At 32.9% G+C, this 72,089-nt stretch overlaps 1 protein-coding gene across 1 annotated transcript; it reads left to right on the top strand.

Moving 5' to 3' along the window:
• The first annotated feature begins 23,219 nt into the window (after nt 1-23,219).
• Nucleotides 23,220-64,821, top strand: LOC118191930 (uncharacterized). The gene is made up of 9 exons (XM_035362797.2): nt 23,220-23,387; nt 26,493-26,582; nt 39,287-39,357; nt 41,224-41,282; nt 41,597-41,790; nt 44,438-44,613; nt 52,469-52,705; nt 57,719-57,808; nt 64,352-64,821. Exons 1-9 carry the CDS (start codon nt 23,324-23,326, stop codon nt 64,778-64,780), a joined length of 1,410 nt encoding a protein of 469 aa, XP_035218688.1. The 5' UTR covers nt 23,220-23,323; the 3' UTR covers nt 64,781-64,821.
• The last annotated feature ends 7,268 nt before the right edge of the window (nt 64,822-72,089 follow it).

The following is a 72,089-nucleotide window of genomic DNA, read 5'->3' as shown; positions in this document are numbered from 1 at the left end:
GATAATTCCTAATATAGTCTTATAGCTCGTTAGTTTATGCTCCCAAAGAGAACGAGTCTTTATATGAGAGTTTAAATTTAATATTTATTTTATTTATGCCCTAATTATCTTTTCTACGCTTTTAGGTAAGTCAAATTAATTTTCAGTAGCTAAATGCTGTTTCACTGCAATGAAGATATCATACAAAAAATCTGTTCCTTTCAAGAACGATGTTGTAAAAATAATATATTCAACTCACCAACTAATCCCATTTGCTACTGTCAAAACAGTTTAAACAATTACCAGAAAGTACAAACTTTTAAAAGCAATTACCAGAAGGTCTATGAATGAAGCAATGAATGCTTCTTCTTGGAATCTCAGAGTGCATTTGTCACGTCTTCTTATATTGTTGCAATACTTTCATTTCAACGGCATTTTCACTTGAAGACGTAAACCAAATATCACCTTGTAATATACCGCGCCAATGTAGAGGAAGTGGAAGAGGGATGTATGCCCAAAACTCTGCTGATAGAGTCATCATTATTCAGAGCCAATAAATGAAATCAGTAGCTCCGAATTGCCAGGCGTGAGTGTTTCAGTATCTGAACACAAAACTCGTGACTCATCAATTGTACATCCGAATTTGAAGTAAAATTTCTCGATGCATATCACTTCATTCGTTCAATAAAAGCAATAGACCATGCTTTCGCTTTCAAAGGCTGTCACTTCGTTTGAAAGTGGCGAACTTAATCTTTCCATTCAACAGCTTTCGTTTTGTATGAATGTCATATATGTAGCTCTAACTTTTGTCTTCAGCAGTAATGCTGAACATAAAAATAGAATCATTTTATGATTTTCTCCAATAGTTCAGCAATATCTGGCTCCCTACATTCTTTTATCAGCGTACGAGGCCTGATTTTTACATTATGTTTCATTTGTAACGTTGCGCGCCTCCAACTTGCACGCAACCAAGAGGTGACTGTGACAACTGGATAAAATACAGAATCTTGTGAAGGGTTTAAGTCCCTTTTTATTCAACGTAATAAATTACAATTGCGTGCTCTTGACGCTCACAGACTGCGCCTACTTGGCGGTCAAATAAAAATAATAACCTGAAAAGAAACTAAAGACAAGATTCTAACTACGAGGCTCTCTAAAATAACTAACTCACCGCGTTTTACAACACCGCTGCTAATTCAGCAGACTTGAAGCTCACTTGAACGATTAACACTACTTCCCGCCAAACACATAGGCCGAAACGCGGGGTTCTTCAATTCTCGCTAACTACCTCCGCGCTCGTGAAGTAAGAATATCACACACCGAACTCGTTTCCTTCCTATTTAAATCCTAATACTTCCGCTGATAATTTGAATCCTTGCGCGTTCTACTAAAATTTACATATTCTGGCATTGGCAGTTCCAGGGGAAAGTAAGGCTTGACAGGAAAGGTAGTTTAAACTTAAAATAAATGTTAGTTAAAATAAATCTAAACCCTACATTTGCCGCTGCCAGAATTTGGAAAACTTGGAAGCAGGTCCTACAAACGACCTGTTGTAAGTTTCTCTAATTCTGAACTAACTGGCGAGAACCTCGTTTACACAAAAAAATCTTATGTAACCATTTGTATACTAAAATTCTGTTGATCGTTACAAAGCTCTCTTCTTACAGCAACTTTTCCTGGACTTCATCAATCAATCTTGGTCTTTCCTTCCAGCATCTGGAAGGAATAAGTATCAGTATCTTTCTACATACATTATAATTTACACTTTCTTGACACAATAAATTTTTGTTTTTACACGATTCATTTTTCTTAGTTATTGCTTACTTCACATTCATTCAATTTTTCAAGCATTAATTTAACTTTACCCTGGCTCTCCACCGTGTGTGGTGTCAAACGGGAATATTCGTGTTTTAGTCTTGCAACACTTCCCCTAACCACCATGATTTGTTAGAATTCAACGACCAAATAGACACACCTTACTCGACATTCTACAACTCAATGAGCTACTTTAATAGTCTTAAAAATTCAAATGTAGGTGGAGAACCCTACAAAACACATTCATTCTAACTTCCCCTTCATTCATCTTTAAACATGCAGGCTTTCGCTCTAAAGCATGACTTTATCTACAATTTAATACTTAAATTTTGACTTCATTGCTTTTAAGCATTCACTTTTAGCATCTACAATTTTATGCTTCTAGACTAAATTCTACTTTTACATAACATTCAAGTATTTACGTACATTTACAAAATTTTAATACATATGATTTTTACAATTTACCATAAAGCTGGCGGCACTGAAACTAAAATTCTTATTAGTACAAGAATACGAAGTTATTTTTATCTTCGGCCAAATTTTGGCTTTAACATAACAGAATTAGTCTTTCGACCAACAGAAAATGCTTGTTTTTAGCTTTTACACTTAAAGAAAATAATACGTTTGCCTTAGCTAAATAAAGTAAAACAAAACTAAGTCTCAACCGAGACATATTGACTTTCGTCAAAACATAGAACTTCGTACTTATGTATAACATTTCGGAACAAAAGAGAAAAAAAATTTATAGAAGGTTTTAACTTATCTTTGAGTTTTCGATGCTTGAAACTCCGTCATTCGTTTTTGGCAGAATTGGTCCCAAGTTAGAGGTTTCATGGATGTTAATCTTCTCCTTACTGCCCTCCGAGTGTCGTCCACCTGACTTTTTCTTTTGCGTCCTCTACATGCTGGCCTCTTGGCGGAGTAATCGTCTGGTTGTTGGCATTTCCGTTTATCCCTGGGACGGCTGGTCTTGACGTCCTCCGGTCTGGAGTCCTTCTTGAATTTCTTCTGTTCGTCGTATTTTTGTGCCTCCTGTTGTCGTTTCAGTTTCCGGAACGGCGGCCTTGCTGGCACCTGACTCTGTGGCCGTGTGCGCGTTCTCCTTGATGTGTAATTTCTCCTGCTATCCTTTGTAGGTGGTGTTTTTCTCTTTACCACGGTTTCTTTACCCGGTGCATCTGTATTTTTGTTTTTCTTAAACGCTGGAGTTTGAAAATTATTTTTTCTTTTTGATACCGACGTCCGGGTTGTAGAAGTGCTAGGTCTCTCTTCAGTTCTCTGTTTCTTGGGTGGTGGAATAGTTGTTGTAGTCTCTGGACCTTCTACTTCGTTTAGACTTGAGTCCTGCAAGAAACTTTTAAGGATTTCAAAATCATTTGGATTATAGTATTTTTTCACCTGGTCGGGACTTGCTTTACAGATTTCCCCTCTCTCGTTCTTAAGATATAAGACTACTCCTTTGATTTCCTGAATTACATAGGGGCCTTCAAACTTTGGAACTAGCTTTGCCATAAAATTGTCTGGGGCACTTGATAAAGAAAATTTCCGCTTCAATACTTTATCCCCAACTTTAAAATCTGCTTCACGGCGTTTTCTATCGTAATATAGTTTCTGCCTATTTCTTGCCGTATCCGAGCTTTTAAGCGCCTGATCAATCAACTTTTGCACATCTTTTTGTTTAAACTCCTGCTCTCTTTGTTGCACAAAGAATAATTTATCTAAAGGCGTAATTAATTTTCGGCCTAATAATAATTCTGCTGGAGTTTTTCCCGTAGTATCATGATGTGCCGTTCTTAAAGCATAAGCTAATTCATTTATGTAGCCATCCCAGGGCTTGTGATGTGTGCTCACGTAACTGCGAATTATTTTTACTATATTTTTATTAACTCTTTCTGCTATGTTAGCTTGTGGTCTATACGGAACCATTTTGATATGGCGTATGCCAAGTCCATTGCATATGTTTTCAAATATTTGACTAATGAATTGTTTTCCGTTATCGCTAATGACATTTATCGGTGCACCGTATTTTAAAATGTATCTGTGTAAGAATGCATCTGCGACTGTTTTGGCTGACGCGCGTTTAAGTGGAACAATTTCTGTCCATTTTGAAAAATGATCTACTATTACTAAAAGAAAACGATTTTTATTTAACTCGCTCTGGGGGAAGGGACCAAGAAGATCTATGCCTAAAATTTCATTCGGAAATGTAGCGCGAATGCTATTTAAGTACCCGGCCGGGCTGTAATTAATATCATTTATTAACTGACATTGATTGCAGGACCTGACATACGCCGTTACTATTTTGTATAATTGCGGGAAATATACCGCCTCGCGTACCCTTTTTAAAGTCTTTCTGACCCCGAGGTGGCCGGCTGTTTTTGCTTCGTGCAACTCCTTCAAAATGCTTAATCGAAGCGAGGCTGGGATGACTGGCTTATACTCAAGATTTTCGTTTGTTGTTTTCGTATAAAATAATAAATTATCTATTATTTCATAGTTTTTTGCTCTATTTCTTATCGCATCGATATCTGTGTGCTCGAAGCTTTCGGGGTCTTTCAAATAAGCATAGATATTTCCAAATTCAGGATCAGCTTTCAGTTCAGTAATAACCGTATCTCTAGAATCTAAAATTTTTGAAGTCAACACAGCGCATTTAAGTTCATTTCCTTCATCGTCCAGTTTTATACGAGAAAGTGCGTCAGCTACATTGTTTTCCTTACCCGGTTTATATTTTATTGTGATATTATATTCTTGGAGTTTTAAAGCCCATCTTATTAACCTGGGCGTTAGGTTTTTCCCCGAGTAAAGTCTACCAACAGCCGCATGATCCGAAAAGACTGTTACTGGCGATTTGCCGAAATAAACTCGAAATTTGTGTACAGCCGTTAATACGGCTAATGTTTCTCTTTCTGTAGCTGTATAATTCCTTTGTGTCTGATTCAATGTTTTACTAAAAAATGCCAGCGGATGGTTATTTTGCATAAGAACCGCACCCACCGCATAGTCTGACGCATCTGCTGCAATTTCCAGGTTTTCGTCCCCCTCCGGGAATTTTAAAACAGGGGCATTAATGAGCGCTTCTTTTAATCTTTCAAAAGCTGTGTTAGCTTCCGCTGTCCACGCAAATTTACTCTTTTTTCTTTTGATTACTAAGAGTGGTTCAACAATATTAGCGAAATCTTTTATGAAAGATCGATAGTAAGAACATAACCCAAGGAAAGACGAAAGTTTCTTGGCGGTGTTGGGCGGTGGGAAATTCTTAATAGCTTTTATTTTTGAATCTTGCGTTTCTATACCCTTTTGCGAAATTTTATAACCGAGATATTTAAGTTCTTTAGTTGCGAACTTGCATTTTGAGGCGTTAATTGTAAGACCGGCCTCTTTTAATAATTTAAAAACTTGTTCTAGATCATTCATATGTTGTTCCAACGTACTACTCGTTATAATTATATCATCTAGATAAATTAAAGTTGATTTTCCTAGGACAGGCTTTAGAACAATGTCCATAGCTCTCTGGAATGTTGATGGGGCCCCACACAACCCAAAAGGCATGCGTAAAAATGCATAAGTGCCCGATTTTGTTATAAACGCGGTTTTATGTATATCTTCGGGTCTCATAGCTATTTGATAGTAGCCAGACGTTAAGTCCAAAGTAGACATATATCTTGTCGATTTGATCTGTCTAATGATCTCGTCTATAACCGGCAAAGGGTAAACTGGAAATTTGGTAATACTGTTTAGTTTTCTGTAATCAATAGCAAACCTCCAAGCCCTTTTATTCGAAGGAGGAAAATCGTTTTTTTTCCTACATAGTACGACTGGACTCGCGTACTCACTATTTATGGGCGTTATTATTTTATTCTTTAACATCTCCTGAATATGTTCTTCGATGATTAAGTCTTTTTATTTTTCATAACGGTATGGCTTAGTCCTACAAGGTTTTTCGGCATTTAATTGAATCTTGTGCGTCACTATTTGGCAGTTTCCTGGTTTTTCTGAAAACAAATGAGAAAAATTACTCACCACTTGCTGTATTGCTTTACTTTCATGGTCATTCAGATGGCTAAGGTCCACTTGAGGTGTCTCCACAGGTTCCTCCACCCTCTGGTCCATCTCCAACACCACGGAACTATCTTGAAAATTTAATTTGGCCCTCGCGGCCCTTAAAAAGTACATACCTAAAATAAGAGAGTGTTGCAGATCTTTCACCACAAAAATTAATACTTTGAGACTTTACTCTTTTACCTGTAGGTTTAATGATAATTTCCCGATGCAGTGACATGTTTTTCCTTGCGCCGCTATAATTTCCGTATTTTTGGTTTTAAATAGTCGTACCCTATAAAAATTCTTTTTGAAGAAATTTTCACTCATAAAATTTCCTTCTGCTCCTGTATCGATGAGGGCTTCTACTGGTACATCGCCAACCAGGACTTGTATAATTGGTAGCTGTGAGTTTTTTACGATGACCGTATTTAAATGTCTATTTGAGGGTTTTTTTAAAACTTCCGGGGTCTGGACCCTCCCTTTCACAGGCCCCTCTAGTCGTTTAAAGCTTTCCTTTCAATCTGTGTCTTCTGGGTACGCGGATGTTTATTTTCAAATTTTCGTTTTGGGCCTTGACCTTCGAGTTTCGATGCGTTAGCTTGATAGCTTTTCCCCCCATAAGAGCGATTTCCATTTCTGGTTTCCTCCTTTGAAGATTTCCTTCGGGTACTTTAAGAATATGTTTCCCCTCTCGCTTTTTCCGCTATTCTGCGATTTTGAAACTTCACCGCGAATTCGAAGAGTTCCTGCAATGTTCTTGGGTTTCTAATTTTAAAGTAGTCTTGAACAGCGGGTAACAATCTTGGTAATATTATTTCAATAATCTCCGCATCGGGTTTCTTCCCATACAGCATATCCGTTAGCTTGATTTTTCGTAGAATAAAGTCCGTCAATTCTGCTGTATCCCGTTGATAGAAACTATATAGCTCGGCTTCCAGCCGTGCGCGATCTTTCACTATGGGGAAGGCCTTTACTAACGATTTTTTGAAATTTTCAAATGTATATGTCTGGCTTCCAAATTCACCTAGTAAAAATTTGCCTATGTTTTTCCACCATAGCGCGGCCTGTCCTCTTAGTGCTGATGTGGCGATGGCAACTTTTTGTCTTTCAGGCACAGGGTAGAGCTGAAAGTGGTTTTCTAGACCTTCTAGAAATACCGCCACCGAATTTTTCCGTCCAAATGGACATTTGGCTTGATTGATGCTCTCAAAGTCTGGACCAGGTATCCAAATCCTTCTAATTGGCTTGTCATTTCTTGGTGTTGTCCAGCGGCTTCCATCCAGTTTTCGGCCATTTCAGTTCGATAATTGTTCGGGCGCCAATGTAACGTTGCGCGCCTCCAACTTGCACGCAACCAAGAGGTGACTGTGACAACTGGATAAAATACAGAATCTTGTGAAGGGTTTAAGTCCCTTTTTATTCAACGTAATAAATTACAATTGCGTGCTCTTGACGCTCACAGACTGCGCCTACTTGGCGGTCAAATAAAAATAATAACCTGAAAAGAAACTAAAGACAAGATTCTAACTACGAGGCTCTCTAAAATAACTAACTCACCGCGTTTTACAACACCGCTGCTAATTCAGCAGACTTGAAGCTCACTTGAACGATTAACACTACTTCCCGCCAAGCACATAGGCCGAAACGCGGGGTTCTTCAATTCTCGCTAACTACCTCCGCGCTCGTGAAGTAAGAATATCACACACCGAACTCGTTTCCTTCCTATTTAAATCCTAATACTTCCGCTGATAATTTGAATCCTTGCGCGTTCTACTAAAATTTACATATTCTGGCATTGGCAGTTCCAGGGAAAAGTAAGGCTTGACAGGAAAGATAGTTTAAACTTAAAATAAATGTTAGTTAAAATAAATCTAAACCCTACACATTGATTCAAAGCGTAAACTCTGGTGACGGATATTTTTGTTGAATATTAGTATATTTGATGTCGCACAAACAGTAATATGACTGTGCTCTCGAAGCAAGATGCAAGCAATAATACAACAGTCCTTTCAAAGTAAGTTTCTCACACTTTTCACATTTTCTGTGGCATTTGTTCCTGAAGGCTGGCTAGATCGGGGAGCGTTCTTCGACGAAACCCTGCTCTTCCGAAAGCTCTTGGTACGATTAACCGCACAGTTTTCAATTGTTATATACCATGTTGTGCGGATGTTTTCGCAACTTAAAAAGCGAACTTGCATTTTTTTCTCAGATTTCGTACTCATGACCTGAAGTGTATAGCGCCAACTAAGTTCATCGCCTACATGATGAATGTTCTTAGGCTTAGCTCTGTTACTTGGTGGGGCGACTGGTTTACGCAAAACCTCTTCCAGGACCATGCACATATTCACAACCTACAAAAAAAAATTAAATTAAAAAAAATTAATTTAATTTAATTTTTTTTGTAATTTAATTTTTTTTTAATTAATTTTTTTTAAATTAAAAAAAATTAATTAAAAAAGCCAATTTACCACACTTCAGGATCACTGTTTGAAAATTTAAAAAAATCAGTCCTTAAACTTTTTGAGAAATCATAATCTTTCATATGAACTATGCAACAAAATAAACTGAAAATTTCTTGTTTACATACAGAAAACTGCAGGGGATCATAGACAGGTGATGCAAGGAATTGCAGATCAGGGAGATTACTGTAGGTCCGTTTCCCACTGTAAGAAATGTTGCCCGCAGTTTGGATGTACCGAAACCCAAAAGTCAACTTCTGTACTCTGTTTTGCGGATGTTTCCTTATCGGTTTCAGTATGTCCTGATGTTGCAACCTGAAGACGAATAACAGCATGTCGAGAATTTTTTTCTCATCAGATATGATGAAGATAGCAAGTGGCCGCTGAGGATATTATGGGCAGATGAGGAGCCTTTCTCCTGAACTGGGAATGTAAACTATAAGAACGGCGTTCGCTGGGCTGACGAAAATCCTCAAAATGAGGCACAAACACATTTACAGGAAGTCAGTGTATTGTGCGGTTGTGCGGCATCACAAGTACATTCGTTCTCGGTCCTTACTTCTTAAAAAAAACGCGATTTTCTCAGGCATGAAAGCTGGCTTCAACACAAGTGCTCAACTTGCAACAATGTAGCAGATTTGCATAATTCCAGAATTACAGCAGCGAAATGTCGTTAATGACACTGTATGGATGCAATATGGCGCTTCTTCCCCATTGCCACATGTGTTCGGCAAGTACTGCTAGAGCACGTTGGAGATATTAGAGCCATCTCCCAAAACTTTGCAGTTTCGTGGCCACTTTGACCCCCCGACCTCATTTCGACGGATTGCTGGCTTTGGGTTATCTGAAATTTAAGGTGTGCACATCAGATCCACGAGATTCATCAGTATTGAAAGATGCCGTAGAACATGAAGTTATACAGATTCATATTTTGCTATATTGCGTTCGTCATTATTGTCAACAATTTTGCGCATACAAGGCGTTATCATTTTCGAAGATGGGCGCGTTAAAATCTTATAATTCCAACATAAGTTTTTTCCCCTTTCATTCTCTGGTGTTTTCATTGGACCTTTAGAAATGCTCTTCTTTGCAAGTGTATTACGCCGTAATTTTCATGATACGTACATTGTTCCATCGCCATTTGTTTTCCAGTACGGATCAATATGAGCACAAAAAAAAAAAAAAAAAAAAAAAAAAAAAAAAAAGAGTGCTGCCATTCGAAAATTTTGATTCACTGTATCCGTAACCATGAGAGCTCTATTGTTTTAAATCCTCATTACCTCTAGCGCAACGTGTACCTTCAAATAATATCTGAAATTTTGCTTCAGTTGGTTGAGTGTATGTAGAGCTAGGGATTCATAGTTCGATTAAGTTATTGTGACCACGCTGTATAAGTAAAAGTATGGAGAGGTTTATTGTGCAGAGAGAATGATGAAACTTCCAGATAAACGTAGCCACAGGTATAACTTAATTTTATAAATTGTTAAAGGAATTCTTTAGACATATACTCTGATTCACATCATTATAGCCTTAATATGCATCCTACAATTTTGGAAGCCTAGCGCATCTTCAAAGAATGACAGAGATGCAGAGAAGTGAAATGGGCGTAAAGAGGTTATAGTTTCATTTGAAATCTTATTCACAAGTTGGCTAAAACGTATCTGCACTGTAGCGTTATGAAAGTTATTATAATATCAATTAATTCTGAAATGACGCAATGTATGTGTTTATGCTACAAATAGTTAATAATTTTAGGACTGAAAGGGGAATACCCAAATTAAAATGAAGAATAAAAAGAGATTTTGCCATTAAAATCAGAACTTTTGCCTTCGCGTATTTTTTTATCTTAAAGTGTTTGTATCTTTATATGTAATTTGAAAGTACTGAGGTTTTAATACGTCACCAGAGGGTAGGTTAAGGTTTTCCGTGTTCTCGCTTAGTGCGTAGTTTACCAGTCTGCTCTTGGACTCACTTCTGCTAACACAATTTCTTTCGTCGTTTTAACTAATTTATTAAAAACATCATTAAACATCACTTTCTTCCATTTACGCCATTTATAATTCAACAGTAAACTAACAATTTACTATAAAATTTTTAAAAGCAGCATATTGTTAGAATTCTTGAAAGAGTATTAAGTGTTGCCTTACACATTTTTATTTATTTTTTTTTCAATCTTTTCATATATCAATGTTTTCTTAACAAAATGACTACACACTTTTTTGTCTCTTTAAATTCGTTATTAAACAACAAGTTCTTTACATTTACTCCACATAAAATTCAAAAACAAAATTACAGAATCTTTAGAAGGAGCGTCTATTTAAAATTCACGATACAGTATTAATTGTTGCCATTAACTTCTATTCAATCATTTCTGAGTTCATTATATCAGTGTGTTCGTTTTTTTTTTTTTTTTTTTTTTTTTTTGTATGATGATTAACACTACTTTTGTCTTTTTTTAACTTTATTTATTAAACATCACATTCTTCGCACTTAAGCCACATAAAACTCAATAGTAAAATCTCAAAGTATTTAAAAATAACATATCTTTAGAATTCTCAATATACTGTCAAGTGTTGCGAAACATTTTTTTATATTCTCTTTATTAATACTTAAAAAATAATACACGGTAATAACATTTGGAAACAACATTCTTTTATTTGTGTTGCCATATATTTTTATTTATATTTGCCGTAATATTTCTGTAAAAATAATATATGGCGATAGCATTTGAAGGCAACAAACTTTTATTTGAAAAGCGATACGGACAATAAAATGTGTATAGAGACTAATAGCAACTTTCGGAGCTTTAAAAAAATAACCTCTAAAGAATTCTGTCTTTATCAGTTTGACTGGTATGAATCTTGTTTTGTGCTGTAGAACGACTACTTTCATTACTGTGATGATCATTTGCGAAATATTATTTGAAGATGAAAATATCTTCTATTATATCAAGAAGTCAGAAATTATCAAATAGTTGCCTTATGCAGAAATAGATAAATAAAGAACTGATGTAAACCTTTGGGTTGAAGTATTCAGGCTAAAAGAAGATGGGAAACATAAATACCTAGTACAGACAAAACTGATTAAATTTGTTTTAAGCTGCTTCCATGAACTCACTGTTGAAAGTACATTTAATTAAATAGCTAATATTGTTACGAATTTTGTATTTAGATAGCCAATTTTTAGTAGAATTATAATTAAAATTGTTGCATTTCGCCGTGCATTGCAGCACGAGACAAATTTTAAGAGAAAGCTATGCTGGAAAAGTAAAAATACAGGGACGCGCGCATTTAACATCGAGTAAATGTATATCTTGGTAATTTGTACTGAAATTGAATAAGTATAATTGCCCACTATGTTAGCTGTAATCGTAATGCCCTCCACTTACTGCTTTTCAGTAATTTCGAAAAGCAGAAATTGCTAGAAATATCTCGCGCGGCCGGTTGAAAACTATTTAAGGCAAAGAGAGAGAGCATCTGCCCTCAGTCCAAATTACGTACTTGAGTACTTGTTATTGTTTCGCCTCTATGGCGTGGCTATTTTAGCCTTAGAACTCAAACAACCATCGCCTTAGAGCACACCTCCAAGATAGACAGTAAAAGCGGAGCCGGCTAAAGGCTACCAAAACCAACCAAGATCAAAGATCTGCTCTCAGCTGTTTAGCTACTGCTGTTGCGAGTTGTTATTCCCGAGGGAATTGAGAAATCCGAGTTAGCTCTCTTTTAGATATGCTTTGCATTGCTTTGTATTTTAACGTTTTTAGTAGTTTGAAGTATGACTACTGATTATATTGCGGATTTTGTGAACACTTGTAAGAGTATCTCTGAGGAAAATTCCAGCGTTCAGACATATTTCTTTTGATAAGAATAAATTTTATGAATCTATTATCGGACTTGTGCATTCAATCTATAACGAACCCGAACGCACGCGACAATATTATAACCAAATATTAAATATCCTATAAAACTGATAGCTTAAATGCTGTGAAATATTATTTACTTTCATTAAACAAGACTAAACGTAAAATTTTTTGATCAGAGTCCTACTGGTATTCAGCGACCTACTGATACCGATCACAGTCTTACTTTTCAGGGTCTTACTAGTAAAGATTGTAGGAATAATTCATTGAATAACTGAATAGCTCAGCAGAGCTCTTCGCATACCGCGAGCTGTTCTCTTCTAACTAGCAGTTTTTCACTAACTCCTGTTACTACGCATACGTCAGGTTCTAATCTAATATTTGAAAAGTCATTGTCTATACCAAAAGTGAAAAGTCATTGTCTACATCAAACTGGTTTGCTGATTCATACTGAACTTTCAGTCGTTAGAGAAGGAAATAATAAATGCAGTAATTTCGGACCTTAACCGCTTCCCCAACAACAGCAACAATAGCTAAATATATAAATAAATAAGCAATAGCAAGCTAAATTTAGTGATTATTTTAAAAATTATTATTAATAAATTATTGAAAAAAAAATAAAATATAAGTAACTTTGTGAAAGTACGCAGTAAAACATAAAATAAAATTTAATAAATTAAGAAAAATTATATTTTTTGATTGGATAATGAAATTGTTTGAAAATATGTGTGCTAGTAAAAAAGCATGTAAGATAAAAAAAAAGTTCTAGTAAATCAAAATGTTAATTTAAACTTGCATACTCATTCAATTCTTCATGTTGATTTGGATATTTCCCCTTTCCTTTCTCTACTTAACTGTAATGACATACCTAATTCGGATCTAAAAAGAACGTAGCTAATTCGGATGCAGCTAAAAAGTCAACATTTCAAAACCGAAACATTTTTCCTGTGAAACAAAGCCTCCATATTGGAAAACAATGCCCCCTTCGCTCCTGCTTCTCGGCCTAGCTAGATTGTTGCTTGCTGCTTCTCTTCTCCCTGCAAAGATTTAAAATGCGTAAATATTGAGCAACAGGAACTATCAATGTGTCTACTTATTTGTGAACGTAAATGACAATTAAAATTCAAATATATATTTGAAATCTACCATGACTGCAAGCTTCTACTATTCTGCGCTTCAATTATCCACTTCTACTACCCACGACATTTCAAAAAAGTATTACAAAGAGTTGACAGGTCAGTGTTTCTCTCTTAAGTGCGTGGGGACTTCCAGTGGAAAGCTTATTCAACCATCTAATTTATGGTATCGTTTACTTAATGGAAAATTCATCTGTGAAATTACTATTTTGCGATTACTAAATCTATGGATATAAGGATTCTAAAACTTTACAAAAAATTGGCATTCGGAAAACAGTTAACCAGTTCTTATACTAAAAATTTGGCGTTTTGCTCTGATCAGTTGATTCTTAAAAAAAAAAAAAAAAAAAAAAAAAAAAAACTTCCAAAACTGATAAGATTCAATTTTTCCAAATTAGTGTTGGGATCTATTACTTGAGAGCAAAAACCTTTCCCTTCCAAAAAAAAAAAAAAAAAAAAAAAAAAAAACTTCCAAAACTGATAAGATACAATTTTTCCAAATTAGTGTTGGGATCTATTACTTGAGAGCAAAAACCTTTCCCTTCCAAAAAAAAAAAAAAAAAAAAAAAAAAAAAACTTCCAAAACTGATAAGATACAATTTTTCCAAATTAGTGTTGGGATCTATTACTTGAGAGCAAAAACCTTTCCCTTCCAAAAAAAAAAAAAAACTTCCAAAACTGATAAGATACAATTTTTCCAAATTAGTGTTGGGATCTATTACTTGAGAGCAAAAACCTTTCCCTTCCAAAAAAAAAAAAAAAAAAAAAAAAAAGAGAGAGAGAGAGAGAGAAAGGGAAGAATTTGTAGCATTACAATTTCTCTCCAGAATTAACCATTTCTTATCATACTGCAATATCATTAAACCTGAGGTTTAATTTTTTTTTTTTTTTTTTTTTTTTTTGTGTGTGTGTGTGTGTGTATAAAATCCTACTTTTGGGTTGACGGAGGATGATAATAAAACAAATACTACACTAAGTCTTTTCTAAGCAATTTTTGTCTACATTCGGAGTGTATAAACGGACATGTGAATTTATAAACAAATACCAAGGATTATCTTTAGTATAATTTTCTATCCTTGCCTCTACTTGTCTTCATATTATAAGTTAAATTCAATATTAATTCTGACTTCAAGCTAAGCGAGTCATCTGTATTTACTCGTATTTTGGTACTTGCATATTAACGCAATTACCTTAGTAAAAGTCACCAAATTTTCACAATGACAACCATGAGGATGCCCATTCTTCAGGCAACCATATTCATAACATCCCTTCAGCCAAGTAACGTCGGTATTTTCGTGCATGTTCTTTTTTGTTGAATTTCAAATTCCAACGGTTTTTATAAAGAAATCATGATATTTTTGTCCTTAAACTTAGTCTTAAAATATGAGCTTGTAGAATTTGCCAGCGGTAAAATTTCTGTAAGAACACTGAATTCTGTTGAAAGTTTTCTAAAGACAACAACAAAGAAATGCGTTTCCTAGATATCCGCTGCGCCAAGGTCCCAACGAAACCCAATCTCCATAATTCTCTGATGTGTTTTTAAGCGTTTTTAGATCGCTGTGTTATTCAGGAAAAGAATGAAAAAAAAAAAAAAAAAAAAAAAAGGAAAATAAAAATCTGAAAGGTTTTAGATTTTAACTTACTTCAAAAATTACGTTTTCTAACATTTTGTGTGTTACCTCTATTTATTTAATATCATATTCTTCGCACTTAGTTCAACAGCAATATCAGTACAACGTTGCCATTGCTCGTTTTGAAATCCTAGAGTTTGTTAATCAAAAATTCGTTAAGTTTTAGAAAATAGGAAATCGATAATAAAACAAATTTCAAATTTGGGCTTTCTGATGCCCATATTCGCAGGAGGTTTACGTTATTCAAAATTTTATGATTCTAGGTACCATTGCTTTATCACAATGCGAGAAACATGCATACATTTATACAGATCCTTCATTATTTAATTTCTTTAAATATAATACAGGGCAATAATATTTGGTGGCAACAATTTGAAAAGTGAAGCAACGCTTGCAGTGAATGCAAAATGCCAAAACGAAATTAATAGTTATTCTGGGCAAATTGCCCATTTGGACTAATTAAAAAAAAAAGAATGCGAAGAACATAAACTTGCACTCGATAAGTAACTTCAATCTTTTTATCTGTAAGAAAATCTTTTACCTGTAAGAAAAATTTGAACAGAATATGTGAAAATAATTAGATAATTCTTCAGATGATATACTATATATATATACTATATATATATATATATATACTACTGATATATATATATATATTGCATTCTGAGTTATAAAATAAATGAGATGTAGCGCTCTTAAGTGAACCTAGCGCCAGAGTATCTCTACGATAAATAAATATAGTGAATTTTAGAAAGGGCATTTATTCTATTGTGGTTTATGCGCTTTCGACGAAATAGATTTAATTCAATAAGTTTAAATGAAATGCAGGAAAACAAATGCGTATAATTTAATATTCCGCAGAAGAAAGTCATGTGGTGTACACATCAGATATTTTAAATAGTATGTCAAAGACAGAAATGCTAATCTAAGATTTTTACTGTTGTCTTGGTTATCGTTAACTGTTTGAGTACTATTAATTGTTTGAGATGGTTGATTATCATTTCTGGTATCTGACTGAGCTGTACACTGTGATAGTGCGCTGAAACTATTCTGAGTAGAAATTAAATTAGGGGATGCTTTTTGTGGAACTTTGTAACTGAACAAGAAATTATGTCTGTTTATAGAACTAAAGAGAAAGTATTAGCACAAAAAACGAAGCAACTTAAACAACTTGCATTGAAAGAAATGTTTAATAAAGTAAACAAAAAAATTATAAGCGGTTTTTTTTTTTTTTTTTTTTTTTTTTGTAAAATTTGGTATCTTTTAGATCATAATTGCTCTTTATTTCATAAATTACGGTTTCATATTTTTAATTTTATAATTTCTGCATGCCATCTTACCAGATTTAAGTTGATGATCTGTAATCCGGAAAAACCGATAATCCGGAATCGGCGAAGTCTCGACGAGATCGGATTAAAGACTTTGTACTGTACATACCAAATATTAGCATATTAGCATGTATAGCTTTCCAATATACACTTGTGTTTATTTTAAATCACTGGGAAATATATGAGATTGCAGTTTTAAATTAATCCTGTTAATATTTGCAATACATTTCATCTAATAATTAATGTTTTGTGCTTTAATTTCATCATTGTATTAGAAAGAAGAATAATATTTGTTTCTCTATATATTATTCAAATGAATAATTAATGAATTTAAGATTCTGAACATTTTGTAATAAATGTGACAACTTGTATTATTATGTTGCATATCTGAAAGGAATCTGGTTCAAATATAAATTATTTACATAATCCTCGGATGGAAAAACTGTCATGTATATATTTAAACAAAAGTTCTACTGCAAGGTTTTTTTTTTTTTACTAGAACTTTTTACTAGAACTAGAACAGAAAGATTTTTATGAATGTGAAATGCCTCTAGAAAATCCAGTTCTCCGATGGAAGATGTTTTTTGAATAATTTTGGTGGCAGAAAAATTGAAAGTGTGATTTTCGGACCAACAATGTTGAGCAACAGAAGATTTCTGTGTTTCCTTTTTTCTAACATATGCCTCATGTTCCTTGACGCGAAATTTTAAGGCTCCCTTAGTTTGGCCAATGTAAATTAAACCACACTTGCAAGGAATCCTATAAATACTCCAGGAATTCATATCCGGAATGGGGTCCTTGAGTATGGAAATCAGAATTTTATTGATGGAAGAATAAACAACCCGAAAGTTAAATTTCTGCAAAATATGTGCAACTTTATAGCTAACTGATGGAAAGAAGGGAATTACAACAGAAATTTTATAATTTCCTAAAACAAGAGTGTGCCTTTTAGTGTGTTGAGATGAGAATTTTTTAACTGCTTGGTTAATAATGTTGGGTGAAAAGCCCCTGTCAATAGCTATTGCTTTTAAATAATTTAGTTCTTCATCAAGGGCTAGTTTGGAGGAGCAAACTTGAAGATCACGGAAAACATAGTTTGGTGGTCGTGTGTGCTTAATGCATGATATAATTAAAGAAAATAAGAGTAGACAATCTCCTGCTAGCGTCGCGTACACTTGTCCGACGAGAAGTCTGAGTGAGTAATGACGTCGCTTTGCTGCTCCGATTAAGAACTGGATTTTACACGTGGCGCCATCTCATGAATAGAAGTTGAAGTATCTATCGGAACGCCACAGTACTCCCCCCCCCCAAGTACCATCGGTACGTTATAAGTACTTTGGGTTAAATTTATCCTTTCTTCCAGATCTGGTAGTTTTAGGTTGCTCTTTAACGGGATGTAAGCTTTCTTCCGGGAGTGATGTTGATGAGGAAGTTGTTGGATCTTGCATTAGAAATGCTGGTTTGAGAGGATCGATTCCAATCACTGATTGTTTGCCATTGCAGATGATGGTGAAATGTTTCGGTGTTCGTTTGACAACTTTGAATGGACCATCATATGAAGGTGTTAAAGTTGGCTTAATTGCATCGTTGCGCACGAATACGTGCGAAGATGTCTCAAGCGCAGGATGTACAAAATAGCTTGGCTGGTTATGCGAAGATGCTGGGGTTGGCGAGATATTGCTCATGGTCTCACGTAAACGTTGAAGGAATGTTGGAGGGTCGATAACTGGAGTAGATTCTGGGTGAAAGAATTCACCTGGCAGACGGAGGGTTGCACCATATAACATTTCAGCACAAGTGCTACCAATGTCTTCTTTGAATGCTGTGCGAAGACCAAGCAAGACTAGGGGTAAGGCTTCTGTCCAGTGTGTGCTACTGTGGCACTTCAGACCTTGTTTGAGAGATCGGTGAAAGCGTTCCACCATGCCATTTCCAGATGGATGGTATGGTGTTGTGCGAATATGGCGAATGCCAAGAAGAGAGGTGAGGGATGCGAACAAGTGACATTGAAATTGTCGGCCTTGGTCAGTAGTGATGGTGGTAGGCATGCCAAATTTTGAAAGCCACTGGGAGATGAATGCTCGAGCTACAGTTTCAGCGGATATATTTTCAATAGAAATGGCTTCAGGCCATCTTGTGTACCGATCAATACAAGTGAGGAGGTAAGTGTAACCATTTGAAGGAGGCAATGGGCCAACCAAGTTTAAGTGTACATGATCAAAGCGTCTTGCTGGAAGGTTAAATTGTTGAATGGGACTGTGAGTGTGACGGGATACTTTACACCGTTGACATCTAATACATGAACGAGTCCATTCTGTGATGTCTTGATTCATCGCTGGCCAGACAAATCTGTCTGCGATCAGCTTTTTGGTGGCACGGATTCCAGGATGTGCCAAATTGTGCAAGGCATTAAACACTTCACGTCTAAAATTGACAGGAATATAGGGACGTATTCTATTGTTCTCTATGTCACAGTAAATTTTAAGCGTTGGATCAATGTGCAGCGGTTGTAACTGAAGGGAGGTTTGTGGATTTGAGATTAGGTTCTTGAGTTCCTCATCATGCAATTGAGCTTTTGCAATTTCAGAGAAATCTGGGGTAGTGAGGTTGATATTGTTTACCCGAGACAAGGCATCAGCGACACAATTATCAGTACCAGAGACATATCTGATATCTGTACTAAACTGGGCGATGAAATCCAGATGTCGAAGCTGACGAGGAGAACATGAGTCAGAGTTTTTTCTAAAAGCGAAGGTTAATGGTCGATGATCGGTGAAAATGATGAAGTCGTGTCCTTCCAAGTTGTGCCGAAAGTATTTAACAGCACAGTACACAGCAAGTAGCTCTCTGTCATATGTGCTGTATTTCCTTTCTGCAGTAGTGAGTTTTCTGGAAAACAATGCCATTGGGGAAAGTCCTTTAGTGGTATGGGCTTGAAGCACTGCTCCTATGGCCGTGTCAGATGCATCTACCATTATAGAGAGCTGATCACTAGGTGAGTGATAAGAAAGTGTGGCTGCATTTGCCAGATCGTGTTTGCATTGCACGAATGCTGCAGATGCAGATTCAGTCCAAGGGCAGCTCGTTGATCGTTTTTTTTTTTTTTTTTTGCTATTCTTCAGAAACTCATGTAGGCAGGCTTGTGTTTTTGCGGCATTTGGCAGAAAGCGTCGGTAGAAATTTAACATTGCTAGAAAACGCTTCAGTTCAGAGATGGTTTTGGGCTGAGGTAGGTCGTTAATTGCTTTGACTCTTTCCGGTAAAGGTTTAACTCCGTTCTGGGTGATAAGACATCCAAGAAAGGAAACTGAAGGTTGACCAAGTACACATTTGGATGGATTTAGTTTTAATCCATGATCTTTAAGGCGAGTGAAAATCTGACGCAGATGCTTAAAATGTTCTTCCGCATCTGTAGATGCAACCAGGATATCATCAAAATATGGGATGCAGAAATCGAGACCAGACAGTACTTGGTGTATGAAACGCTGAAATGTTTGGCCAGCATTGCGAAGGCCAAATGGCATATATAAGTACTCAAAGAGACCAAATGGTGTAGTCACTGCGGTCTTAGGCACATCTTCAGCATGCACTGGGATCTGATGATATGCTCTGGCAAGATCGAGGGTAGAAAATATGTTTGTTCCATGAAAAAGATGGGTACAGTCTTGGATATGTGGGACTGGATATCTGTCAGGGACTGTGATGGCATTAAGTCGACGATAATCTCCACAAGGCCGCCAGTCACCATTAGACTTTTTAACCATGTGAAGTGGACTGGCCCATGGACTTTTAGATGGGCGAATGGTTCCCTGTGCTAGCATGAATTCAAATTCTTTGCGAGCAGCTTTTAGCATCTCTGGAGAAAGACGACGAGGCTTGGAAAATACAGGTGGGCCATGTGTTTCAATGTGATGATACACTTCTGATTGATGAGTATGCTGCCCTGATTTGGATGGGTTTAAAATGTCAGGGAATTCTGCTAATAACCGATGAAACCGTGTGCTGCCCGATAAAACACTTATGTTGGTAGGTACGTTTGATATGTGAGAAGCTTGGCCCTGTGATGTCAGCTGAGTTGTAGCATCAATTAAGCAATTATTCTTGACATCCACTAGAAGATGGAAATGTGTCAAGAAGTCGACACCAATAATTGCTTGAGTTACATCCGCAATAATAAAAGGCCAGTTGAAAGTCGGGCGCAAGTTTAAATCAAGTGTCAATAGTTTGGTGCCGTAGGTTGCAATTTGGGTACCATTGGCTGCATACAGTACAAGTTTATTAAGTTGGTGAGCATTTGTTTTAGTTCTCAGGAGCACTGATATGTCAGCTCCAGTATCTACTAGAAAACATAACTGAGTTGAACGATCAGCCAGTACTATTCTGTCGATGTGGCGGACATTCTGTTGGCCAGCAGAAGACCGCCCATTTAGTTTCCCGCTTGTACAAAAGTGCATGGAGGGGCACACTTGCGAGCTTGAGAGCCAAAATGCATATGATAAAAACATATGCCACTTGTGGGTTCTTTGTACTGCGTTCGAGTATTATGACGAGATTGACTCCTGCTTCGGGCACGAAATTTATTACGTGGGCCCTGATTTGATCGATTGTATCTCCGTGACGCATGAAGACTTGTAGAGAGTTCAGATACTTTTTTGGCCAATTCAGCCACTTGTTGTTCGAGGGATGAACTGGAAGGTGCAGCATTAGCAGCACTGACATAAGCTAAAGTAACAAGTTCATTAATTTTGTCAGCCATTGCTGCTAAACAGGTTAGATCTTCATTGGAAGCAGCAAGAATTATTTGTATGTTATTAGGGAGACGCGAAAGCCATAGTGACTTCAACAAGTCGTCACTAAAATGGCTTCCTGCCAGATCACGCATTCGTGACAGCAAGTATGAAGGTCGCTGATCTCCAAGTTCAAGTCCTTGTAGTAAAGTACGTATTTTTGAAGATTCACTTTCTGAATAGATTTCAATGAGCCGCTGTTTCAGTTTGGAGTATTTATCACAATCAGGTGGTTTGAGAATTAAGTCATGCACTGAATTCAGAATATCAGACTCAATTGCTGCAACTACGTGGTTGAATTTTGTAGAATCCTCACTAATGCGAGCGATAGAAAATTGTGCTTCGATCTGAGCGAACCACAATGAAGGATTATTTTTCCAGAAAGGCGGTGGCTTCACCGCAACGCGTGTGATTTGTGGCTCTGGTGGAATATCGTCGGGCATACTGATAGATAATTTTCACTTTAATTAATAAACACTTATCAGCACAAATATTGTAGCATGAGGATACACTATTGATATTTTGCCACAACAATAAATATTTTAACCATGCATAAAAAATTTACGTAACGATACACACACAAATAAGACAGGGTCAGCAATTACACACACAAATAATATTTTACCGAAATGCATTTAAAAAGAAACCCTTATTTGAGAAAAAAAATGATGCGTTCATTTTGTATTGCGCACACACAAAATCACCACTTCACACTGCTAAGGCACTTTCGAAGGAAAAAGGAAATCACTCCTGTAGCACGTGGGAAAGAAATTCACTACTTTCGAACACTGAGGGAAGAATTTTGCCGTAGCACGTTGCAGAAAAATTACTGATGTAGCACATTTAGCGAAAATCACTATTGTATTACATTTGTCACAAAAGTTGAATGATCGAAGAATTATTGCACGACTGGCGAAGTCAGCGGAACGGAACAGATCACATTGATGATTTGCTGAAGCTCCTTGCGATGATATGCACGACTTTGAAAAAAAAAAACACAAGCAATATATATCAATACTTCTAGAAATAATTGAAGGGGTACGTTGTAGCATACGTTTAATGTCCATATTCGTTGTTATTTTTAGTCAGTTCTTCAGAATGCCTTAGATGCACGTGCATTAGGGTCGTTGAAAAACCATTGTCAGTAGCGTGCTCAGTCAAAAGGTCACCACTTTTGGTGGTCGTGTGTGCTTAATGCATGATATAATTAAAGAAAATAAGAGTAGACAATCTCCTATAACAAAAGAATATATTAAGTACTAAATTACAATTTAAATTACATTGCAGAGATCAACACAGAGCTCGGAACACAGTTCGTGCTAGCGTCGCGTACACTTGTCCGACGAGAAGTCTGAGTGAGTAATGACGTCGCTTTGCTGCTCCGATTAAGAACTGGATTTTACACGTGGCGCCATCTCATGAATAGAAGTTGAAGTATCTGTCGGAACGCCACAATAGGAATAAAATGAGGCTAACTTTTGTTTAGTCGGATGACATGATTTAAAGTGTGGTGGAAGGCAAATCGATGAAGGTTTACGGTAAACCGTAGTTTTGGCAAACCGATGAAAGTTTACGGTAAACTGTACCGATGAAGGTTTACGGTAAACTGTACCGATGAAGGTTTACGGTAAACCGTAGTACTGGTAGTATCTAAGTTAAACAAACAGGAAATGTTATTTGCTATATGGGAAACGCATAATAAAGTTGAAACTTAATAAACATAGATGAAGTAAATTATATGTCAAGAAAATATATTCTTGCAATGAGGACTTGAAAATTATTTGCCAAGTTTAAATGCGCTAATACTAGAATAATGAAAATGTATTGAGAGTAATAACCACGGTGTCTAGACTAGGGCCCGTAGTCTTAAATCAGCGAGAGGTTAAAATATTCTATTAAACATTCTTAAAATAATAATAATAAAAGCAGAAAATGTGAGGGTTTTAATAAAAATGATTTTGAAGTATGCTGAAAAACTTATTTGAAATTATTTAGGCATTTAAAGAAAGTTTATTATAATAAGCATAATTCATTGTTCTAATAACGTGACTGTAAATTAATTAAATTAAAAATTTCAGTGGAAAATGTTTTATGTATAAAATAACACAAGTGTTAAAAATATATATATATATCATTTCAACTTAACTCATTGTATTTCTCTGTAAGAGAAAGCACTTTTACTTACTCTCAAAAAGCACAAAACAGTGCAATGTGTTTATGTAGAGTGAGATATTTGAAGTATACAATGAATTAAAGATTCTAAAAGTTTAATTATTAATTTTGAAATGGCTTTTGTATGCAGGCTAAATCGGAACCTTTTCTGTAACTTTTATAGAATACAATATACTGGTGTGTAAATTGTTTAGAAATTTTTTTGTTGCTATGTAAACATTTTTCGTAATCTAACTTTTTAGGAAATCTGACAGAAAAAATCGTTAGAATATTTTTCAGCTCCAGAGAGAGGAAATTACGTTTTTAAATGAAGATCCCAATTTTTTTCATGAATTTTCTTAGAATATCCTTTCATTACCAATTTCCTTTACAAATACTGCTGAAAATTTTCGAGATATATGTTGCACACGGAGCTTGATGTAACTTTCATAATAATTTTACGAGCCTTTGTTTATGTTTGTAATTTAATTTTAATTGCATTTAAAATAAATTACAGAAACAAGTAAACTATGTGCATGCTGAGAGGTTCCAGCTACAGTGAGTATAGAAAGTACTCGTATAGTAGGTGTTATAATCTAAAATTGCTTCGTTGATAAACTTTGTTGATAAGCTTAAATTTCACAATAAGAAGTTAAATATTAATGAAATATACTTTAATATTTCCATGTGAAATTTCCATGAAAATAAATGCATGTATAAAAAAGATTATTATAAAACAAACACAATCCATCATCTTGTGGTGTAAAAAGTATTCATACATTATACATAATGTTGAATATTTTCATACATATAAAAATTAATACTGAGCTAGATGTGGACTTCCATTCTTGTTTAAGAGCAGTTATTTAGTCATTTTTGCTACAAACGTGCCTGGATATAACATTTTTATCAAGAGTTTCCCATAAAGTCTCAATGGGATTGAAGTTGGGTGATAGAGGAGAAAATTTCATAAACTTTGAGATGTTACATAATATCCAGAACCATGTATTTAAGGCTGTATTTTTGGGGTCATTATCATGTATAATAACATATTCGCTGTTCAAACCCATTTTTATTGCACTAGACCGTAAATTATTTTGGTACTTTTCCGTTTCACCTGCGCAAATCTCGCCAAGCAGACTTTGTTGGCGACAACATATAATATACACATAAAAAATTTTAACAAATGTTAGTTCTAAGAATTTTTTATTTTGAAGGCTAACTTTTGTTTAATTTTTAATATAGTTTAAAATTTTGTAAAAAGCCAATAAATAAAGACAATAAATTTGTGAAAAGACATTAATTTAAGAATTTACTATACTATCATGGTTCAACATCCTGATTCGCCGATTCGTATCACGTGACCCCAAGTGATCGCATCCCACGTAAACTACTTTACAAAAATATAATTCTCTCAGTAATTATCTACATTAATTTCAAGTTAAATCTTAATTTGGGATACAAGTTTAAATGAAAGAATTATTTCAATTCGTACAAATAGCTTAATCAGATATTATGTAAAACCGCAGTGCTTTACTTCGCTAGTGCATTCTCATTAGAATTGATGAATTTAACCCTTAATTTTGCCTTTTCTATATTTTCGCCTTCGTGTGAGGGGTGTGATTACATCCTAATTGACTAAATTACCGCGCATGGTCTTAGGGCATAAAATTTAATTTTCTTTGTGAATATTCTATGTAATTGTATGCCAGTATTGAAAGAAACAATCAATCTGGTAAGAAATGGCTGCGACTTGTTTTGAAAATGAGGCGTTAAAGGTTACCAGCGAAGATATTCCGTTTGGCATCAGTTGTATCATTATTGGTGACTTTATCATTTGCGCCGGCAAAACGGAAAAGTCCCTTATTTTTAAAAAGATCAATCTATAGCAGATGATTCATAATGCCATTAACGATGACTACATTACCTATCCTGAAAGCACTCATGTTTTACTGTTGGCAGCAAATTCCTTGGATGTATTTCTGTATTGCATTTTCTCCATCCCATTTGCTTTCTCTCCAATCCAAAAATATTGAATTTCCAGAACTCTGGGCTTTCATTCGTATATTTTTTGCTCAAGGATAATCCTAACTTCAAGGATAATTCTTCTGACTCAAAAAAATTTCATCTTGCAACATAGCCATGGAAGCCTTGTTTAGTGTATTCATTTTGAAAAGCTTAGGAACACTTGTTTTCAGATCTTTCTTCAATGAACGTGCCAGAAATCGTCTGTTAATGGACGTAAATAGATATGGATGTCCTGAATAAGCACTATTTTGCAATGTTCTAGAGGTAATAAACATTTGAATAATCGATTGCACAGTTGAACATCAGCTGCTGACTAAAACTGAAATTTCATTGTACAATTTACTGCCCTTATGAAAGCTTTTAAGGTTTATTTTCTTTTGGAAACAGTTGCTTCTTTACCTTTATGACCCATATTAAAATTTTAAGTTTCTTATCACATTTAAAGTTACACTTGTTCATTCTGTATATCCTGCTAAATAAATGATGTCAGTTATCAATGAACTGAACTGATTAAGTTAGAAAATGCTAACAAAATTTTGCATTTGTTTGAATGTACGATTATTTTTTACATGCCAATAAATCCGAAATTTTTAGTTTCCCATATATTTGAAAGCTAATTCAGTATTTCTTCTGTATTTTTTTTCATTCATATTTGGTAAACATTTTTTAGTAAAGGCATATTTATGGGTACCTCTTGGCGAAAATTGGCGGTACATAGATACCAAGTTTGTGCAGTTCTTTGACTAGGCATTGCGCACTCCCTTGATTTTATCCATGAACATGTTGACCTATTTTCACTTGAAGAAAGTCAGAGAATTGCACAAACTTGCCCTTGCAAACTCCCTTTGTCCATGTACACATGAATATATTTTCACTTAAAAAGTCAAAGGAGCACCCAGTTCTAAGGAAAAGTATATTTACAGAACATTCAGTTAGAATGTTCATGTTGTTTCATTTATGGTAAAAACAGCAGTCAGGTTACCATAAATGAAACAACAACTTGGCAATAAATGAAAGTGCGATAATACAAGAAGTACCCTTCAGTCTACTCTAACCCATTTTTTTTTTATTAAATATTGTCTTTTGAAGAAATTTCACTAGAATTAGCATGCCAAGACAGTTTCTTACACAAAACCACTTTTGTACAAATAATTTCTAAACTCACTGTAATGGTATAATGTATAATTTGATAAGTGTTTGTGATCATTTTTTAAACTTATTTATGACTTATCGTAGAATATTTTTTCTAACATCCAAGTATTTTACTTTTTATAGCAAGAAGAACCATATTATCTGAAGCTTATTTGTGTGAAGATGCATGGCAGAAAAGATTGGAAGATCCATTGTTAAAAAACATAAATTTAGGTATATCCAATTTCCTTTATTCTGCTTGTATCTTATTTTCCCAAATATTAGAGCACTTTTAACATGTACATTGCACAAAAAAAAGGGGGGAGGGTATCTGAAATGTTTAAGATTTTAAATTACGTTCAAAGGGGTGTTTTTTTAACATTTTGTGTGTTACAATTATTTATTACATATCACGTTCTTTGCACTTAAACCATAAAATCAGTTCAACAGCATTATCGCAAATTAATTTTTAAATGAGTATATCTTTAGATACAGAGTCTCGCGAGCTGGAGATAAAAATGTTTTTTTTTCGTATGGTGTTGTCATTGCTTGCTTTGAAATCGTTTAGTTTTTTAATCAAAAATTTGTTTAAGTGTTACAAAATATGAAATTGATAATAAATCAAATTTCAGATTCAAATTAGGGCTTCCACATGCCCATATTCTATGGAAGATTAAGTTATTCAAATTTTGATGGCTCTAGGTACCATTGTTTTATCACAATGCAAGAAATAGACATACATTTTTGCAGATTTTTCATTATTTAATTTCTTTAAGTATAACACAGGGTGATAATGCTTTGTGGGAACAGTTTGAAAAGTGATTCACCGTTTGTAGTGAATCGACACAAAATTGCGAAACATAAACAATAGTCCTTCAGGGACAAAGCTCCTATTTAGTAAAAAATAAAAAAAAAAGGGGGGGGGAACAGTTCTATATCTCTTTTACTGGGCTGATTGACGAAAATTCAAACTGTGTTTTCCATGTATAGAAAGCGTGACTTGGGATATGTATTAGATTTATATACAGCATTGTTCTAATTAAAGTATTTTGACACAAAATTGAACTTTTTCTGATATAACATACCAATTTTTTTTCCTTATTTCAATTCTACAACTCAAATTATGCCTATATATTAAATTTTGTAACTTTTGGTGAGAAATTTAGAGAAATTTTAAAAAATATTTTGGCAAATTTTTTTTTTCAGTTTGTTGCAAGAATAATTTATTTGGCGAACTACTTAATTTATAGCAACCTATTTTCCTTGTGCACAAGCAGGAAAAATGTCATCATTCATGCTTTCAAACAATTTTAACAGTGTATACCACATTTTCGTTATTATCTCTTATAATAAATATGCCAAATTTCAAAATGCGCCAAAATGTAAAATCACGCATATCTTAGGAAATTTTGGATAAAAAACTCTAATTTTTTGCAGGTATGCTTAGAAATACATCTTCTTTAAGATGATGGCAAAAATGTATAGGTTATAATTCAAATTTTTTTCAAAAAATTTATAAAAATTGTTTAAAAATACAAATTAAAAAAATAAATTATAAAAAAGAATGGCGAATTTTGTTTGGAAGGAACCTAAGTTTCGAATACTGGAAGAAGGAATGAAGTAAGTTTACTAAAAAGAGAGACAATAATAAATATATATCAAATTCAATTAACATTGAGGAACTAAAATTTTGACAGGTAATTTTTTAAAAACTACTTGTGCAATTTTGACAAAACTTGCAGTTTGGCATAATTTAGTCGTAGAATCGAAATATGGAAAACAATTTTCATGTCATTTTAGGAAAGGTCTGATTTTGGTGTCAAAATACGTATATTAGAACAATGTATATATAAATCTAATACATATCCTAAGTCACGTTTTGGATACATGGAAAACACAAATTAAATTTTATCAATCGGCCCAGTAAAAGGGGAGATATAGAATTGTCTCCCCCCTTTTTTGTGCAGTGTACATATTTAAAAATTTTATGGCAACAATTACAATTGAATTACAATTTCCTATGCCCTTTAAACCTACTATCCATCAAGGAAATGGTGTTATCCATAATAAAATTAAAGACGATAACTTCGAATTTTTTGATTGGGCAATTTAAATTATAGTTGGACGATTCTTCATCATTGATTTGTTTTACTCTTCAGCATCTTATAGCAGGTAGTTAGTTCATTTTCTATAATTATATCACAACCCAGCTTTTCTAGTTTATTACTGCAATCTGTTGCAAATAACTTTGATGTGTTAAATATTAAATCGAAGTTTCTAGAAATGGCTTTTAAAGAGCTTGCAGCCTCCCTAACCATATGATATGCTAGGATCTAATCCTTTAGTCTGCAAATATTTTGTTACTGGCTCAGTGTACTGAAATTCAAATATATGTGAGCAGACAAAGTCATTCTAAAAGTGATATTTTATACAGGATTGATTTTGCCATTTTTCATATCTGTGCATTTTGTATATCGTTGGAAGATATACTTTTGAGTAAACGTATTAATTCTATGTACACTGTTCAAAAAAAAAAAAAAAAAAAAAAAAAAAAAAAAAAAAAATAAATAAATAAAATAAAAAAAAATGGGACAGTGCTATTTCTCACATTCTACTTGGCCGATTGACAAAATTCAAATTGCGTTCTTCATGTCTCAAAAGCGTGACTTAGGATATATATTAGATTTATATATAGCACTACTCTAACATAGGTATTTTGACACAAAATTGAACTTTTTCTGAAATAACACACCAATTTTTTTACATATTTCGATTCTACAACTCAAATTACGCCTAAATATGAAATTTTGTAAAATTTGGAGCGAAATTTACGAAGAAATTCACAAATTTATGTTGGCACTTTTTTTTCAGTTTGCGCCAAGATTGGCAAACTTCTTAATATATGGCAACCTAGTTTTCTTTCCCGTGAGAGGGAAAAAAGTCACCATCGTTCCTTTTTTCCAAATAATATTCTTTATATTATATTTTTAATTGTAACTTATTATTTTAAGTAATTTTTTCTTTTTCGAATTTCATTTTAATTGTTTAAGTTGCATGTTTTTTTCGAATAACTGTTTTAAAAATTTCTATATACCTATTCGAACTGCGTAAATAAAGGTGCAGCGTTTATTTTTTTTTCAAATAGTTTTCTTTATATATATTTTTGTCATAATTATTATTTTAGGTAATTTTCAAATTTTTAGACTTTTATTTTGATTGTTTGTGTTGCATTGTCTCTTCAGATAATTGTTTTAAAATTTTCTATTTATTCCTTCGAACTTAGCATTTTAAATATATTTATTAATATAAATTTTCCAGAATTTGATTTTATTTATTTGAATTGCGTTTCTTTCGGAAGAATACTTTGTAACCCAGACTACGATGCGTTTGAAAACTGCATATATTAAAAGAGAAAATACAGTAAAGCACAATTAACATGCCTTTCAGAAATATATATAAACAAGAGACTGCCCCCTTCCCAAGGATAACACTGCCCCCTTCCCAAGGACTGCACGTCCCGGGCAGTACAATCCCTGGACAGGAAGCTAAACTTACAACTGTGGCATAAACATTACATTACAATATCAAACAACATGAACAATAAATGCAATAACTAACTTAAACAAATCAAATGCTAAATGCACACTTAAAAACAAAAAGGACCATGGTCTTATACTATTTACAATTATTTACATTACGTACTATGGCCATAGTAATGAGCTAACCTGTCGTAATGAACGGCGTTAGGTTTAGAGTTCGAAGACTTACGAATCCGAACCACGATGTCATTCAGCCTTTTTAGGACTGTGTACGGGTTATCCCAAAGTGACTGTAATTTTGGACAAAGTCCTTTCCGTCGAGTCGGATTCCACAACCACACCTTGTCTCCTTCGTGGAATTGATGTTCAGTAGCTCTTGTGTCGTAGCGGGTCTTCATCTTCTCCGTCGCCAAGTTGACTCGCTCTCGTGCAAAGTTGTGCATCACTTCAAACTGGGCCTGGAGATCTTGAATATATTCCTCAGACGATGAAGGAGCATCCGGAGGGTGACCAAACAATAGATCACAAGGCAGACAAAGGTCACGACCGAAGAGCATCTGTGATTTGAACTCACTTCTTCCTCGCTCTCCTCGACACTATCATCGTCACACACACCCTCTCCATCTCGTTGGTACCACTCGTCGAAAGCCTCACAGACGGCCGAGAGCGTTGCGTTCATGCATGCCTGGTTAGCGACCATCTCACTTACGGTCTTCTGCAACGCGTGCCCCGTCGCATGTTCCACGGCTAACTCCTCACGCGATGTTGCCTCAACCCGCGCCTGCCCCTCTCGCACTTCCGCCGTCAATGTGGTACACACACTCTCGAGCTGCTCACCAAGCAACCCTTGCTCAGATAAAATCGCTTGCCCAGTCTTGCTCATGTGTCGCAACTCACGCAAACCCGTGTCCACATTCGTGCCCAATTCCTCAGCCAAACTGATCACACGATGGAACAACCCAAAATCAGAATCAACCATATGGGCAATTTCTGTTGCAATCATCTCTTGCCGCTGCCCAGCTGTTTCGTCAATCGCTCGGATCAACGTACGCACGCTTTCGTCACTCCCACTCTGTATCAATCGTAATGCACTTTCGCACTGCAACTCATCGAGTGTGGATGACATTAAGTTGCGCAACGCATCAGTAATAACATCCATACGTAACATGCGTCCATTCACAACAACACGTCCATGTCGGCTAACTCCACTTTCAACACACGCTGGACGCTGTCGGCCATTATTAATTAACACATCAAGAGTACAGTCGTTCGGAATATCTGACACAACAAAAACCGCGAAACGAAGTGGAATCCCAAGGTGAATTTTTAATTTTTAATTAACGAAGTGGAATCCCAAGGTGAATTTTAAATTGTTTTTATACATATATATTACCATTTCAATATTATACATATATATTACCATTTCATATATTTTATATTTATTTCATAACCGACATTTTAACTTAGGATGACTTGCATACACTGCTTTAAACAGTTTTATCATTGTGCCCATTGCTTTACAAAATTTTATTCTACATTTGGTTTCTCAAAATGTTATTCAAATGTTATTAGTCAAATATTTTATTTTTGAAATCGCAAGAATCAAATATCATAAGACTAAAAGGTTTTAAATTAAAAAAAAAATACTAATACTAAATTTTACGCAAAAATTTATTTTTTCTTCTCTTTTTCTTCAGGCATTCTACTTTATTCTTGCTCTTTTTCTTTAGGCATTCTGCAAGTATATTAAAAAGCATCCAACTTTTCGAAATATCTTGATATTTCTGACAATCATTTTATATAAAGTTATCACCTTCCATTTCATAAAGGCCCACAAATGGCCGAGCGGTAAAGTCACTGAACACTGGTAGTTCACTCCGGGGTTCGAATCCCGGTAAACGGGCTGGTTGCATGGGCGTTTTCGTGGATTTTCTCACATGTACCGTGTATGACAGCTGGTTTCCCTTAGAGAGTTCTTCACGAAGTATTTCGTCAGAGCCTTTACCAGTCTTTAGAGGCTAAACATTTTGAAGGTATGAGATGAAAGGAAAGACTGGTTTCATCAAGAGGTTTTGGTTTATTTAATTATGACAAAGCACACTAGGGCTATCTGCCTAAGGGGAGGGATGCCTTCGTGGAGGACTTTCTAAGGGAACCTGGCTCGCATACACGTTACACATAGGGAAAACCACAAAAATGCCCATGCAGACAGCCTGTTCGCGGGATTCGAACCTCGGACCGAACTACCAGCGTTCTGCGACTTTACCGCTCGGCCGCTGTTTCAACAAGAGGGAACACAAGAAAATTAAGATTTTTCGATTGCTAGACTTCCATAAATTTTGCATTCTTGTCAATTTTTTAAAATATCAATTACATGAATTGCGTTTCAGCTGAAGACAGTTTTTCATTTTCTGGTCATTTTAACTATAAATAAAGTTTAAAGCGAAGTCCAAAGGATAAATATTTTAATTAAAAGATTTTTGATAAATAACAAAGAAATAAAACAGTCCAGCAGGGTTTATTCTGTACCACTGCGTGACTTGATTCTTAATTCAGCTGAAACAATCTAAATCATATTAAAGATCATGTTTTTTATACAATCTATAATGCGAGAGAAAAATTAGCTTCTTAAAACATGCTTTCTAAGAGGATTAATATAAAAGATTATATTTATATATATATTTTTAAAGCTAAGACTTGAACCAAACTGTCAAACTTTTAAAGTTTAATTTACATGGTGGTTTTAATTAAAGTTTCAATTTGAAATAATCATAAAAAGAAAACTAACGGACCAAATGTTATCAAACTTGGAAATCGTGTAAAGGAGGTTATGGGAATTTATTTTCCGCAGAAAAATAAAGAGTTAAAAAACTCACCACCAGGGAAAAAATGGTGCTGTATACAATTTTGTTAAATGAAATAAGACACGAAAACATCTGTATAAAATGTGTTTAATATTTTCCGAAACATGTTACAAAGCAGGTTCAATGTAGCGTCCAGCATTTTCCGAAAGGTAGTTAAATCCTGTTGCTGCATTCTCAATAGCAGCTCTTAGCATATCAGGAGGAATGTTATGGACATGTCAGTGTATCACATTTTTCATTTCTGCCAAATTGTTTAGATTATCACCATAAACAGTGCTTTTGAGATAACCCCATAGCCAAAAGTCACAGAGGTTGAGGTCTGGTGGGAAGAGGGGAAGTGTTGGCCTATAAGACATTCATTCGTGAAATGTTGCCTAAGTAATTGTGCGACACACATCAGGTGGGGCCCAGCCCTGCATAAAAATCGTAGTATCTAAAATGCCACATTACTGCAGTTCATGTATCACAAAACATTTTAACATTGACTCTAAGTGAGCTGCAATCACAGTGGTCCAGCTGTCGACTGCTCTTCAGAGAATGGTTCAGTTATAAAACTAGCTGTCATTCAACACTAAACGGTGTGGAATGACTGCTATGCAATTGAACGCAGTATGAGAATGCAATGGAACTAGATAGACAACATGAGGGATTTCTTTGGCCCAAATAGATTAAAAGCGTTTTGAATCAGTATCTTCATGTTTTAGTGCCGAATTCAGGTTTCAAAAATTACACATTAGCGATCTGTAAGAAAACGATTTCCAGATTGTACGCACTTGTGCGAGTGATTTGCGATCGCACATTTTCTAATCGCTAATTCGTGGTTTCACGTTTTAATTCACGGACAAATTTATCACTTACACGAATGTCGTACTTGACTTTTATCGAATTTAATGCTTTTAAATGGTAATTTGCCTGCTTCAAGGTTTCTTAAGGGTATACAACATATTAAACCCGTGTAGCAAAAGGTTAAGTTAGATTCCGACCCATATTTCGTTTAACAATATTGCATACAGCGCCATTCCCCCCTCGGTGGTGAGGTTTCGAACTTCCTTTATTTCGCAGAAAATAAATTCCCATGACCTCCTTTACACGTTTACTAAGTTTGATAACATTTGATCCAGTAGTTTTCCTTTTATGAACATTTCAATGTGGAACATTAATTATAACCATTCTGTATATTATTAAATTTTAATTTGTAGCTATACGTTATATGTATACCATCCGTAAATTTTTTGCTTTTATGGAAAAATAAAGAATCGAAGAAAATATACTTAGGATAATGGACCAAAACTGAAAAAACTTCCTTTCATTCCGAAAATAAAATATTGAAACTTTGACCTTGAATTAATTTTGTTATAGAAATATTTAATTTGACTTATCTTCTAAGTCCTTGTTCCGACAACAAGTCCGTCAAAAATTCCAAATTACTTAAGCTGAAGTAAAAGATTTAGTATATATTCACTGTATGTTAATAAAGTAAACAGAGTGTAATAAAAATAGATTATAAAATTTACGCTGATGCAACTTTATGTCTGACTGCACAACATGTAATGGAAGAGAAGGCTTGTAGAGATCTGTTTTTGACATGCCTCTAAAAGTAGATGTCATACTCCTTTTGTCTCTTCAATGTCAAAAAACTTTCCTTTGAGAGGCAACTTTAGTGTTTTGGAAAGAAAAAAATCACAAGAAGTCAAATTTGAAGAACATGCAGGACGATTGAGTACACATACTTATTTTCAAAACACAAGCGGTTCTCCGACTGGTTATTGAATAATGAAAAGATGCATTGTCATGCAATACAAAACATTTGGAATACGTTTTCAGTCAGAAAACATAAGATTAAAAGTCATCTGTTTAAATCACAGACATTTACAAGTCAACTACTTGGGCAATTGCAGAATCGTTTTGATCCTGAGCTTGTAAGGCAAACCTAATATCACTGGATTTAAACACTTCTTTAATCTTCTGAGAACGTTCCTTCTTTAGCTCATATTCCAAGAATATTAAGTGAATACAATTTTTGCAAAAGAAATTGAATATTCATTTGCACTTCGGCTTGGTAGTTTACTAACGAGTTAACAAAACTTAAATTCTGCTTTTTGTGTCTAAAAATACAACAATATTTTAAATATTTACAAATAAAATATTAAATTGGAGATTTAATTGGAGCCTCACCAGTTGCCTAGCATTTGAAGATTGTTAAATACTAATTGTTTGTTGCGAAGTCTAACCCAGGCTGCATGGTTGATTTTCGTAGTTTCCTAGGTTCTCTTTACAAAGGTTCTCTATGAAAGCATCTTAATCAAATAGCTCCCATGTTCTTTCTATGTTCAAATAACCAACTAACCTAGTTTAAGCGCGATTTCCAAGTGAAGTTACTAGCAAAACCCGAATACTCATTAAAAATCATGTAGCTTGCCAATCGGGAGTAACATGAAAGATACGGCGCCAATAATTAAATTGCTGTTTCTAAACTTAGATGGTCATTCCTTAATTAAATAGCCCACCAGCAGCCGAGTGCCAGTGTTCAGCCCACCAGTAGATGCTGAACACTGGTAGTTCGGTCCGAGGTTCGAATCCTGCAAACAGGCTGGTCGCATGTGTGTTTTTGTGGTTTTCCCCATGTGTGACGTGTATACGAGCCAGTTTCCCTTAGAAAGTCCTCCACGAAAGCATCCCTCCCTTTAGATAGGCCTCGTGTGCTTTGCCATAATTAAATAATCCAATCCAATCCTTAATTAAATATAATTGATTTGTAACTTCTACTAGAACTGACAGTAAAAATTGAAGTGCAAATAAATAATATTGTGTGCAATCTTGATTAATATAAAATTAAAAATATTTGCATTCAGACAAAGTTTTTTGAAATATTTGCAATTACTTTATAAGAAGGATTTATTAATAACCGTAATAATTACTTATTATATTACTGATGATTAGGATTCAGTTCTTGACAATTACATTCTAAATTAGAATTTTAAGAATATAATGAAAATACGCTATGCACAAAAATACATTTTAGGATAAAAAATGTGTTGATTTTTTATGTTTTAAAACTTCTTAAATTCATTTAATAAACATCGTATCATCGTTGTTAATTGAATTCAGAATGTTGAGTGTCATTTATATAATTATTCTTACTTGTCCACAGAATCTGCTGACTTATCCAGCCATTAAGTAGCTGCAGATCATTTCTACATAACCATTGAACTTCCATTAATTCAGTCTCTAGAGGGTTGTATGTTTATATCATAATTTCACTTTTATAAAAATGATTATTCTCAATCTTATATTTCTATAAAAATATACTGTGCTTTAAAAATATAGATGATAGTATCAGCTGCTCTTTCAGCCACTTCAAAAGCAACAGTTTGTTTAGAAATAAATTATGCAGTTAATGTCATAAAATTCAAATAAACATCAAACGAAAATTCTCAGTTTTAGACAATTTGTTTTAAGTGAAGTAAAGTAGCACACGATAAAACGCCGAAGGTAAAAATTTACTCTTACAAAAATTTACTCTTATTTAAAAAAAAAAAAAAAAAAAAAAAAAAAAGTTAAAAATTTCAATAATATCATCTATAATTAAAAAAAAATAGCTTTTCATATAGTATTAGTAAATATTTATTACGCATCATTGAGGGAAAAAATGTCATATAATTAATTCTCCTTAAAACTTTACTTGAAATTTAAGGTTAAAAATAGCTGTGGCAATTCACTGTAACGAAAGTCCATAGACCACATTTGGCGTTATTATCGCTCAAAAAAAAGGTGCCAAATTTCAAAACGCGAAATTATGTAAATTCATGTATATCTTAGAAAATTTTGAATAAAAAAGTCTAATTTTATGCAGATATGCTTAAAAATACACCTACTTTAAGATGATGGTAAAAATTTTATAGGTTATAATTCAAAATTTTTTCCGAAAAATCTATAGAAATTATTTAAAAATAGAAATTGAAAAAATAAAATGCAAAAAATGGGTAAATTTTATTTGGAATGAACTAAAATTTCGAAATGTGAGAGAAAAAAATGAAAAAAGTTTAATAAAAAAAGAGATATTAATAAATATTTGCCAAATTCAATTAACATTGATGAGCTAAAATTTTGAGAGCTAATATTTTAAAAACTATTCATATGATTTTTACAAAACTTGGTATTCTGGCATAATTTGAGTCGTAGAATCGAAATATGTAAAAAAATTGGTATGTTATTTCAGAAAAAGTCCGATTTTGCGTCAAAATACCTATGTTAGAATAGTGCTATATATAAATCTAATATATATCCTAAGTCGCGCTTCCGAGACATGAAAAACGCAGTTTGAATTTTGTCAATCGGCACAGTAGAACGGGAGATATAGCACTGTCCCATTTTTTTTTTTTTTTAAGCAGTGTACATTCCCTCACACGCAAAGCTTTCTTGCCGAGTCAGCTTTGTTGATTTGATCATTCATGTCTCTTGATCGGCCCGGCTCGCTCCGGCTCACCAGGCACCTACCCAGCTGCCCTATCTACCACTGATTGTGGCTAGAATAATGATGTATTCTTAATGGAGAAGGTATACTGGTAGAAGATAATTATTGAAAACAGTTTAGTTGAAATATTTTACTTATTCTTATATTAATTAATCCACAAGCAAGGGATCAATGAGTATTTATTAATAAAGTAAGATGTTTAATTTTGAAGCTAACATTTTTTAAGTTTGCAAAGCTGTCAATTCAATCTGCAATGCTGTGTTAAAACAGGGGTTAGAGTAGATTGAAGGTTGCCCCTTGTATTATCGCAAAATTGTTGTTACATTTATGGCCAAGTTGTTGTTTCATTTATGGTAACCCAAGTAGTTTAATGTTATGGAAACCCTATTATGACGTAATCAGTTACTTGATTGCGGTAAATTTTGAATTATGGGAAAAGATTTGTAAGGGCTTGTGTATGTTGGTTAGGAAGTACATTGCTTGTTTTGTGGTTTAGATGGTATAATGGCTGAATGTGGTACAATTAATTTGAAGTTTCTGTACAATTTGGAATGAAAGGGGAAAAGAGCATTAATTGAGTGGTGTGTAAATGAAAGGTTTACTTAGAAGCCATTATAAGTGTCCTGTTTGTAGGAAGGAAATGAGCATGGCCAAACGTCGGAGGATATTGGCTCTACGGAGGGTATTTTTGTGAATTTATGTGTCATTGCCAGTATACAGATTCTAGTTCAAATAATTTTAGGAAGATATTAGATGCAGTTAAAGACTTTTGTTTGACTGAAGAAAGGAAAATTTCTAAATAAGGTAAGTGGATATTCCCTTTGTGTAGTGCTAAGATGAAGTTCCCTTTTTATGTTAATTGATTGCTTGATTTAAAATGTAGTTTATTGAGATTATATATGTTTTGTTGGCTGTTCCTTTGACTTTTTAAGTGAATACAGACATGTGTACATGGGCAAAGTCAAGGGAATGTGCAATGCCAAGTTTGTGCAATTCTCCGATTTTTTTTAAGTGAAAATAGGTTGATGTGTATGTGGATAAAATCAAGGGATTGCACAATGCCAAGTTTGTGCAATTCTCTGATGTTTTTTAAGTGAAATAGGTCAATGTGTAAATGGATACTGAGTTTGTGCAATTATTTGACTTGTTATTTTGTCTTTGTGTAGTGGCGATTTTTTGTGCAAAAATTGTCAGTACACAAAGCCAAAATAAAAAGTCAAAGAATTGCACAAACTTGGTATCCATATAATGCCAAAAATTGCCAATTTCCGCCAACGGGCACACGTAAATATATTTTTACCAAAACAGGTTTGGTTTTGGATATTAACTGAAAATGAGTAAAAAGATATGAAATCTCTCTTTAGTATTAACAGCAGTCTTGTTACATTTAATGGCTCAAAATATAAAGTTCAGGTTTAATGAAAGATTTGGCTAATCTTTGGAATATGGTAACAGGTAGTTTGGCGACATTTTGGTAAGGCGATAAAGGTTACTAGCTAGGACTTTAGCAGTGTACATGAATATAGTCAAGAGTGTGCGCAATGCCATTTTTGTGCAATTTTGGGATTTTTTTTAAGTGAAAATAGGTCGACGTGTACATGGATGATACCGTGTATGTGCAATTCTTAAAAACGCGGCAAGCAGTAGGCGATTCTGCATTTTGTCCCAATTTCACACCTAATCTTTGTCATGATTAAGCACTTTTGGTTCCATAAAAGTTCTAGGATAAGCGTAATTCGACTAGCAGATTGTTGGAAAAAAATGTTGGAAATGTTGAGTAAAAAAAAAAAAAAGAAATATCCCTTTACTTCGTGAAAACAAAATGGCATGCAAACAAAAACTAGCAGGTTGCTGTAGCAGTGTTGGTCGCGAAAAAAATCGCCAAGTTACCATAATCCAAAGATTAACCAAAGATTTTAATGATTCTTCCATATTATCAAAGCAAATAATTTGTTGAACTATCCATGTGAATTCTTTCATTGCATTTTATTTCTTCATATAAATATTTCTGTGATCTTAATTTTTAATTGCATTTTGACCAAAATTTGTTTTGTTTAACAGATCAATACTTTGTTGAAACAGACAGAAAATTTGGAAGTAAGCGACTTGCGAGTGGCGTGGATATTGATATAGTATGTACTTTTCATTATATTAAAATAAAATTTGTATGTTAAATTCATAATGATATTCGAGTGTCATGCTTTCAGAAGTTTGAGATAAAAAGCAAATTTGAATTTTGTCTCCAAATTGCTGAGTATTTTTGCCCTTTAAATTTGTTGTTAGTTAATCTGCATACAGTACTATGTCTGGAATCATAGAGACTTTGGTAATTTCAGATTTTGGGAATTTTTGAATTTTATATTTTCTATTTAAATCTACTGAGCTAACATAAAAATTATAAAATTAAATGTATAATATGGTTGTTTAGGAAATACTGAAGCATTTATGATAGTAAGGAAATACAAATTTTCAAAAAAGTTCGGTATTTGTTTGTTTGTTTAATAAAACATTTATTTCAGTTTAAGTTGTTTAAACTATTTATTTTTTTTTGTGCTAATACGTTCTTATTAGTTGATAGATAGCCGTAATTGTTAAGTTACAAAGTTGTTCTGTTCAAGTTCTGTAACTGCCATGTTCAGAATTTTCTCTAAATTATCAATCAAAATTTTTTCATTCTTAAAAACATTTTCTAGAAACTTCTTCACTATAGGTAGTGATATATATGTTCTGGATTTAAAATCATGCTACACATTTTACTGTTCATTAGCCATTGCTGATTGTGGAATTGTCATCGCAATGGAAAATTTATGCTGTGTCATTTTCATTTATAATCAGTTCTCCACATTTGTTCACCAATAAAAGTAATTGGAAAATTTAACCTTCTATAACAAGAAAAATCCTTGCCAAATAAGTGTGTTGTTTTGCCTAATTTTGAAACTCTGTGTTCTTATACCCAATTGTGCTAGCACCATTTTCTCTCACCAAGGTCATTACAGAAGGCAAATACTAAATAGGCTCTCAGTTTGCACATCTTGTTACAGCTCCAGAATTAAATTCTTTTTCACATAATCAAAAATTAAAACTTCAATTTCAATTACAGACAATGTGCTGGATTAAATTAATAGATGTAATTTGTTGTGCTAACTGAAATTCTTTGAAATATATTTCTTTCTTTTTTCCATGTGCTTATACCAAGTAAAAAAAAAGTATCAATAACTTCCCACTTCATGCAAATATGATTTGGGGCTCCACTTATTGTTTAAGTGTGACATAAAAGTGCTAATTTCCTGTCCACTGCCACTCAAGGACTGAAAGTGTGATTGTCTCAAGGCCATTCATATTACACTGACAGCTAATGGCAGTCGGTGTAATATGAATGGTCACTGTGTGATTCTGTAAGCAACATAAAGCAACATAAAAGATTCTTTGCTAGAAAGAAAAATCACTTTTATGGCACATTTGCTTTTTAATATTATATTCTCCATTCCTAGACATTGGAAAAAAAAAAAAAAATATGCTGGTCTAGAGGTCCGGATATTAGACATTCAGGTTTTGCACTCTATTGTATTTTATTACAAAATTTCATATTGCGTGATAAATTCCTTTGATATATGATTTTAAGCTGTAATTTTCAAGCATATTTATTAATTTTTAGGTCTGTATTGTTAACTTGCATTCTTTTGCTTAAATTAGTTTACGAATGAACTATCTGTGAGCTTATTGCAGGATTTTTCATCATATTGCACTGATATCAGTGCGTATTATGCACATATTATGTATGTATTCACCTTATTAAGAAATTCTGTAAAGAAATTTTTATTCAATTATGTTCTGTTAATTTTAAATTTTTGTATTTTATTAATTTTAATTATTTTTATATTTACCTGTTAAGAAATTATATTTATGTAATATGTTACATACTTCACATAAATATGTATAAAATATATAGAATTATTTAATGGGGTAAATTGTTAAAATTCATTTTTTTATCCTTACAGTTTGCAAATTGTGTTCAAAGTGAATCTGAACTTGATGAATTAGAACATTTACTTTACAGGTATATATCTAAATTATTTTCATATTTAATATTTGGATCAGTAGTCTTATTGTATTGTTTTCCAGAGCTTAAAGCCTATGTCTGTTGTTATAGCTGCCAATCTGTAACAACAAATTTGTTTATTTCTTGTGGTAACATGAACAGGCAGGCATTCAAGTCAAAGTCTTTAACTGAATTCCTTATTATATATGCCTTCATATAGTTTCTAATGTTAAACATAGCATTGTACTGTCCATTGTATTTTCTGCATTTTATTTAATTCTATTATCTTTGTTTATTATAATTTTTGTGTACTTTCTACATTCATTTTGTAGGTTTCGTAGGACAAAACGAGCTGTAGAAATAATGGATTCTACAATATATGCTACTATAAGAATTTATTTGAAATTTAAGCAATATGAAACATTGCTTAAAATTTTGGAGGATCGGGAAAATTATGGCATTTTCCCTGATTTTTTTTCATATAATGTATTAATGGATACTTTTTTGAAGGAAAAGCTTTACAAAGGTAAATTTTTTAGTAATTATATTTGTATATTTCTGCAGGGTACTTTACAATGCATTTTTAGGTTTATTTATGAGCATTTTTAATTTTCAGGATGATTATTAGTTTTATTTCATCTTTATATCAAATGCACAAAATGTCATTATTAAAGGGATTCTTTTTTCCCATTTAAAACTTGTAGAATTAAAAATCTGAGAACAATAATTGGCATAATGCAGTCCTGTATTGTCGTTGCAAAAACAATATACAGTCAAAAGTCTTTAATCCGGACTCGTCGGGACTTTGGCGATTCCGGATTATCGAGCTTTCCGGATTATAGATCATCAGTTTAAATCTTGTAAGATGGCATGCAAAAATTATAAAATTAAAAATATGAAACTGTAATTTATGAAATAAAGACCAATTATGATCTAAAGGGTATCAAAATTTACGAAAAAAAGCTTAATATTTATTTGTTTACTTTATTAAAAATTTCTTTTAACACGCGCATGTGTAAAGCATACAATATGCATAGTTGAAATTATAAAATTGCAACCAGAAAACTATTTGATGTGTATTTATGATATTTATAATGACGAGGAATTTGATTTAAATCATATCAAAGACGGAGTACATCGGGATGAAATACTACATTTAGTAAGGAATTATAAGCCGAATAAAATAAAAACATCTGCCCTGAAGATAAGGATAGTGCTGACAGATCAACTTCCAGTTCATTGCGCTGCAACGTCCCCCCCCATCCCACGCAGAGCAGCATGAAATTGATAAACAGGTTTCGGAATGGTTAGAGAAACAAAGGATATGCCTTTATCCGTTTTTTGCAGCAATTCCACTTTTTGTTTGATGGATATCGAAACATGCTTTCACTTTGTTGATCCTTTGGCAGCTCCAGAATCGGAAATTCTTTTTGACAGAATCGAAAGTTCAAGCTTACTTTTTTAAAATAGCTCTAACAGTCTGCAAAAAAATTCTCTCCAGATGCATTCTATCTTAATTTTAATCTAGTGACTGAGATGGTGTTTTCAGAACTTGTGGACAATTATAGATATACCAGAGGTGAACGCTGAGGGTCGTGTGCTTAGGATCGTTACCCTGATAAAAAATAAAGTTATTTCTATTTGGGAGAATAAATTATCTTTTAAAATATATAAGTAAAGAGCAAGGTTCATCATGCCATCAATAAATACGAAATCACCTAATCCTGATGCTGACATGCGCCCCCACACAAGGATACCTCTACTGCTATACTTTACTATTCCAACCAAGGTCTTGGGATAAGGTTCCTCTTTTTTTCTTCTCCATAAAAGTATATGCCCATCTGACGAATACCACAAAATTTTAAAATAAAAAAAGTGGCAGACAATAATTTTATTTATGAAATTTTACGAAAATGTTTCAGTGTATGATCACTTTTGTGCCGTGTTTTATGTATGGCTCCTTACATTTTTCAATTTTAGGAAAAGAAAATAAGTTAGTTAAAAAAAGGGCTAGGTTATATTAAAATTCGTGTGGAGATAATATGAAAATATTCAAAATTCAGTTCTGGGGTACAGCGCTTTTTCTACAAATTCTTAAAGTATGCAAACACTTTAGGGAGCTACTGTATGCTTCTTTACAAAGTTGCCTATGTGATATCATTGATTAAATATTTTTCTCTTCTAAAATATATATCATTTTAAATTTTTAATGTTGGAAAAGAAGTAGTAAATTTTTGTGATATTTATATCTTGCAACATTTGATAACATGCAGAACATTTAGCCTTGTGGTATCATTCCTTCATTACTTTTTCTGCCCTCTAAAATGCTAACCATTTTTTTAATTTCATCAAATTAAAAATAAGAGTAGTTTCCTCACAATATTATTCATTCTGTTGTATTCTTAATTTTCTCTTTTCTAAAATATTAATTGTATTTAACTTATCAATTGAAAAAAAAAAAAAAGTGGTAGTTTTCTCTTCAGTAACACATAATTTTGCATGCTGAGCAAAAGTGCAAAATTTGCCACCAGTTTATAAAAGTATTTGGAGATTAAGTGAAAAACAGCAAGACAAAAAAATCTTCATGCCAGTAACTTGCTTCATGGTTCCAGGTTTCCTTTTCTTACTGTTTTGTGCTGCATATACTGCTGTGCTGAAGAACTATAGTGCAAAGTATGAATGAAAGTTAAAAAAAAAAAAAAAAAAATTGCCAATATTTGATTCTTTAATAGCAGCAGCTACCGAATTATGGCCTCTGCAAAGATAAATGAATGTTATTTTCCCTTGTATATTTCATTTTTTGAAGGTTGTCAGAATGTGATCTAGTTTTTGCAACATAATTTTTGCAAATTAATTTTAAGTAGTGCTAAATTTCTTCAAAGAGCATCTGGTGGTTACTTTAATAAGGAAGTACCCAAATTTTCATAGTATTTATCATCTGTGTTTTTATGTGGCCCATTTGTTATGTCCATTTATGATATTTTAATGCAAAATGTTTTTGGCTAGGGAAACAATTCTTATGGCTGTTCTAATTTAAAAGTCCAATGGTATGTTATATTTTCAAAGTATTTGTCATATGTGATTTTAATATTTTATATATTTTTTGTAACAGTGCTATGTTTATAAGCTGCTGAAATTTTGAAGTTTTCAAAATTTTCCATCTATTGTTTTAGAAGCTGCTCATACTGCTGTTCTCATGATGCTACAAGAAGACTTCAAAAACAAAATAAGTTGTGTACTTGCACTGTATTCTTGTCAGATGTATCTCAATGAATGCTCACTTGATTCATGGTATCCTCCAAAAGAACAACAGGAGGAAGCAGTAGAAAATGAAGATGAAGAGGAAGTGGTAAAAAATTTAGTTTATTTTTACACATTTTAACCTAAGTTAATCAGATTTTAATCTGCATTTGAAAGATTGCAAGAAATGATTTGGATAAATGCCAAATTTGGATACATACCCATAATTTTAATACTTATCCAAATATCTAAACTAAACTTGAAATCAACAGAAAAAATTACTTTCCTTAATAGTTATAAATTTTTAGAGTGGCCGCATTTGGTTTTAACAGTAGATATAAATATTTGGCAGATGATGAGATGCAAATCATCTCCTAAAAGTTTTCCGAAGGAAATTTTTCAGTATATGAAATTTTTGGCAGGATTCTAGGTTAATTTTTCTCGCTAAGATGAACTATGCAGAGTAATCTATCAGATATTAATTTATCTTATTTGAATATAACAAATTATGAAATATATCTGTCTCAGGTATGTGATGTCTTTGTGGAGAACTTTCCAAGGGAAACTGGGTCGTATTTGTAGTACATATGAGGAAAACCACGAAAACCAATTGTGTAGTCAACTTGTTTGACTGGGTTTGAACCCAAGTCAAACTACTAGCATTCAGCATTCTTAACCACTTGCTTACTGTACTTCATGCATCAAGTATGAATCATAGGAATAAGATGTCCATTATTGCATCTATCATAAAAATGTCTGAGAAATGTGTATGTGTGCCATTCTTGAATAATTTAGTAATTTAAGAAGAATAACTTAACTTCTTGAAGAACTCTTGCTGATGGGTTAGAATTTTATTTCTATTTTTTGAGGAGAAGGACAAAATATATTTTGAAATATACATACTTGTGAGATGCTTATTAGTTGAATTGAAGGAATGAAGAAAATAGAAGTGTTTTTCCTGCTAACTCATATCTCTTTCCAGAGCATCATGCTTTGAGAGTGTGGATGCTGGTTCCATACTCAGGAGCATCTGTTGCCTGATTTCTGTCATTATGGATATTGTTAGCTTGTTCAATCATGAAGCATTTTTGTCAGTGCCTGAATTCTGAGTTTTAAATTTTCACATGATAACACAGAAATTATAAAATTAAAAATAAGAAATAGTGTTTTATGAAATAATGATTCATTTATCATCTTAAAGAAATCAAAATTTTCAAATAAAAAAATAATATTTATTTGTTTCATTCATTAAAAAATTTTTTTTTTCAGTGTAAGTTGTGTAAGGTCTATTGTATTTTGTGCTATTACGTTCTCTTTAGAATCACAATAACAACCTTGTATTTAGCATACATATATGTACACATTCTCTTTAGTTTCATAGATTGACATAATTTCCTGATCAGTAAAAAAGTTCTGTCACCCAAGTCATGCAATTATCATATCTAGAATTCTTACTTAACTGTTAATCAAAATCATTCTCAATAATGTCTTTATCACTTTCTTCCCTATTGGTCACCATATTTTCTGGATTTAAAACCATACTACAGATTTTGCCATAAGTTAGTTGATTGATAATTGAGTGATTTGTCATCACAGTGAAACACACCTCTGTTATGTCATTTTCGTTTCTTATCACTTCCCCACCTTTCCTCACAAATTCCATTAATTGGAAAATTTCACCTTTTACTTGTGATACCCAGAAATCTTCAAATTACCCGGAAACCTTCAAATCGTCATCATCACTATGATCATGGAATATGGCAGCTAGCCATGTATTATGCCATGCACTTTTGAAAATATTCCCAACTATGTTCTTCCATTACTTTGCAATGCTCTATACAGTTGAATTTATGTTAAAATGTTAAAACAAATTCTTGAATGTTCTTGCAGCTGTTCAGAAAATTTAGCCTACACTTTTAGAAAGGCTACTATATATTTGCATTTCAGCACATGCAGTGCTTCAATATCATTGGTGTAGCTAGAGGGGTGTAAGAGGGGACATCTGTCCCCATGCACAGCTTCCAGAGGGCACCAAGCTGATGTTATAAAATTTTAGAATTAAATGTTTTCTATTCCTGGTAAACTGGAGGGGACATAAAATCTTCAGTTTTCTCCAGGTGCTGAAACCCTAGCTATGACTCTGTTCATCTTTGCTGTGCCAACAAAATAAAAACCTGTATGAGCAACATCTTACTTTAAACAAATATGTCGTGGTTAGATTAGGTAGTTATTGTTTAGATCAGGTAAAAATCTAACACCCCACAACCATGTGAGGGTTGTGGGGTGTTAGCATGTTAGTCACAACCATGTCATGACTAACATCAATATAGTGGCAACTGTTGTATTGACATTTGCTTTGATGTGATTCCTTTGGCAGCAGTGGTTTAAAAGTGACATACAGAAGTTACAGTTGGGGGAAAAAACCCACTTTTACAGCACACACATCTTTTCTTGAGTATTCTCCATCCCTAGACTTCGTAAAGAAAAACAAATGCTGATGGTCTGCAGATCTGGGTTTCAGACTTTGTACTCTATACAAAATTTTTTTTTTAGTCACCTAGAGCCCATTTGTGTTGTGATGTTTTTGTTTAATAAATTTTAGTTTTTCTTAACCTTTGAACTTCTCTTAATCTGTAAAGCAGAAGTTCCCCTTCCCTTCCTGAAAATTTTTTCAGTTTTTTTTTGTTGATAATTTCCGAGTTTCCATTATGCTCTTCCTTTTTGTTATGATTGAGCTCATAGATTCATTTGGTTATGTATAAGACTTCCAGGTAAATGATTTCACATTCTCTCTTGAACTTTTAAATTCAAAAACTTTTCTATAAACAATGCATACTTCTAGTTTATAGTATGCAGGGTGTCTATAATTAAATATTTTTGTTTCAAAGCTGACTACAAGGGAAACCATTTTTCAGGATGTTGTGAAATTTCGTGGTGGACTTTAATGAAGGGATGAGAGTTTCTTTCAGTGAAAAAAAAAATCAGTTTCAGATAGCGTCACCAGAAGGCATTATATTAATAAATTATATATTTAGGAGCACCTTCACAATAGTTTTACAGCTTTACAAATTTTATTACAAAAAAGTATGTCCCACATGATGGCCATCATATACAGCTACCATTTGAAATCGCAAGATGGCATATTTTACAATTGAACTTTCACTGTGTGCTGGGGAGTATTCAGTACGTGGCTTAAAATGTTAAAAACAAGTAAAAAATGCAAGTAAAGTTCTTGGATTGTCACGGCTTACTAGATATTTCAAATGTTTTCAAATCCCAAATCGTATGGATTGAGGTCTGAGGATTGGGGATGCCAAACATTACGAAAATGCTGACACATTCTTCTGTAAAATGACATTTAACAACCTTCGTAACACACAGTGCAATATATGGATGATCTGCAACTTGCATAAAGATTGTGCATGCAAGGCACTGACATGCTTGCAGAGACAAAACAATTTCGTTCTCTAACAGCAATGCATATCATTGCCTGTGATCAAGCAGGTCACTGGACCTGTGGAATTTAACTCCTTGAAGAATTACAGGCCAAGAATAAATGATGCAGAAAATCTACACCGTACCATCACTTTTGGTGAACGCAATGGAACCTCCAAGACAGGGTGCAGATTTTCTGATTCCCAAATTTGGCAGCTGTGAGTATTTACTGCATCATCCAGATGCTGCAGGGCCATTCTGAATCAACCTCAAAGCAAGAAAGAAAAAGTGGGAACCTTATTCAAGTGTCAAAATCATACAGAAGCAACCACAGCATTGGTATCAGAGGACATTCCGCAAGCTCTTATGGACAGTTGAACAGGGTCTATCCAGTGCCTTTGCTATATGCTGGACACTGGTGCTAGCCTGAAGTTTGAAACTATGTCCTGATAGTTAGTTAAACTAAACCTGAAGCACAATCTATGTACTGTTTTTGCAGAAACAGGTTTTCTTCCTCTTCCAGGACAAATAGAAAATGATCTTTAAATTTTGTTTTCATTTTCCAAAGGTTTTTAACATTCATTGGACCTCTTAGAATCCCCTTCAAAGTCCAAAATGTTTGTAGAGCAACTACTGTGGAATTACTGTTTTGGTAGAACAATTTTATTAACAAAGCATAATCTCATAAACTTATCATCATTGTGAACAACATGGAGATTGAAAACAAAGTCTCTGTGAATGTTTCTAGGTTTTATAACAGCTGCTGCATGATGCCAACAATGATTTGCACTTTTACTGCAGATTTTCAAAGAAAAACACCATCTGGTGATGCTATTTGTAACTATTTTTTTGCTGAAAGAAATTTTCATCGCTTCATTTAGTCCGCCACAAAAATTCCCAATTTTCGGATCACTGGTTTTGCTTGTAGGCAGCCTTGAAATCAGGTTCTTTAATTATACTTGTAGACTATCTATTATAGACTTTAATTATAGACTATTATAGACTGTACTGCATCTAGGGCTCTCATTCTGTAATTTGGAAAGGCTTCAATTCACTGTATATCCCACGTTTCCGGCATTCGTATTGTGTGTGCAGAATTTTAGGTTTGAATGTATAAAAGTCAATATTTGAAGAATATCACTCTTTCACCTTTTATTAACATGCCTTCCAATGCTGCATATCTTTTGCTGTGTTCATAGGCGTTCTGGATGTTTTTATAATCAGTTGTTGGAATATTATATCATTCTTTTTAAATTTTTGTAATGTTAGCAGTCATGTGCTTTAACGTGAGATTAGTATAACAAGTAGTCATGATAACAAAATTGGATTAACCCTTTCACAACGGGCATCCCATATACGCATTCCCTAAGAACATCTCTTGTTGGACATCAGTTCCCTAAGAACATCAGTTGTTGGAATATTATATCATTCTTTATAAAGTTTTGTAATGTTAGCAGTCATGTGCTTTAACGTGAGATTAGTATAACAAGTAGTCATGATAACAAAATTGGATTAACCCTTTCACAACGGGCATCCCATATACGCATTCCCTAAGAACATCTCTTACAGCCGGGCGTCCCATCCACTCATCAGTAAAGATCGCATTCAGAAAACGGGTGATGCGTATTCGCATTTTAAAGTGGAACGTTTTTCTGAAGGCCACTAGATGGCATCCTGTGTTCATTACTTTTGAAATGAACACAGTTTTAGGTTCCTGACCTTGAGTTTAATATATTCTGCTTGACTTTCGTATTTTACTCATCAGCTGTTCGAGGGGGGGGGCGGAGGGAAAGCGTAAAGAGAATTGGGCTCTTTAAATTGCTACATGTTAATGAAAACATTCTCGTATCTGATTTATATTCAATTCCTTTTTTATTCTATTTTTTCTCTACTATGTACGGTCTTTTAGGGTTACTGTGCGGAGTTTTTTTACGTTTTGCATTGCCTTCAGATATATTTCCCTTCTTTCTTTTTTTATTTAGGAAATCCTCACCTCCAGTCTATTATGGTGAGAAGGCACTATTTATCAGGGGAAGAATACCCTCGTATGGTTAGTGAACCATTTACTAATGCAAATGGGAATACTGATTCATTTTCTAAAGAGTTAAAAAGTGATACTTTTTCTAAGAGTTACAAAGTGATACTTCTCTGTGCTTCGAGATTTACCACACTCGTTTTCATTTTAAATTTTGTTACTTCTTACTGTAAATAGTCTTTATTGTGTTCTTTTTATTAATTTTAAACTTTATTGATGGATTTTATCAATTAAAACTTTTGAATAATTTGAATAGCGCTTCCAAAAATTATTTCAGAAGATAAGCAATTTTTTAAGTATATTTTCATGTAAAATAAAGAAAAAAAAATGTTTTAAGGGCTAATTTTAACATATATAAGAGCTCAAGTAATAATCTAAAATGATACCAAAATTTACGATGTTAGAAGCAAAACTTTTGTTTTTCTGATTTTTGTTATAAAATTAGGCTTAGCGATGCAAAACCTCCGTCCTGTACGGTGACTGCCTTCAATTCTCTTCCGTCTCGCACGAGCGTCTTAAACACAAAGGTGCGCCGTCACGAAAAGGTTAAATGTACTCTCATCAATTAGGCACTTTTTACATGCATCATATTAATGGAATGGCTGCTATAATTAACATAGACTGAGTGGCTATGCTGAAAGTTTTCATTCTGTTATTTTTCAATGATACTGTCTACTCTTTTTTTCATATTTATTATCATACATGCAATGTAATCATGATTGAATAGGTTTTGTTCAGGCATACCTATAAAAAGAATCACTCAAAAATGTCAGCCATATTTGGCCATACCTGATCTCAGCCATACAGTATTTCCCAAATATTGAATATCAGTTGAGTGGGAACAAAAATTACAAATTTTGTTGTAAAGATGAAGTTTGGATTTGCTCTTTCCTTTATAACCATATTTTATGGATCAGAAGGATCTCTGATAGAACTGAAAACTTTCTGGACTGGAATGGCATACATATCTAATTCTCATTGGAATGTTTTACACCATCAGGGTAATTTTCATCATTTGCAGCTGTGTGGATACTGATTCAGTGAACATTCTGTAAGCCCATGATACTCTTAGTTAACTTATAGTGAGTACTGTATGGAACACTATGCAGAGTTCATAATGTCTTCCTCAGACATTCAGAAGAGGGGCTGCATCAAAAGCAACTTTTTATGTTCATCTTAATCTTTGTATATTCCTTTGAAAGATCTGAAAGTATTCTAAATTTAGACATTTTAAGATTCTTTCTGATTATTTGCATTTTCCTGAAATGTATTTATGAGGCAATGCACTATGTCACAAAAATTTATTTATATGGCAATCGAGGTATGGTATGCATGTAGCAGACAAAAGCTGATTTTCCCCTTCACTTTTCATGGTCTTTTTTCTGATTAGGATTTGTGGCATTCAAGTAAATTTCTTTTTAATTCTAAGGAATTGTAAGGGACTGTAAAGTTTGCTGCTAATGAAAAAGAAAGCATTGCCATTCTTAAGAAATATGGCGTTTTGCTCAACTATGTAGAATTAAAAATTTCACATTCCATGAAGCTGTGCTTCATAAAATGTCAGCTTTTATGGATTGAAATTTGTGTGCTGGATTTTTGCAATTCTTTGATTTTTTTTTTAAAACAAAAACAGATTGCTGTGTACATAAGAATGATAGTGTACACAGTGAAAGTGACAAGTTTTGCATGATGCCAAGTTTGTGCAATTCTGTGATGTTTTTTAACTTAAAACAAATGGCTGTGCGCATAAGGAAAAACTGTTCTCTGCCCAAAAAAAAAAAAAAAAAAAAAAAAAAAAAGTGTTTTATTATTTACATAGCTTGTAGTTTTAATTTTGCCATTTAAGCCATTTTTTTAAAATGTGCTGTAGTCTTTCATGTCTTAGCTTGGCCAAAAATTATCTGCCAATTGCTGGTGACTTTTCTAGAGGGTCTGCAGATAATCAGAAAGTACTTATATCATTTTGGGAGACTAAGTTTGTTACAGTTGATGTAGAAAATGTATCAAATACTATTTGAGTATTTACGTTTTTTACGTTATTAATAGTTGAATAGTAATTTTTTTTCTATCACAGTGTGATTCAGTCAAGGCGTTTCATATTATAAATTGTACAGTTGAGCAATTTTCATATATATCTTTATTTTAACTGACATATATTACTTAAAGTCAGGACTTCATACTTCATAACTCCTGTTTAAGTAATCCATAACCTCCTACTTCTCACTTCTGACCATTTCTTATAGCTATTAATGCATTAGACTACTTTTTATGTAACATTACATTAGTCTATTAAATATTTATCGTCAGAGAATTGATTCACAACTGTTAATGCATTTATTTTATGTAAATTGTTACTTTGCGTTCATGTATTGCAGTATATAGAGAATTTAATTTTAAATACATTTTCATATCAGTACTATGCTGCTTCATATTAAACTGACCGTATTTTCTCATAACTGTAATTTTTTAATCATTGTTATTTTTTTTCTTTCAGACTTTAGTGCGTGTCCCATTTATTAGGGAGCCTTGGTTTGATGACCATTTTGATATAACTAATCCAAAGCATTTGATTGGAAAAACTTTCTACTTAGTTGGTCGAGAAATGAATGATCCTCTGGCTCGAACGTATCAGTTGTTAGGTCTAGCAATGTATGAAAAATGGGATAAAGCTGCCAGTTTATTGAAGGCATTAGAAAACACTAGAGAATCACCTGCTTTACTAAGTGAAGGAGTGAGTATATTTTTATGTAGGTTTTATGTAGATTGTTAATGCCCTGCATAAATAAAAATATAATTGTTATTCATTTAAAATAATTAAAAAATTGTGAGTATATTTTTAGGTACATTTTATGTAGAATGTTAATGCCCTGCATAAATAAAAATATAATTGTTATTCATTTAAAATAATTAAAAAATTGTATAACTAACTATACCCTGTATAAAGAAAAATGTGATTGTTAATCATTTAAAATAATTTAAAAAATTGTGTAAATAAGTTTTAGACTACTAGAAAATATTGCAAAAATATTTAAATTTTATTTCAGTAAAATGAGAGATTTAAAAATTTTGGAGTATATAAAATTTGAAATAAAATTTTAAGGCATGTATTGGCTATTTTAGCAATGACTTTCATATAGCTGTAATATGTATGATTCAAGCTCGGGATTTGTTTTTCTCTGCAGTGCATGTTTTTGCAGATTGCAGAGAAAATTGGACATTCATGGAGATTGATTTCATGAGTATCTTAGCTGAATTAGTGAGTAGTAATAGTAACTAAAAATATATCTGTATGACACAATTTGATATGCACTTATACTTCCTAGAGGTACTTATAAGTTGTTCATTTCCATTCCCTTCTCATTCCAAATTATACATTTCTATCTTTATTTAAAAATTATTTAGGAAATTTTGCAGTGTATATGTATATATAGTAGAATTTCGATGGGCTGTGACAGCTTAATCTGCAAATGTCTGTAATCTGTCCCTATTTTTGGACATGGAAAAAAAAAAAAATAGCTTTCATAAAATTTAATGAGATAAATTTGACAAGTTTTCTTATGTCAATGTTAAAATAACCTTTTTAATAAAAATAATTATATTTATAAACCTTTTTGATTAGAAAAGTAAATTTATCTTATCAACATTATTTAGCATTTCCTGCACACACATCAGAGCTCTTATGGTAAATCTCCTGATGATCAATAATGATCATGAACCTTTGCAAATTTTTTATTTCAAATAAATCCTTCTTTTTTTGGGTGCATATTTCACTGTCTACAATATTAATTTTCAGTTTATATGGTTAGTATGTGTAAGGAATTTATTAAGTTGTAATGTCTTAAAGATTTAAATATACCTCATGTCTGGTTAATTTACATTCCTTGCAGTGAGCAAGCTTTTTATATGAGATTCAAGTAAGAATGTAACTACTCTGGATGCTATAAACTTTGTGGATTCACTCTAGCAATAAGAGTAGGGTGCCAGGCGGTGAGTAGCCAGAGAAAGACTTCAGTAAAGGCCAGGTTATGAACCTCTTAGATTGTATCAGACCCCCTGCTTTGTGAAATTTTAAAATTATATGTTATGTCTGTATGTAACTTGACCCTTGTAATGAATTATTGTTACACATTAAAGGACTCATTTATGACCCCATCCAACATGCCATCCCCCATGTCGACTACAGATATATTTGAAATCTCACAAGTTGAAACTTCATGTTCAGATATTGGATGGGACAGCATGTCAGCGATGACGTTTGCTTTTCCAGAGATGTACTTTCAGGTTAAAAGACTGAATTTCAAGTGCCCGTCTAGCAAATCGTCTGATTGGAGACTTGAGATTCAAAAGCCATTTCAAAAGTTAATGATCAGATGCCGCAGTTACTTCGGATGCCTTGACGTAATCACTGAATTTCTTAAGGACCTGCACAACAGTGAGGGCTACTTTTTCAGTCATCAAATAGTTTTGCTCAGCTGGAGATTATACTTGGCTGGCATATTCAATAGGGTACTCTAAATTCGACAGGGTTTCTTTGATTTAAAATCATCATCAATAAACGTAAACTTCTGTTTTGGATTATCGTGGTAAAACCACCAGTGATTTGGTAGGTCTAAAACCAGCGCTACTAAGAAAATTTGCTCCTAAAAGTGTTCTGTTGCCCTTTGCTGTGGAGAGTGCAAATAAAGTTGTGCAGAATGACCTTCCTGCAATTTGAATGTCTACCTGGATCATGTGGACTTCTTTGTCCCTTTGGATATCATCAGCGAGAGTGACCTTCATAGTAGTTTTCTTACTATTCCATTTTCTTTCAAGAATTCCTTTAATGTTTCTCCCGCTATACTGTGACTAGCGCCAGTGTCAGCACAGACCAGTAAATCTGTTGATTTTTACCCTTAAAAGAATCAGGTGAATTGTCTCCATAGATATTGTGCATAACAGTTTATAACTCTAAAGTTGGCTGATTCTTTGCTTAAAAAAGGAGAGCAGGTTGGATATTTCACCCTAACAACACCTGATTCCACAACCATTGCAACTAACAGTTGGTTCATCTTCTATCATGCCAGAATTCCTTGTTGCTGAATTTTTTAGGGTTATTTTTATAATTTTTCAGACCATTATGTTGAGAAGGTTTTGTAGCTTCCTTACTGATGTTTCTACTTTTCATGTTTTGGCTTCTTAATATAAATACAATTTATTAGCTAACTGAAGAAGGTCAGTCTCCACTCTCTAGTGATCCAAAAAATGTTCTCTATAACATGGAAGGAATTTTTTTAAAAAATTTGATCCAATATCATCAAATCTGTTAACTTTTCAAAAATTTTGACTTTAAATTCTTCAATCTGGCCAGAAATTTCTCAAACTGAAGTAAAGATTTTGCCATGTACTAATAGAGTAAGTCCACCATAGTTTATAGTACGGGGAGTGGTTATAAGAGATAGATTATCAAAACAGAACTTGTAGAGCTTTTTCCATCATAAAAAAATGGAAAGCATCATAAAGAAAAATGGACTAAGAAAATTCAAAAATTTAAATTCTAGTCTGTTTCTTTGACACTGGTAGTGTTAATATTCCAGCTGCACCCACATGAAATGTAGTGACAGAATTATCATGGAGTTTAAATACAAGATAAACCTTACTGCTAGGGATTTGACAAGTAATATATTTATTTGTTTCTTTTGTGTAAGAGCTGAAATATATATCTCTGTTTCTCTATCTATGTATATAATTATCTATATATGTAATAAGATGATATGGAGGAAAGCTGCAACTGATTGACTGTAGTTCTTTGCATTATATCCTAGGGAGACTTTACTGCATAGTTAGAAAGATGACACTAAAAGAAGAGACTTGTGGACAAACGTGGCTGAATTGAAAATAATTTTTATTTTGGGATACGAACTAATCTAAAACATATTTTTCATCACACATAATTGTGGGTGCAATATGCACCTCGCAGTTTTATGCAGAATATCACATTTTAGGTAACAACATAGATAGCAGCATGACAAAGTAAAGGGAGCAAAGTAGCATTTAGACAGTAAGATAGCTGAAGCTAAAGTTCACAATTATCCAATATAGAAGCTCACCAAGAGAAGGTTTTGGTTTAGATTAGAAAAGTTTCAATTCTCGAAAGTTTGAGTTTAGGTTCTGAATCAGCTATATCATCAGCATTATGTAATCCATGCAAGATGGGTTTATCTAGAAATGATGCAGCCCAGAAAAGTTATTACTACTTTTAGAATGGAGAGAGGAAATATCCAAATTAAAAATGAGGAATTAACAGGCTATTACTAAATTAAATTATAAAGCTGATACACATTTATTTTTATCTTACATATATATATACAATTAATTATAGACAGAAAAGCAATAAATTTATAAAGTAAACAACAAGGACATGAAAGAAATGAACTGTAGTAATGAAGTGGAATATAAGAAATATAAGAATGAAATGGATGGATTAAAAGGATGTATAGTCTAACTTGTAAATATGTATTTACTGTACAGATTTTCTTGACTATACTTTTATTAATTACTCTAAGTCATCATGATAAGTCCATGGTGTGAAAAATTTTTATTTTTTCCTAACATTTTCCCTGTCGTTCCTTTTCTTTATTGCATTTCTTTAATGCTTTTTAGTTTTAATTTAAGAAAAAAAAAAATCTTACTAAAAATTCATCTTTTTAGAAGTTTAAAATTTCCCATTGCCATTTTTTATCACCAATATCATCAAACAGGCAAATGTAGGCATCATTTCCACCCATTTTAAATCAGTTTCTATTGTTCTCCAAAACAGTTCATACATTTTGGTTTTGGGTTTATTGTTTAAATATTACTTAAATTCCCTTTTTTTAGTAAATTATTTAATTTTAATGATAGCAGTTGTACATTGTACTTTTTGTCTTATTAGATAAATTGAGTTTTATTTCATTTAAATTTATTTTTGTGTATTAGTGAAAGCAAAATGACCGAGTAGAGGAGGCATTTGAAATTTTTGGATGAAGTATAATTATTAAATAATTTAAAGTGGTTCATCAAATGAATTTTGGGTGAATAGAAACACAGTGGTTTTCCTAGGCAGTTGACTGAATTGGGATGTGATTGACATCCTCTTGATAATGTTGAATCAGATATTGATTGTGTTCCTCAACCTTTTCTTTTTTATGTATTTCTATAGATTTTGCTGCTTCTTCTAATTTAAATACAGTGAGTTGATAAGAGCCTTTTAATGCTTTTATTGGGAGATTGAAGGATTGTACTTGTTTTATATTTAATTTCTTTCATGCCTTTTTGTCTATAATTATTTAATATTTTAGCAGCATTTTGTGCAGAAATGATTTGGGATATTTTTTGTGGTAAAACATTTCTGAAATACTATATATATGTGTGTGTGTGTGTGTTTCCTCCCTTTCCCCAATAAAATACTTTTTTGCGTATTTGCAGATTTTATTTCTTCAAAAAATTTTGCTCACCTTTTATTTTCTTTTTACATGAATACATTTAAAAATATAATTATTTTGTATTGTATAAATAAGTCTTTTTTTAAGTATTTATTAAAATAGAATATGTTTTGGGAAATTTATGTGCAAACATGCCAAATTTAATATAAAAATTAGAACAAGAGAAATGTAAACAAACTGAAAAGTATTGTAACCCATATCAGTAAAATTGTTTAATCTGCATAACTTTTGCTTCCAAAGTGTGAGAATTTTTGGAAATTTATTGTATTTGCATTTATTTATAGATTGAGAAAGTTAAGGCAGAAATTGATTCCATTCCTGCTGATGAAGAACAAACAAAAGAAACTAAAGAAAAATTGTCTAATCAGTTTGAAGTAAGAATATTGTTTTATTTGATAAAAGGGGGGATCTAAAAATCAGAAGTAACCTTAAGCTTGAAATTTAAATATTGAGATTTAATGAAAATTTCCTCTCTCAACAAATATCGTCTGCGCAAACAGGTCGCGTTGGTGTATTTAATCATATTTTGTCAAATGATTTTTGGCATTTGAAAGAAAGAGACTTGCTTTAGAATACTGTGTTGTGAAATTTGTAAAAAAAATATTGTTATTGCTAAGTATAAGGTGTCTGAAATGGAACTATCATGCTACCAGATTAAAACCATAATTTTTTTCCAGTTCTGTTGCAAAAAGTCAGCTACAGAATGTCACCAAATCATGTGTACAGCTTTAGGTACTAACATTGTATCGGTTCTCGGAAAAAAGCCCACAGAAATAATGCTCACAGGCAGCGCTGTCCAACTTATCATAGACCGTAGGCCATATTTTCTTCAAACATTTCGGGGACCAAGAAGATTGATAGATGAAAAGTCAGTTTATATTAATTAAAAAATATTTTATGTATACTAAAAAGAAAACTTAAAAATATTCGTAATATATTAATGAGAACATTGTGCCCGTAATTGTTTAACAACAATATCTTTTACGTCCTCATCAATATTTGTTGTGGCAAGTCTAATTATATCTTCAAAAGTGGACTCTTTCAAACTGTTTCTATATTTTGACTTTATATATTTCATATCGGAGTATGCACGCTCGCAGATATATGTACTTCCAAACATAGATACAATTTGAAGTACAAAATCTCTCAATTTTGGATATTTCTATTTATCTAAAAATTTGAATATTTCTATTCCAGCTACTCCACGAGATGTAAAAAATGGGTCAGCCTGCAGGTCGCATAATTGTATTTGATATTTAAGATCAATGGAGTTGATATCAATAATTATTGGATCACAAAATAAATCAATAGACGATTTAAGATAATCAAATTGAGAAAATCTGTCATTGAAATCTGTAATTAGCATATCCAGTTTGGGTAGAAATATTTTTAAGTTCACTTCTATATTACATTTCTTCATATTTCATAGATCCTTTTGCAAGATTCAAAATAAAATAAATTATTTTGCTCCAAATTAAACCTTAACAATTTTAATTTGTTTCTAAATCCAGTAACATATTTTTAAAGGCAACACACATTTTGATCTTGTCCTTGCAAGGATTTATTCAAAATATTTAAATAATTTGTAATGTTCATTAGGAAAGCAAGTGAATAAATAAAATTTTTATCAAACAAATTTGCTGTCGAATTTTCATCGACGACAATTTCTGTGAAAAAAAGATGAACTTCTTTTCGAAGTGTAAAGAATCTCTTCAAGCACTTTCCAGCACTTAACCAATGAACGTTACTATGTAAAAGCAGATCTCCATACTCAGTTTCCAATTCATCCAAAAATGTTTTAAATTTTCGGTATGTAAGAGAACGATTTCTGCCGTGAATCAAATTAGTAATTTTGCAAACCTTGTCCATTACGTCTTTTAGTTGTAGGGATAAACCACATAATGCCTCCTGATGGATAATACAGTGTAACATACAACATGTTATTCCTTCTTTTGGGAAAAGTCCCGCGAGCCCAATATTTTTGCCCGTCATAGCTCTAGCACCGTCGGTTACAATAGCAGAGCACTTTTCAAAATCCACCATACTACTCTACTGAACATTTTAATTGTTTGTAAATATCTTCACCTTTGTCGTTCCGTGTAATGATTGTAATTTTTGCATTTACAGTTCTTATAACGACAAGCATTCGACTTGTATCGGAAATGTCTGTGCTTTCATCCAATGCTACCGAAAAATAGCAGCAACTATTGATTAAGTTTTCTAATTTATTAGTGACATGCATGCTAATCTCATTTACACGTCATCTTGCACTCTTTGCGAGTTTGAAATTTTCTTACCATTTTATTGTCATTAAATGCTTGGGCCATTTTTATGGCACATTTTTTAATGAATTCTCCATCCAAAAATGGCTTCTTTGCCTTTACTATTTCTAAACAAACTTCAAACGATGCAGCTATAGATGCTTCTTAAAATTTTGGTTCTTGATTAAAATAAATCGTTTCTGCTGCTTTTTCATTTCAGCTGCTTTTTCATTTCTTTCACTAGTGGTATTTTCATGTCTAGCGTGTACGAAGGATACTTTTTTCATGCATGGAAAGATAATGGTGCTTCAAGTTAATATTCTTTACGCACAGCTATGATTTGTAAACATTCCAAACACTGTCGTTTACCATTCTTGTTCAGAATAAATAAATAATATATCTCCTAGCGATCTTGAAATTCTCGATTTTTGAGGTCTATATTTCTTTTATTAGTAGCACTCATATTCAATAATTATTTTAATTTGTATGAAATTAAGATAATAATATTATAATGCAGTCACCCCTCAACAAATTCTAGACAAGACTGCACTAGCACGATTGCATAAATCAACCAAATAGTGCAGGGTAGTGTGCTCATCACATGCGCTAACCATAGATAAACAACAATCAACCACAAATATAATATGTCGCGCCAACGTTGAGCCAACCATCATCAGACGTTAAACAGATTGCTGCTGTACTCAGCCAGGTTAAGTGAAGTTACGCAAACTAAATAGTACCTGCTTTAAATTAAAATTAGATTTAAATTTTCACATAGTAAAATAATTGTAATATTAGTAATAATAATTTAGTAACATAAATTTATTCATAGTAAAATGTACTTGCGGGCCGTAAAAAAAATTTGGCGGGTCGCCATTTGGACAACCCTGCTCACAGGTATAAATGCTCACAAAAAAAAAGCCCACACAAAAATATGCCCACATAGAAAAAAGCTCACATGGAAAAATGCTCACTTAGAAATATACTCACATGGAAAAAAGCTCACACAGAAGTATGCTTATATGGAAATAAGCCCACTGATAAATAATTCACATAGAAATATCCATACATTAATGAATCAATAACTAATCGATTTGAACATCATACACTTACATGAATTTTCTAAAGAAAAATTATTTGAATACCAAAACAACTGTGGTATATATTTCAAAAACTTTGTAACTTATGTGTAGATTCAGTTGCTACATAAGATTAACACATGGGCGGTTTTGAATTCAAAGACGAGGAGAAAGGAAGTAAACATGACACAGAATTATACAGTAAAAAAGTATTATGATTTTAATTGTTAAAAAAGTAATAAATAAGTTACATATTGTGTAATATAAACATTTAGAAGAATAATGAATAATGAATGAGAATTTAGAATGATTATTTTATTTAAATTACTTAAAATATTTAATTTTATCATCGATTTCATCATAGTTTCTTACATGATTCATGATTACCAAATGTAAGTTTTTCATGTTTTCTTTTTACTTCAGTACATCCTGTATTTACATTAGCTAATAACAAACGTTGAGAGGCTAAATCTTTTTTCAGTCCGTCGTATAAAAACCACATACTGGGGGGGGGGGGCTACAATTAAATAATGAATTTAGTGCATTATGAGAGCCTTCGCAGCAATTTGTGGTTTTAGGAGATTTTTCGAAGGCTGCTTCATAATGTGCAATTGAGAGGCATCATCAAAGTGCCTAAAAATGTTAATTTTATTTCTAAAATTTGAAATTTCTGCAGAAATTTTACAATTTTTTTGGCTCAAAACTTGAATAACTACCTTCAAACATCAATTTCTATAGATACACATCAAAAGTATCCAAAAATAGAGTAAAGATACAAAAATTAATTATTAGCAGTTACAAAAAAAAAAAAAAAAATGTCATACAGGGGCAGTGGTATAAAATATTACATTACATGCAAAATTTTACTACAGTTTTCATGCTTTTATTTATTGCCCCTGAAAAGGTTAATGTGAGCATTTGTTCATGTAAACATATTTCATATGAGCATATTTCTAAGGCATTTACCTCGTGCAGCGGTGTTTTATCTGTATCATAAAACATATTTTCATCTCATTTTATTAAAAGTGTTTTATACGAGCAGCTCTTTAAAAATGAGTAAAGATTTTTGCCCAGCGGAAACTGAAAACAATAATTTACTACTGTACTGGAAATTACTCTTCTGACACTGGAAGATAGTAGTCATAAAAGTCTATATAAGCTAGTTCAATATGTCAGCAACAGAGTATGTGATATGTATGTTCAATATGTAATTTTGTATTTATGCTGTGCCAAGTTACCTTTGAGCATTATTCTGTGAGAATTTTTCCCGTGGGCATTTTTCCGGTCACCCATTGTATCATATGACACTGTGAAAGTTTGGTATTTTCAAAGTTAAAAAATAAGGACATTTAAGAAGCATAGCACTTTCACCTGTCTGTGAGAACTTGTAGAAGACGATCAGTATGGAATCACTTGAGAGAGCTTGCTAAAGAGTTAGACATTAGTGCCATGTCCATTAGTCACAGCATGCATTACGTAAACTTGATGTACAAGTTCGATTGCTGGGTGTCGCATGAGCCCACTCAAGCAGATAAGGACAGATGTGTTCGGGGCTGCACTAATCTGCTGGAATATCAACACAAGGACAAAATTCTGGAGCAGATCGTCACTTGTGATAAAAAGTGGATTAACTTCAACAACTTAGGCGGAAAGGCCAAAAAGGGGGTTGGTCTGTGTCCGGTGAGCCTATCAGCAGGGTAGCAAAGCACAATTTGACTAACAAAAAGATCATGGTTTGTATCCGGTGGGATTGTCATGGTATTATCCACAAAGAGTATTTGGAAAAAGGTAAAATCCTCAACAGTAAGTTGTACAGCGAGATGCTAGTCTGTGTTGACACTGCTATCAAGGAAAAATATTGAAGTGAGTTCCAGGGCAAAAAGGTAATGTTCCATCAAGATAATATAAGACCATATGTGTCTGCATTGTCTGGCTCGAATCTGTATGAACTCGAAGGGGAATTTTGCCGCATCCGCTATATATCCCTGACATTGTTCCTTTGGACTTCTATCTTTTTGTCACACTTGCAGCTATATCTTGCTGGTGCTATGTTCCATTCTGCACAGGATGTCCAAAATGAGGTTGATCCATTTTTGGGTTCATGGCCACCAAGTTTGTGGGCCAAAGGTTTTGATAAACTGCCAAAACATTAACATTGGCAGAAAATAATAGATTTGTGATTTGTATTGTGATTACTGTCTGCACTAAAGGCACTACTTAAATTTATTTTTTGTTTCCTAACTTAAGAACATGTTTTGGCAGGTAACTATTGTTACAACCAGATATTATTTTGCTCTCATTATGCATGTGTTGATCAATATTTTACCGTACATTTTCAAACAAAAAACAAATTCAAAATACAGGCTTTGATATACACATTTGTGATCAGATGTAAGACTGCATGTGTTCAAAATTTGGTTGTTCTACATGCTTTCATCTAGCCATAGGACAACTGCTATTTTGTTACATACTCACAAATTCTTCATTTTGTAATAATAGGGATAGTATTTTTCATAAAACTACTGCAAGATATTAGTTGCAAGTAAGATTATTTTGAGGAAAATAATTTTTACACTGTATATTTTAAATTAAGATTATGTTTGTCAAAGTAAAAAGTGTTAAATTGACCAGAATGATTGATAACATCTTTATGCACTATCACTCTGTCATTATTCATCTACATACCTCATCCATGATTAAAAACATTTATTATTCAAGGTACTTATAAGTTTTCCTATTGATTATTAAAGTTTACTACTATCAGACCTTTAAAGTTGGCAGAGGGCCCACCATAACTGCACCAATTGTTCTAGTGGAATCCTGAAGCAATCAGCAACTCTTATTTAATAAGCTATCAGTATTTGACCCACTTCATCAGAAGTCTTTCATCGATTTCTGCTATTTAGTTAAATTCTGTGATTTTGAAGGAAGATGTGTTTAGAACGCTATAAATACTAACTTCTTGAAGTTTTGAAGAACTTATTACTGTTCTTCTGACCATGTTTAGATAACTATAATCATGTCCATTAATACACCCTTTTTTGATGGTAGAATCTCATAATTTAAAAAAAATAATCCACTGTTTGCTGTTCTGTAGAAGGCAAGAGCCAAATTTTAATTATTTTCTCAAAATACAAGGAAAAATACAGTAGCAGTTAATTTAATACTTAAAAATAGTAGGAAACATCCTTCATAGAAATAAAATATGGCTTATCAAGGTTACAATTGAGATTACATCAAATCAGAGGGCATTCATGTTATGAATATGCTTTTTACATTATATGCTTTTTCATAATTGGCACTAAATCATGCTGCTTGGCATCAGTTTCAACACGTAAGTGCCTTATTTACAAATGTAGTGACCCTCAGAGGCACTGATATGCTGTCTACTTCATGCAGCAATACTGTAACAATAAACTCTAACCAAATTAAAATGGAGAATTAATTGTGGATTAAGTCTATTGTTTAAATCATATAAATATATTTATAAAATAAAATAAATAACTGTTCTTCCTTAAAAATAAAATTTTTAGATTTGATTGAACTTTTTTTTTTTTTGTTTTTTTTTTGACTGTAGTCAACCTTCCAGACACTGAAGCAAGAAGGCAAAATTTTAACAAGTGATCTTATGACAGCACTTAATTTAAAAATTGAAGAAATCAAAAGTTTAGAGAATGAAGACATTCAAATGCAGAAAAGGTTATTCGATGAATGGAGAAATTTACGTAAGCAGCGTCTTGATGAACAAAAGAAAGACCTGGATAAAGAAAGGAGGTTAAAGATTATTGAAGAGAAGAAAGAATATTTATATTGGAAAGAAAAATTGTTGTTCTTCTTTGAAAATGAAAATAAAATTTTGGAAGAAGTTAGAAAGATAGAAGAAATGTCAAATAAGCTGAAGGCTAAAATTCCTGCTGAAGATGCCTATGAACCCCCTGAAATAGTAAAGAAACCTGTAGAAAGACTGTCTAAATACAAAAAATTAATACGTGTTAAAAAATTGTAATATAATTTTAGGAAATAAAGATTTTAATACTAAAATAAAAACCTTTTCTTTTAAGTTGCAGTTTAAAAGAATTTTTTTTTCTGAATAATTATTTTTTTATGAAAACTGTTTGTAATTGCTGCGTGGATTGAACCTCAGGGTCCAGATTTGACATTAATTTGCAATCTACAAAAGTTAATGTTGAATTTAGGTGTAAACATCAAATTTAATTTATTTGTTATTTTAGAGAAACTTCAATTTGAGAAAATGCTTTTCTACTTTCTTGTTGAAAAATTTGATTCTAATTTGCTTGTTTCAAGTAAGCATATTTAGTTAGTAATTCTTAACTAAAGTTTTACACTGGAGCTTCAGTTTCAAAAATGTAATTCTCTATAGATGAGATCTTTTCTTTTATGCTTGTATTATGCATTCATCTTGCATAAAAAGAATTGCATAAAAAATTAATCATTTTAAAGACACATATAAATTCTTGCATAGCATTTCAAATAATACTTGTAATAAAATTGTAATATAATTTTAGGCACTAATTAACGTAGTTTATTAATGTTTAGTTAATTAATTTTAGTTAATTAATATTTAAACTACATTAACTTTAATTAACAAATCCAAATTTTGGATTTGTCAAGAATACAAAATATCATAATCAAATTTGGTAGGAAAAAGATATTTGAGATAAACAAATACAGCAAATAGAACTGACTCTCGCTGAGTCAGTTTCCTTTGCTGTATTTGCTGTTATCTCTCACGGACTCTCAATTAGAAAGACATTTGAGATAAATGCAAATACAGCAAAGGAAACTATAACAAAATATTCATTAATGATAATACGTCATGTTTGTGATTTTTGTGGACTGCGATAAGTCATCCAAAAAAGAAAAGAGAGATATGTTGCTTTTTAGCATTTTAATTTTAAAGATTATAAGGTGCAATATTAAGTGTAGGCAACTTTATATGCTGTGTATTTTTTAGAATCAGCCTTCATAGTGTTATTTATAAGTGAATTAAGTATTATACTCGTAGATGGGATTTTATTATTAAAACAGTTCAGAAGCATGATTTATAATAAGGAAGTTTATTGAATGTTTGCTTCTTTTAATCAACTGTTGATCAAGAACTCATTTATTTAAAAGCAGTTGCAATAGACAGAAGTTTCTCATGTCATTATTTTTCCAAGCAGTTGAAAAATTTTCATCTCTGTGTAAGAAATAACATTCTTTTGTATTGAGCCTTTCTTTCCATCTATTAGTTACAAATTTATGCATATTTTACTTCATTTTTATGTCTTTTTCCCTTCTACCATTAAAGTTTGCTGTTTGATAGTTAAAGGTCCCATTCCCAGTATGAACTTGTGGGGTATCGACAGTATTCCATGCCACCATGCCTTTAATATGCATTAGTCAAAGGAGGAGAACCTTGAAATTTCACTCTTAAGAGCTTCAAATTCAGGAAAAGAAAACTCATAAAACTTCTCTTGTCTATATTTGTTGGTCGAAAAAACACATATTTTTTTATTTCCCTGCAGTCGATACTCTAAACATGTTGTCCACTCATGAATTAAATTTTCCTTTTAAGCACTTCACATCCATAAAATATTTCAGTTCTAGTTAATAATCCTAGTGGAAGTATCTCTTTACCCACAGCTTTTCTAGAATTTTATTTCCTAGTCGCTTTTCTTTTATTCATGTTTCAATCAATAAATGGTACCAGAGGGTTTGTTTTCTATCATTTAGTTAGAACATTCTCCAGTTTTTATCTGTCTGTTTTAGCATAGTTATATGTTTCTCTGTTCTTGTTGCAGGATAAAGGTGCTGTTTAGTTTTCAAATGTATAGTCCTACAAATTTTCTCACGTTATGCCAATTCTTATTGCTCATCAATACTTTCTTTAATATTTGTTTTCCAGTGAGTAATTTTTATTATATAAGTGTGATTATGATGCTATTAATATTTACAATATTTTACCGAGAAAGAAATTATCCTGGCAATTCTGGTTCTCTTAGGAGCAATCAGTGGGAGGTTCAGTTAGTAGGAACTTTGCACTCTATCAGTGTTCAACCAGTGGGAGGTTTTGCTTCTGCCTAGTATACTCTGAGAGGTCTTCCTTTCCATTCTGGAAGAAGCATATTTATTGGATAATTGCATTTTGCATGAATAGGTGTGGATAGATTGATGGGAAATCTTTAAGGATTTAATAAATCAAGATTGATGTGAATTGACACTTATTGAACCAAAAAGAAATTTTTTGCAGTTATTAATTCTCAGAAAAGGCCTTGGCCTTTTTTTCCACAAAATAAAGCAAAATTAATTCTTTAAACTGTAATAGTAAGAAGAAAGGAAGTTGAAAAGATAATTTCTGGATATATAAGGAAAGAACATCAAAGTGCCTTATGACATTAATTTTACTTATATCTGTGCCAAAAGTTTGTTGTTTAGGAATAATAAGGCAATTTACAAGGCTATGAAAGCATAATTTTGTTGCTCATGATAAAATGCTCATTTTTTAAAATTTATATCCTAAAGGATAATATACACCGACAGGTTAAAAAAAAAAAAAAAAAAAAAACTTCCTAACATGTTGTGCTACATAAACGAAATTTGGTAGCCATGATGAAAAACAACTGAAAGATGGCATATATTCAGATTTCGCACTAGGCACTTAAGTGGAGTGCCATTATGAACATACAAATCAGGTTTGCTAAAATATGCAATGTAAAGTTTGTGAGCATTATTTATCATTGGAATTTAACATGATGAGTTGATGTTAGTCAAGAATGCCTTTAAGAAGAAGAAGAAACCATTATCAACAGCTGAGTGAGTTGGAACGTGATCGTTTAATAGGGTTAGCAGAAGGTAATTTTCCTTCTACGATGTTGCAGAAAGATTTGGCAAGAATGTATCCAATGTGTGTGATTGTCGACAGCAGTGGTCAAATGAAAGTACTAGCTCAAGAAAATTTGGGGTTCCGAGTGGATATGTGGCAGTACCGAGAGGGAAGACCGCCATGTTTGGTATATAGATGTGTCGCATTGTACTGTGCCTGCATGAGAAATTTGAGCTGCACTTGAAACTATAGTGACACAAGGAACTTTACAAATTGGTTGCTTGAGTGATAGCTTCCCTCCAGATGCCCTGTAGCTTCTGTTCCACTGACTGCAGACCACTACCATTTGCAGTATCAGTGGTGTCAAGCTAGAGCTCATTGGAGGATGAAGTGGAGATCTGTTGTGTTTTCTGATGAAAGCCAGTTCTGCCTTGGTGCAGTGATTGCCTGTGTTAGTTAGGAGATCAGGTGAGTTCCTGCAACCAACCTGTCTGCAGTTCAGACACACTGGTCCTACACCTGAAGTCATGGTCCGAAGAGAAATTTTGTATGACAGCAGGAGCATTCTCATGGTTATCCCATGCATTCTGACTGCAAATTTGTACATCTGTCTTGTGATTCACCTGTTTTGTTGCCATTCATGAATAGTATTCAAGGGGGTCTTTTAGAACCCAATAATATTACCCTCATACCGCTGTTGTAACCCAACATACTCTACAGAATGTTGACATGTTGCCTTGGCCTCTAAGATCACCAGATATTTCTCCAATCGAGCACTTATGGGACATCATTAGACAATAACTCCAGCATCATCCACAACCAGCGTTAATTGTCCCTGTATTAGCTGATCATGTGCAACAGGCACAGAAGTCCATCCCCAAAACTGACATCCCAAGACCTGTACAGCAGAATGCATGCACCTTTGCATGCTTGTGTTCTCAAAATTCTGGGATTTACACTGGTTATTAATATACCAGCATTTAACATTTGAAATGGCTCTTCTAACGTGTGCATTAACCTGTGATCTTCAAAATTGAATCAATTAAATGTACTGCCTAGAAAAATGTATTCCCAAAATTTTGTATCTCTACGTTTATTTTTTCTTGGTGTTGGGATTTTTTTCCCCTCTTCAGTGTATATCATGACGGAGAATTACCAGTGTAAGTCCAATGTTTAACAAACCTCAACTCCTTGAATATTTATGTGTAATTAGAAAGATCATGACTAGAAAATTTTGTCCTCAATACCTAACAACTATCAAACACAAATTCATATTTGTCTATGTCTATTTAGATAATGTTAACCAAATGATAGCATTAAATGGTGAGAAAAAATGTCTTTCAGAACAGCAATGAAATTTAACTGATTTAATATATGTGCAACAAGAAAAATATAAGTAAGCACTTTTGCAGAAATTTCATTAGAATAATGCAAAAAACTGTTCATATTGTCTTTAATGCAAAAGTTCATTTATGAAGTGTTTATAACATTTCTGGAAATTCTTTGACTAATGATATACACCTAATCTTAATAGCCAGAAGACATCTCTTATTTAATGGAAAAGAATACTCAAATGTAAAATTTAATATTTTCAGGGCAATTTTTTAAAAATGATTGGGAGGGAAAATACTGTGCAGAATGTGTTTCTCCTTCTAAAGAGTAGGAGCTTATATCTGATCACATTCAAAATCAAAGCCAAACTAAGAGTGCTTTTTTACCTACTTTTAAATGGTTGATTAAACTTGAAAACAAGATGTTTGGTGTTATAATCCCTTACTTGACGATATTTTTCTGACACCTCATATTTTTAATATAATTTATTTTCACCTTATTTGGTGACTGTACTGTAGTAAAAAATATTAAATAATAATTTGACAGTATTAATTACAATAAGAGATATATTTTCGATATTTTTGTATACAAACAACTTCGGCAATTCAATAGCAATATTTGAATGATTATATTAACCATGATCACATTATGTAGTCTCTACTTTATCAGCACAAAAATGCTCTTTAGTGCCCAAGTGCTAAATTCATTGAACACTGGTAGTTCGACTTGGGTTTTAATCCAAATAAGTGTGCAAGTGAAATGGCTAGTGGGCACTATTGTGACAAATAATCTGGGTACATGTATAAGGATTATAATCTAGGATTGCTATAAGGATTATAATCCCCAATGGGATTATAGTTGTTAAGCATAGCAATATGCTCATATTGCTGAATATCGAGTTCTTTATGTAGCTGTGTATTTCCAAACCATGGTTGTAAACATCTTGCTTTGAAAAACATTAAGTTTTCTTCTCTATGATTTGGTAGTTGTTGTGTTGCCCATGTATAAATCACATAGAAAAGAATAGGAGTAATTAGGATAACATAAAAATTTCTTTTGACATGCAGATTCAGTTTTGACTGATGTCCAGTAAGTGAGTATACAGGTATTAAAGAAGCATTTGCTTTCTGTTTCTTGGAAGATTGTGATGCAAAGCACAATCTTCAGGGTTCGTACACATTTCTGCATATGGAATTTAAGGACCATTAATGAAAAAAATTAAAGGCCTTGAGGAAATGGGAACTGAATAAATTCAATTAAAAATACTATCTGTGCCTGAACTTCTATTTTGTAATACCATTCTAAAAATAAATAGTTGCATAAGTAGGATGCATTACTATTAAACATAAATTAATTATTAATAAGTTGTAGAATAAAATAAAATTTTATGAAATTTATCAAGTAGTACTAACAGTTAGCCTTATGTTGATTTTTTCTTTTATGTCTCATTTTTTCATATACTTGCTCAGTCTAGAGTTTTAGTAAATAGAAGGTAGACTTTATGTCAAGTGGTATAGGTTAATTTGAGAAGTAAAATCAAAATCAACATGATTCATAACAAAAGACTGGCTGATGTCACCGCTGCTGCTTGCCTAGAGAGAGACCTGCTGATCAGAACAAACCTGAAAGGCCTGATGTAGGCATGGCTGGGGGCTAGTTTTGAAAGTTAATTGGGCTCTGTCTGATGCAGTTAGTGCCACAGCTTTCCATAGAGTTTCAGAGGTTACCAGTTAATATACTTTAAGGTTCCAATAAGCCAAGAAAGCACCAGAGGTGATAAGTTGTTTTGTATTATTTTAAGTCTCACTAGATGCAAAGAATAAGTTTTACATGAATTTTTACATTTTTCTGTTTTATCTTGTGATCAAGTAAGGATTAATGAAAGGCAATAATTCACTTTAATATGCAGAGATAATTTTTAAGGGTAAGCAGTTAGTTATAAACAATTAAATTAGGTAGTTGGATACTTTTACTCATTATAGATTTACATGGCCACCATTAAATTTATCTTTTAAAAATATTTGTTAAAAAAGCACTATTAAAATCACAATCTCTTAATATGTCACAGTTTAAAATACATGTAATTTATGACATTGATTCTTAAACTATGTTAGGATAATTACGCATTAAAAGCTACAAATTATGTGTAGCAACAGTACCCAACAAAATATTTATGCATCTGTTTAATCTTAAGCCTTTGCAGACATTCTGGCTAATTTTCTCTTTAAGCATCTTTTCTAAAAGTTAGAAATTTGTTTCCAATATGCAGACCAATGTTCTCACTAGCTTCTGCATGATTTATCTCCTAACTTATCAACCTCTCCTTAATGTAACTATGAGGGCTTACTTATCTGATAAAAGTTAAATAGTCCAAAACCCCAGACAGATGTGAAGCAAATTATCGCTATGTGTTAAAGTAACTCATAGTCAGACAAAGGTTTAAATAAGCCTCTTATTTAAAAAGGACTTGGAACATAAAGGCATGTTCTTATGCCAACAAAATCGATTACAATTTAACAAGCCAAATTCAAACTAAAAATGTAGACTTAGTGTTTAAATACTGTACAATTTAAATTTAATTTAAGCTGGCTCAGTAACTCTATCATCATAACAAATTCAAATGTCAGAAGGGAGAATGCAAAGACGAATAATTATAAATTATCTGAGCTGACAGGAACTAATGCAGCAAGCAAGTGTAGAGCAGAAACTGTTTTACACTCCAGACCCCTCAGTTTAAAAACTGTCTAAGTAATTTTCATTCTGGTGTGAAAATAGAAATGGGAAATTATAGTAAAGGCTGAAATTATAAACAACTGGGTAATTTACATAATAAAAGCAGTTCATATCTTTGAAAAATAATTTTCTTTCTCTTTATGTATTCAGTTTCTTCAGCAAGGTTCCTATTCATTTTAGAATTTTTTAATTCAATTAAAGATGCTGTTATTCTGAAAACACAAAATGCATTTAGAATGTATAGAAAGAGCTGTTAATTTTTTTTCTTTAGTAATATGAACATTCAGAAGAAATGTGAAATATATATAGTTAGAGACGGTGTGGCAGATTTTTTAGAATCTAGTGACGCACCAAGCAACAAAATCTAGAAATGTCAAAGCTTTTAGAATTAATGGCAGGCATTGCAAGCAGAATTTAGAAAGGC

This window comes from Stegodyphus dumicola, chromosome 4, assembly GCF_044657685.1.
Source record: "Stegodyphus dumicola isolate Sdum_Otavi_A_Nest chromosome 4, ASM4465768v1".
Lineage (NCBI taxonomy): Eukaryota > Metazoa > Arthropoda > Arachnida > Araneae > Eresidae > Stegodyphus > Stegodyphus dumicola.
This window is presented reverse-complemented; position numbering and strand designations above follow the sequence as displayed.

Excerpts from the sequence above, each read along its gene's own strand:
- LOC118191930 (XM_035362797.2), top strand. The coding sequence starts at position 23,324 with ATGGCTTTTGTATGCAGGCTAAATCGGAACCTTTTCTGTAACTTTTAT. Across the intron at positions 39,358-41,223 it reads GTGGCGTGGATATTGATATA|TTTGCAAATTGTGTTCAAAG; the intron begins GTATGTACTTTT and ends TTATCCTTACAG. Across the intron at positions 52,706-57,718 it reads CTGCTTTACTAAGTGAAGGA|ATTGAGAAAGTTAAGGCAGA; the intron begins GTGAGTATATTT and ends ATTTATTTATAG.